At 45.2% G+C, this 72,089-nt stretch overlaps 1 protein-coding gene across 3 annotated transcripts; it reads right to left on the reverse strand.

Annotated features, from left to right (window-relative positions):
- Window positions 1-14,586: 14,586 nt before the first annotated feature.
- On the reverse strand, window positions 14,587-52,739 carry LOC122940068. 3 transcript variants are annotated; one of them, XM_044296405.1, is made up of 11 exons: window positions 52,586-52,739; window positions 34,598-34,697; window positions 34,202-34,260; window positions 26,780-26,847; window positions 26,613-26,688; window positions 23,376-23,473; window positions 22,165-22,276; window positions 20,534-20,661; window positions 16,124-16,265; window positions 15,586-15,739; window positions 14,587-15,511 (listed from the first exon to the last, which is right to left on the reverse strand). In XM_044296405.1, exons 3-11 carry the CDS (start codon window positions 34,230-34,232, stop codon window positions 14,719-14,721), a joined length of 1,602 nt encoding a protein of 533 aa, XP_044152340.1. In that variant the 5' UTR covers window positions 34,233-34,260; window positions 34,598-34,697; window positions 52,586-52,739; the 3' UTR covers window positions 14,587-14,718. The 3 variants fall into 3 exon arrangements, with proteins under 3 accessions (XP_044152340.1, XP_044152339.1, XP_044152341.1); XM_044296404.1 differs by having other exon boundaries at window positions 34,598-34,700; XM_044296406.1 differs by lacking the exons at window positions 26,613-26,688; window positions 26,780-26,847 and having other exon boundaries at window positions 14,588-15,511; window positions 34,598-34,700.
- Window positions 52,740-72,089: the final 19,350 nt, after the last annotated feature.

The following is a 72,089-nucleotide window of genomic DNA, read 5'->3' on the forward strand; positions in this document are numbered from 1 at the left end:
CTGCCAAAAAAAAAAAAAGGAGGGGAAAGGCGTCTGCCAGGACATAGGAGCTCCGCCCAACATCCATACCCACTTATCTCGTATGCCCTGACAAACCAGATTTCTCCATTCACATCCATCGATGTGGATGAATAAATCATTGCCGGGATTTTATTTTTTTTATATACAAAGTGTTTGCCAAAGCATAGGAACACCGCCTCCTCCTCAGCTCGTATGCCTTGGCAAACGTATCTTTTACTGCAGAGGAGAAATCTCGTCTTGCAGCACCGCATACACCGACTTGCGTGTAATCTGACAGCAGCGCAATGCTTCTGTCAGAATGCACATCAGTGCTGCAGCTAGTCGATCGGTTGGTCCACCTGGAAGGTAAAAAAAACAAAAAAAAAAAACAGGCCGCAACGCAATAATTTTATTAACTTTGGAACAGAACATTAACCTTTTTGCTTACTGGTGTTTTTTTTTTTACCTTTATAGAACAAACCTCTCCTTCCCCATGGGTCAATGTGCAAAGCGCAAATCACCCAAAGATGTGGCGAAGTGCGTTATGCACTTTGTCCCAGGTGAAACGAGACGTTTGCAGCAGCTGTGAGTGAATGGGCCCTAATAGCCCTGTGTGCCTGTCCTGGTGAGATGTGATCCCTATGCTAGGTGTACCTGTGTGTGGTACTTCCAGAAACACTCCCCTAAGCATAGGGCAGGGTGGTCAGGACAGTCAGGACAGAAATAGCGGGTGTCACACCTTATTCCACTCCTGCTACAGACACGACATCTTTTTCGGGGTGACGGTTGGGTTGAGGTACCGGCAACGACATTGGGGAAATGTCGCTCGTGTAGACGGCTAACTACACTGGTGGATGGGGCCATGGAACCTCCTGGGTACAGGAGGTTCTCGATGATCTCTTCCTGAAATTTGAGGAAGGATCCAGTTCTCCCAGCCTTACTGTACAGAACAAAACTATTATACAGAGCCAATTGAATCAAATATACAGACACCTTCTTATACCAGCGTCTGGTTCTGCGGGAAACTAAATACAGAGACATCTGGTCATTGAAGTCCACCCCTCCCATGTGAAGGTTATAGTCGTGGACTGAGAGGGGCTTTTCAATGACACGGGTTGCTCGCTCAATTTGTATTGTCGTGTCTGCGTAAATGGTGGAGAGCATGTATACGTCACGCTTGTCTCTCCATTTCACCGCGAGCAGTTCTTCGTTACACAATGCAGCCCTCTGCCCCCCTTGCAAGACGGGTGGTAACGAGCCGTTGGGGGAAGCCCGCGCGACTAGTTCACGCGGTGCCACAGGCGCCAATCTGTTCTAGAAACAAATGCCTAAAGCGGGCCACACTTGTGTAGAAATTGTCCACATAAAGATGGTACCCCTTGCCGAATAATGGTGACACCAAGTCCCAGACTGTCTTCCCACTGCTCCCCAGGTAGTCAGGGCAACCGACCGGCTCCAGGGTCTGATCTTTTCCCTCATAGACACGAAATTTGTGGGTATAGCCTGTGGCCCTTTCACAGAGCTTATACAATTTGACCCCATACCGGGGCGCGCTTGCTTGGGATGTATTGTTTGAAGCCAAGGCGCCCGGTAAAATGTATTAGGGACTCGTCTACGCAGATGTTTTGCTCTGGGGTATACAAATCTGCAAATTTCTGGTTGAAATGGTCTATGAGGGGCCGAATTTTGTGGAGTCGGTCAAAAGCTGGGTGGCCTCTGGGACGGGTGGTGCTATTGTCACTAAAGTGCAGGAAACGCAGGATGGCCTCAAAACTTGCCCTGGACATAGCAGCAGAGAACATGGGCATGTGATGAATTGGGTTCGTGGACCAATATGACCGCAATTCATGCTTTTTAGTTAGACCCATGTTGAGGAGAAGGCCCAGAAAAGTTTTAATTTTGGAAACTTGGACTGGTTTCCACCGGAAAGGCTGGGCATAAAAGCTTCCCGGGTTGGCGGTTATAAATTGTGTGGCATACCGATGTGTTTCGGCCACGACTAAGTCCAAGAGCTCCGCAGTCAAGAACAGCTCAAAAAATCCCAGGGCCGAACCAATCTGAGCTGTCTCAACCCGAACTCCAGACTGGGCGGTGAAAGGGGGAACTACAGGTGCGGCTGAAGTTGGGGACTGCCAATCAGGGTTTGCCAGCACCTCAGGGATTCTAGGGGGTCTACGGGCCCGTCTTTGCGGTGGCTGCGACGGGGTAACTACTGCTCGTGCCACCGTACCAGCTTCAACTGCCCTTCTGGTGCTCGCCACTTCACCATGTTCTACGGCAGTGCTGGTACTAGGTCCAGGGAGGGCTGCGCTGCTGGTGTATGCCTCACCACGTAATCCGACAGCGCCAGCCCCACTCTGCTGCCCTTGAAGCGGATCCTGCGCAACCTGTGGTCTAGCGACACGGGGCCGGGTACGCCTGGTGCTATCAGGGACCTCAGCCTCCTCGTCCGAACTTTGGGTCAGAGTGCCACTGCTTTCTACAGGTTCATTCCTCATCCGACTGGGTCAGAAGTCTGTAGGCCTCTTCAGAAGAATACCCCCTGTTTGACATTTGGGCAACTAAATTTAGGGGTATTCCCTGAGACTACCCAAGAAAAAAAGCAAGCCTGTCTTACAAATGGGAGGCTAGCGAAGTACTGGAGGCCGCTGCGGTTGATAAAAAATATCAAAACTGATTTTTTTATCACCGCAGCGCGTGTAAAGTAATTGTGCAGTGATAAAAAAAATATATATTTTTTGTCACTGTGGTGGGGCGGGCGTGGGTGAACGCACGTGTGGGCGACCGATCAGGCCTGATCGGGCAAACACTGTGTTTTGGGTGGAGGGCGAACTAAAGTGACACTAATACTATTATAGATCTGACTGTGATCAGTTTTGATCACTTCCAGATACTATAAAAGTACAAATGCTGATTAGCGATACGCTAATCAGCGAATAAGGGACTGCGGTGCGGTGGGCTGGGCGCTAACCGATCGCTAAACTACCTAACCAAGGGGCCTAAACTATCCTAAAACCTAACAGTCAATACCAGTGAAAAAAAGTGACAGTTTACACTGATCACTTTTTTCCTTTCACTAGTGATTGACAGGGGCGATCAAAGGGTTAATTGGGGTGCAGGGGGTGATCTGGGGCTAGTGTGTGGTGTTTGGTGTACTCACTGTGAAGCCTGCTCCTCTGCTGGATCCAACCGACGAAAAGGACCAGCAGAGGAGCAGGGAAGCCATATAACAGATCATATTTTAGAATATGATCTGCTATATGGCTTCCGATTGGATTTTTTAAAAATCATCAGCTTGCCAGCCGCGATCATTGGCTGGCAAGCTGATGACGCGACCCCCCTTGACGAAATGCCGGCCAGCTAAGCGCGTCTCGCGAGATGACGCGCCAATGCGTGATTATGCGCAGCGCTGCTGCCTCCGGACCGCGGATCTGCGTTAGGTGGTCCGGAGGCGGTTAAAGGGGTCCTCTCACTTCAGCAAATAGCATTTATCATGTAGAGAAAGTTAATACAAAGCACTTACTAATGTTATTATCCAAGTTGCCTCCTTCGCCAGCTGGATCCATTTTTCCATCACATTATACACTGATCGTTTCCATGGTTATGACCACCCTGCAATCCATCAGAAGTGGCCGCGCTTGCACAATATAGGAAAAAGCTCTGGGTTCTCTGGTGGTCAGGACCATGGGAGCACACGTAGGCCAGTGGTTTTTCCTATAGTGTGCAAGTACGACCACTGCCGCTGGATTGCAGGGAGGTCATAACCATGGAAACGATCAGTGTATAATGTGATGGAAAAATGAATCCAGCCAGCAAAGGAGGCAATATGAATAAAATACATTATTAAGTATAACTATCTCTACATGATAAATGCTGCTTGCTGAAGTGAGACAAAAGGCCGGCCACGTGCACACATTCTGGAATACAGTTTTTCTCATGCAGAAAAATCGCAGCATAGTACAGTCCCAGCAAATTATATGAGATTACACAAATCTTATGTACACTGAGGATTTTTTTCAGTGTAGATAATTAACCTGCCGTGTGGATTTCCAAACCAATCATGTCAATTATGTTTGCGGTTTTACCTGCAGATTTCACAGTTTTCCAATGAAGGACGATATCTGCGGCAAAGCCGCATCAAATACGGCAAATAATAATTGCAGATTTTGGTCAGCAGCAATCCAAGCGGAAATTCATGCAAATCTTATGTGCCATCACCTTTATCCTGTGCAGGCAGCCTAAGGGCGCCTTCACACGCAGCAGATTTTGATGCAGAAATTTCTGCTACTGAAAATAATTCCCATTTCTCTGAATGGGGCTTGCAGATATCCATGTGCTTGCTGCCAAAAACAACCCCATTCAAAAGAATGGAACGGATTTTCAGTGCCAGACATTTTCTGAAACTAAATCTGCAGCGTGTGAAGGCGCCCTATAACAGAGTAACCGCGCAGTACAGAATGCAGCTGAACAGGAAGATTTGGGTCAGGAGCCCGCCAGCCCTGCCTTGGACCACAGCTGAGGTGGCAGAATCAGGTTAAGTGCTCTGCGGTCTTCTCACTACAGGAGGATCCCCCCCTAAGCAGGAGAACCCCTTTAAGGGGAAGCAAGAAAAGGTCCAGAATTTAGACAGCGGTGATGTCCTGTACATATGGGCAGTGGGGGGATAGCTGTATATAGGGGGCAGCAGAGGTACCCCATATACAGGGGCACATATTCCAACACTACCCCCTGCTCTGTCCATAGATATCTTCTACATCTTCCATAACTGTGGAGCAGAGGCTGCTGCGATGTGTCGGCATATGGGCCGCCCCTTCCATTGCTGCTCCACTGTACAGAGGAAGAGACGTTACAGAGGAGGCTCCTGACACACTTACCGAGCCGTCACAGACCCGCCCCGGAAGTAATTCTCCCCTCCACAGTGACTTCCTCCCCTCGGGGGGGGGGGGGGGGGGACACGTGACTTCAAGGATACACTGAAGTAGAAGCGGGCCGCTGAGTGCTACTGCGCACGCGGTTTCCGGCAAGAAGCAGTCGGTAAAATAAGATGAGGTTGTAGAGTCCATGCTGGTTCGTAACTGCACCGTCTTTTTAGAATGTTGTCAGGCTTCTTGCTAGCCTTGGGCTAAAGGGGGTGGTGGAAGAATCCGATTCATCCAAGAGCCAGGGGTTGTACACCTTCAGGGGTCTTTCTGTCAGAACAACCCCCATAGCACCAGCCACCTACATAAGGAAGGCTACTTACCTGCTCTCACCACCAGGGTTCCAGCTAGGGTTGTCACCTTTCCCAACAAAAAAAAAAACATACCGGCCAAGTTCAGCCACAATAGAAGAGCTCATTAGTAACAGTCCATATAGGAAAATACCAGCAATTATTGCCAGTAGAAAAAAATTACCGGCAGGGACACACTACACATGTGATGCATGCACATGACCTCACGGTGTCTTGCGGTCCGCAATTTGCAGAAAGGAACAGGAATCCCATTATAGAAATGCCTATTCTTATCTGCAAAACACGGCGGCCAGGGAACGGAGGCAAAAAAACGCAGCTCTGGTGCGGACCAAAAAAACGGCCGTGTGCATGAGGTCCTTACACGGCACACCCTCCGCATACCCCACCCCCGACCTGTGCATAGAATATTACACAGCACCCTCGACCTGTGCATAGAATATTACACAGCACCCCCCGACCTCTGCATAGATTATTACACAGCACCCCTCCGACCTCTGCATAGAATATTACACAGCACCCTCGACCTCTGCATAGAATATTACACAGCACCCTCGACCTTTGCATAGAATATTACACAGCACCCTCGACCTGTGCATAGAATATTACACAGCACCCTCGACCTCTGCATAGACTATTACACAGCACCCCCCCGACCTCTGCATAGAATATTACACAGCACCCCTCCGACCTCTGCATAGAATACTACACAGCACCCTCCCGACCTCTGCATAGAATATTACACAGCACCCTCGACCTGTGCATAGAATATTACACAGCATCCCCCCCGACCTCTGCATAGAATATTACACAGCACCCTCGACCTCTGCATAGAATATTACACAGCACCCCCCCGACCTCTGCATAGATTATTACACAGCACCCCTCCGACCTCTGCATAGATTATTACACAGCACCCCTCCGACCTCTGCATAGAATATTACACAGCACCCTCGACCTCTGCATAGAATATTACACAGCACCCCCCCGACCTCTGCATAGATTATTACACAGCACCCCTCCGACCTCTGCATAGATTATTACACAGCACCCCTCCGACCTCTGCATAGAATATTACACAGCACCCTCGACCTCTGCATAGAATATTACACAGCACCCCCTCGACCTCTGCATAGATTATTACACAGCACCCCTCCGACCTCTGCATAGATTATTACACAGCACCCCTCCGACCTCTGCATAGAATATTACACAGCACCCCCCGACCTCTGCATAGAATATTACACAGCACCCTCGACCTCTGCATAGAATATTACACAGCACCCCCCGACCTCTGCATAGAATATTACACAGCACCCCTCCGACCTCTGCATAGATTATTACACAGCACCCCTCCGACCTCTGCATAGAATATTACACAGCACCCCCGACCTCTGCATAGATTATTACACAGCACCCCCCCGACCTCTGCATAGATTACTACACAGCACCCTCCCGACCTCTGCATAGAATATTACACAGCACCCTCGACCTCTGCATAGAATATTACACAGCACCCCCCCCGACCTCTGCATAGATTATTACACAGCACCCCCTCCGACCTCTGCATAGAATATTACACAGCACCCTCGACCTCTGCATAGAATATTACACAGCACCCCTCCGACCTCTGCATAGAATATTACACAGCACCCTCGACCTCTGCATAGAATATTACACAGCACCCCCCCGACCTCTGCATAGAATATTACACAGCACCCCCTCCGACCTCTGCATAGACTATTACACAGCACCCCCTCCGACCTCTGCATAGACTATTACACAGCACCCTCGAACTGTGCATAGATTATTACACAGCACCCCCCCCACCTCTGCATAGATTATTACACAGCACCCCTCCGACCTCTGCATAGACTATTACACAGCACCCCCCCCCACCTCTGCATAGATTATTACACAGCACCCCTCCGACCTCTGCATAGAATATTACACAGCACCCCCCGACCTCTGCATAGATTATTACACAGCACCCCAGACCTCTGCATAGAATATTACACAGCACCCCACCGACCTCTGCATAGAATATTACACAGCACCCCTCCGACCTCTGCATAGATTACACAGCACCCCTCCGACCTCTGCATAGAATATTACAATATTACACAGCACCCCCCCCCCCCCCGACCTCTGCATAGAATATTACACAGCACCCCCCCGACCTCTGCATAGAATATTACACAGCACCCCTCCGACCTCTGCATAGAATATTACACAGCACCCCTCCGACCTCTGCATAGACTATTACACAGCACCCTCGACCTGTGCATAGAATATTACACAGCACCCCTCCGACCTCTGCATAGATTATTACACAGCACCCCTCCGACCTCTGCATAGATTACACAGCACCCCCCAGACCTCTGCATAGAATATTACACAGCACCCCCCCCGACCTCTGCATAGAATATTACACAGCACCCCCGACCTCTGCATAGAATATTACACAGCACCCTCGACCTCTGCATAGAATATTACACAGCACCCCCCCGACCTTTGCATAGATTATTACACAGCACCCCCTCCGACCTCTGCATAGAATATTACACAGCACCCCCTCCGACCTCTGCATAGAATATTACACAGCACCCCTCCGACCTCTGCATAGACTATTACACAGCACCCCTCCGACCTCTGCATAGACTATTACACAGCACCCTCGACCTGTGCATAGAATATTACACAGCACCCCCCCCACCTCTGCATAGATTATTACACAGCACCCCCTCCGACCTCTGCATAGATTATTACACAGCACCCCTCCGACCTCTGCATAGACTATTACACAGCACCCTCGACCTGTGCATAGAATATTACACAGCACCCCCCCCACCTCTGCATAGATTATTACACAGCACCCCCTCCGACCTCTGCATAGATTATTACACAGCACCCCTCCGACCTCTGCATAGATTACACAGCACCCCCCCGACCTCTGCATAGAATATTACACAGCACCCCCCCGACCTCTGCATAGAATATTACACAGCACCCCCCCCCCCCGACCTCTGCATAGAATATTACACAGCACCCCCCCGACCTCTGCATAGAATATTACACAGCACCCCCGACCTCTGCATAGAATATTACACAGCACCCCTCCGACCTCTGCATAGACTATTACACAGCACCCCTCCGACCTCTGCATAGACTATTACACAGCACCCCTCCGACCTCTGCATAGAATATTACACAGCACCCCTCCGACCTCTGCATAGATTACACAGCACCCCCCCCGACCTCTGCATCGACTATTACACAGCACCCCTCCGACCTCTGCATAGATTACACAGCACCCCCCCGACCTCTGCATAGAATATTACACAGCACCCCTCCGACCTCTGCATAGACTATTACACAGCACCCCTCCGACCTCTGCATAGACTATTACACAGCACCCCTCCGACCTCTGCATAGAATATTACACAGCACCCTCCCGACCTCTGCATAGAATATTACACAGCACCCCTCCGACCTCTGCATAGAATATTACACAGCACCCCCCCGACCTCTGCATAGAATATTACACAGCACCCCCTCCGACCTCTGCATAGAATATTACACAGCACCCCCTCCGACCTCTGCATAGAATATTACACAGCACCCCCCCCCCCGACCTCTGCATAGAATATTACACAGCACCCCCCCCCCCCCGACCTCTGCATAGAATATTACACAGCACCCCCCCGACCTCTGCATATAATATTACACAGCACCCCCGACCTCTGCATAGAATATTACACAGCACCCTCGACCTCTGCATAGAATATTACACAGCACCCCCCCGACCTTTGCATAGAATATTACACAGCACCCCTCCGACCTCTGCATAGATTACACAGCACCCCTCCGACCTCTGCATAGACTATTACACAGCACCCCTCCGACCTCTGCATAGACTATTACACAGCACCCCCCCCCACCTCTGCATAGATTATTACACAGCACCCCCTCCGACCTCTGCATAGATTATTACACAGCACCCCCCCCACCTCTGCATAGATTATTACACAGCACCCCCTCCGACCTCTGCATAGATTATTACACAGCACCCCCCCGACCTCTGCATAGAATATTACACAGCACCCCCCGACCTCTGCATAGATTATTACACAGCACCCCAGACCTCTGCATAGAATATTACACAGCACCCCTCCGACCTCTGCATAGATTACACAGCACCCCCCCGACCTCTGCATAGAATATTACACAGCACCCCCCGACCTCTGCATAGAATATTACACAGCACCCCCCCAACCTCTGCATATATTACACAGCACCCCCCTGACCTCTGCATAGATTACACAGCACCCCCCCCCCCGCATAGAATATTACACAACCCCCCCTGCATAGAATATTACACAGCACCCCCCTGACCTCTGCATAGATTACACAGCACCCCCCCCCCCCCCCCCCGCATAGAATATTACACAACCCCCCCTGCATAGAATATTACACAGCACCCCCCTGACCTCTGCATAGATTACACAGCACCCCCCCCGCATAGAATATTACACAACCCCCCCTGCATAGAATATTACACAGCACCCCCCTGACCTCTGCATAGATTACACAGCACCCCCCCCCCCCCCCCCACATAGAATATTACACACCCCCTGCATAGAATTCTCAGTTCCCCTCGGCAGGCCCACACATGCACCTTTCCTGCTCTGACACACACACTCTATCCTCTCCTACTGACACGACTGAGCAGCCATCCTTGACAGACCTTTCTGCACTGCAAACAGCCCATCAGTGCTGCGTGCCAGCTTCCAATCCACCTGACCTAGGAATGTCGCATATTCACAGAAGGTCCCTTCCATGCAGATGAGGTGAGTTGCACCCCCCCCTCCCCCCCTTCCCTCCCTACTGAGCGCTCCACAATGGTAACAGTCCATGTGGGAAAATACCAGCAATTATTATTGGCGGTAGAAAAAAAAATAATACTGGCACCAGCAGGGGCACTAAATTACCGGCTGGGTGGCAACCCTAGTTCCAGCTCCTCTAGTCTTCCTGTATTAACATTTGGTTTTATGCAGATCACGCCAGGACCAAGAGCCCTACAAGCCTAACTCAGCAAATGGAAGGGACCATGTTGTGCCTTCTACACTGAGCCTGAAGCCTGTGGGGCTCACCCCCAGTGTACTTGCTGGTGTGACACCCTTGGAATCCTAATTAATTCATTTCAACACTACGTTCACTAAAACCCAAGGGCAGAGGTGTGTATGATCTCCTTTTCCAGGCCCCTACTTACACTGTATGGACAAACAAAATCGGGACACAGCTTTTATCATAGAATGCAAATGTTTCATTCGGTTCCATGGCCACAGGAGTAGAAAATCCAGCCCCTAGCCATGTAGTCTGTCTTAACAAACATCTGTGAAAGAAAAGGTCATGCTAAAGAGGTCAGTGAAGTCCACCGTGGTACCATAATAGAATACACTGAGCAAAAACTATTTCCTTTTTAAAACATAATGTTTAATTATTATTAAAATCCCACTTAAATTGCATTAATACAACAACAAAAATAGATAATTTTGCCTAGGATTAGTGCAATCAAATCAAGTTGTAGATACATCACCACCATGTGGTTAACTCACGGTATTGTTGACCAAGGGCAAATATTTACATCAACAGGAGTACAAATCCCCAAATATACGATGGTTTCTCCTTGATGATCAATGGATACAGAATGAGCAGTAACCTTTGTTGCTCCTGAAGAGTCTTGATTGTATTTCAGGGAGACAGGACCAATTTAACAGTTTTTATTCAAACTTTGTGCAAGTCCGCTTATAGGCAGTGTAGGAAACTATCCCTTCCGGCTATGCTTGCCTACAAGCGGAGTGATCGCTCCGAAAGGGGCAGCCCCACTTCTCGGTGGCTGTTCCCTATTGTAATATTCCTACCTGCCAAATTCAAAAATAGTGGAGGCTGCCAGGTGTTCATGATCCCACAGCTTGGTACAACAAAAAGTTAAGTGTCCAGGTAAGAGGCTTGAGAATGATGGTGGTAATCCTAGGCAAAAATTAAAAAACTTTTCAACCCAACGCGTTTCCCCTTTGGGATGAAGAGGTTCATCAGGGGACCATATTCGTAATGCTCGGTGACACTGGAAAAGATGATCCTGCCATTAGATGAGTGGCTTGCAGCGCCACTGAGCATTACGAATATGGTCCCCTGATGAACCTCTCTATTTCAAAGGGGAAACGCGTCAGGTTGAAAAGCTTTTAAATTTTTGCCTAGGATTACCACCATAATTCTCAAGCCTCTTACCTGGACACATAACTTTTTGTTGTACTAAGCTGTGGGATCATCAACACCTGGCAGCCTCCACTATTTGGGAATTTGGCAGGTAGGGATATTACAATAGGGAACAGCCACCAAGAAGTGGGGCCGCCCCTTTCGGAGCGATCACTCTGCTTGTAGGCAGGGCAAGCCTTTCGCCAAAATTATCTATTTTTGTTGTTGTATTAATGCAATTTAAGTGGAATTTTAATAATAATTAAAAGTTATGTTTTAAAGGGGAAATATTTTTTGCTCAGTGAGATAGCTCCTTGATAAACCCCTACAGGTAGCCTTTATTGTGTCAGTGATTTACTGTAATAGAATACCATCACTGCAACAAGGCAGTACATGAATGTTTTTCCCCTTCCTAGATATTTTATCAACTGTGAGAGGTATTATTGGAAAGTGGAAGCGTTTAGGAACCACTGCAACTCAGCCACAAAGTTACAGGGCAGGGTCATCAAGTGCTGAGGCGCATAGTGCATAAACGTTACCAATGCTCTGCCGACTAAATAAGTGCAAACCTCCTCCGACATTAACATCAGCACAAAAACTGCATTGCAGTTTCATGACATGGGTTTCCATGGCCGAACCGCAGCATGCAAGCCTAACATCACCAAGCCTAATGCTTCAGATGGAGTGGTGTAAAGCATGGGGGTCACTGGACTCTGGAAACGCGTTCTGTGGAGTGATAAGTAACACTTTTCTATCTGGCAGTCTGATTAACAAGGCTAGGTTTGGTGAAGGCCTATGTTCTTTAATTCCATTAAAGGGAAATCTTAATTCTTCAGTTTAATGTCATAAGACATTATGGACAACTGTGTATGCCTCCATCTTTGTGGGAACAGTTTTCTGTTCCAGCATGACTGTGCCCCAGTGAACAAAGCAAGGTCCATAAAGACATGGTTGGGGGGAGTTTAGCGTGCAAGAGCTTAAAGGAAACCCGTCATCAACTTTATGCTGCCCATACTAATGGCAGCATAAAGTAGAGACAGGCGAGTTGATTTCCGCGGTCATTTAAAAGTAAGTGTTTGCCGAGAACCAACATCACAATCACTGCAGACTGGGGTTGGAAAAGAGTCCCGGCCACCCGAGAAGAGTCATGGTTATTCATGAATTCCTGCTCTCCTGCCCACCTGCTGATGACTGACAGTCTTCTACCTAGTTTTCTCCCTTTCTCTCTAGGAGAGAACTGCCAATCATCAGCAGATGGGCGAGGAGAGCAGGAGATTATGTATAACCAGGACTCCTCTCAGGTAGATTTGACTCTTTTCACGCCTGGGCTGCCATGATTATGATGCTGGTCCTCAGCAACCACTGACTTTTAGCTCATGTGTGACACACCGCTGAAATCAGCATTTCTGTCACTATTTTACGTTGCCCTCAGTGAGGTCAGCATAAAGTTGATGACGGGTTCCCTTTAACTGGCCCACACAGAGCCCTGACCTCAACCCCACTAAACACCTTTAGGATAAACTAGAATGGAGATTGCAAACCAGGCCCTCTTATCCAATATCAGTATTTGAACTCATAAATTCCCTTCTGGATGAATAGGCAACAGACACCCTCCAGAATCTTGCAGAAAGCCTTCCCAGAGGAGTGGAAGCTGTTTTGGCTGCAAGGACATATTAATATCTATTGATTTAGAATGGGATGCCATAGAAGCTCCTATAGGTGCCCCATCCTTGTGTCTGTGTCAGGGATGTCAAACTCGTGGCCCTCCAGCTGTTGCAAAACTACAACTCCCATCATACCTGGACATTCTACAGCTATCAGTGTATGCTGGGAGTTGTAGTTTTAACAGCTGGAGGGCCATGAGCTTGACATCCATGGTCTATTTAGTTAGTGAGTTTGTGTGTATAAAAATACTGTTAAAATTGATAATTTCATAAATATTTTACCATAAGTGCACCTTGGTAAGTATTAATTTATTACATTTATTTCACTTTATCCTTTTGCAGGTCAAGAAGTGCTTTTTGTAAAATAAGGGCTCTTTCTCACAAGCGATTGCGTTTTTGTCTGACCAGCACATACACAGACCGATATATAGGCATTTTTAGAAATGACAATTGCCTGATTGTCAGCAGAGATGAGGACTGCATTTACATGCAGCAATTACCTCCAATCCATGGCTGCTTGTCCCGATAGAAAATCAATGGGGGAGATTTATCAAACTGGTGTAAAGGAAAACTGGTTTAGTTGCCCATAGCAACCAGATCCCAGCTTTTGTTTTCCAGAAGAGCCTTGAAAAATGAAAGGTGGAATCTAATTGGTTGCTATGGGAAACTAAACCAGTTTTCCTTTACACCAGTTTTAATAAATTTCTCCCCTTTACAGAAGTCAATCTTCTGTCCAGAAACAATGATTTTTGGTGCTAGTAGTACTGCATTTACCTGATAAGCATTTCGTCATTAATTTGGTGATCATCTGCACCTTTAGACCCCTTGCAGACGAGCATGTGTCACCCTGCAATTCCGCAGCGCAGCTCCCGGACGGAACGCTCAGCACTGCCGGGGTCACACAGCATTATATTGATTTATGATGCTATGTAACCCTTATAGGTCTGGAATGTATTAGATCACACTGACATAATGCTGTCAGTGCTATCCAATACATTCCAGAACTGTAAGGGTTACATAGCACTATAAATCATCATAATGCTATGGGACCCAGCAGGGCGGGAAGTTCAGGCCGGGAGCCGCGCTGCAGACTCGCAGGGTGACACACGCTCGTCTGCTTACACAGGCCAATTATTGGGTACAAACACTTATCCCTGATAATTGGCCTGATTGTCAGCCTGTGTAAAAGGACCTTTAGCCATAGTATAGTAACAAAATGGCACCTGTAATATGCTTACGTGGAAATAGCTTAGCAATTATATGCGCAATTTTTGCATTATTATGCAAATTGGTTTTTTTTTTTATGCTCAGACATTAACATAAATGCTACCAAATAGCAAAAATGCTAAATACGACCTAACCCCCCTCCCCCATTATTTTGAAGATCAAGGGGAAAAAAATAATAATAATTTATTCCAGTTCCCACCCCCCCCTCCCCTTAAATAGCCAACAAACCCTCCCTCCCAATAAATCTATGAAAATTATGTACAGTACAAAAAGAGTAACTATTTACAACATTAGAATCCACCTCCAACAAGACCTAAAACTAAAATAAAAAAAATTAAAAAATTAAAATTCAAAATTGGTATAATGGGGTGGGGAAAAGTCTGTGGAGGTAGAAGAGGCAGCAGGCTGTTGCTGGTTTTGGTTGGTCCCACTGTTGCTATAGGGAGCGGGTGGATAAGGATAAAAAGAATTATAAAACTGGGAACCAGTAGTGGGCGGGGAAGAGGCAGAAAAGTTAACAGGGTCTGTCTGTGTAGAGGTGGACATGACTCTGGGCCTGGGGAGGGAAACAGGAGGTTGTTGTCTCAATCCAGTTGCCCACCGGAGGGTCTGGATGAGATCCCCAAGGTCCGGCAGGGGGTTGGCGGAGCCAAAGACTGCTGCCGCAGCGTGTACAAATGACATGAAATTATCTTGGATATGAGTTGGCATTTGGCGGCAGAGAGATGCCAATCCATATCCGAAGAAGTCGAATCGGTCATCGCCATCTACTCTCCGGATAAGGGACATGACTTCACTCTCCACTTCTAACTGTCTCTCCATTGTTCGGAGGCTCCTCCGACTCCGGCCTCGGCTGAAAGATGTGCGGCTAGATGGGGAAGGCCGCGTGATGCGGGTGGCTGCTGGTGCAGCAACAGATTTGGATACTGTAGCAGCTGTTGGTGCAGATGTGGCTGCTACATCTGGCGATGGTGGAGTGGCCACCCACGAATGTACAGACAGGTCTTCTTGTATCACCTCCACTTTGTGGGTTGGCTCAGTTGAAGTGGAAGAAGCCGGCTCCCTCTGCTGGTACTCATCGTGTTCAGTAGGGGACTCAGCTGGGCTCTCAGTCTCCTGACAGTTGCCTTGGTGTCTGTTGAAAAATAATCATCTGAGTACACAGTATACCAAGCTGTGAAGATAAAAACCTATGCATTCAATACTTACGTCCGGGATCCCCTGCTGGGCAAGATAAACAGCAGTTCCTCGTAGTGAGGCATTTTCTTGCGCTTGGAGGGAGAGGACCCATTTTTTTCTGCATTCTTCACCTCTTTCAGGAGGCGGTCCCGCACACTCTTCCATCTCTTCCGTGCGTATTCCTCTAGAATGAAAACTATAATCTCAAAAACGTTTTATTTTTTTTATTTTATTTAGTTTGGCAGTTTGTCACAGTGAGGTTCAGTTGCTGGTACTAGAGGAACAACAACTATTCCATGCAAACACAGACCCTAAACAGTATAGGCCTGTGTATACATGGGACACAATTGACTGCTCTTCTCAGCTGTGCAAAACAGCAATGTTCTTTGAACCTCACGGTCCTGCCATGCTGCTCTGATTCCTGTAGGTGGAAATGCAATAGAACTGAACTCCTATATTTGCTATTTTCTCTGTATCATGGAAAAGCATGTTTTGTTTTATTTGTTTTAAAAAACTTTAATAAAAAGAATTTGACAAGAAAACATGTTTTGGACCCCATAACACTCACCCATAACCCCCTGCTGGTCTTGTGTGTACTCGCTCCAGTCCGGGTACAATGCCTCACATATTTCCAACCAGGCCCTGTCACGCCGGTTCCGGTCACTATACCCGGATGCGCTTTTGTCCCAAAGCTCGGGACGGTCATGCACCTGTGTAAAAAAAATAAAAATTATCTTTTTTTATAAAATGTATTTTTTGTCACACATTTTGCCAAAACATCAACCTACAAACCTGTCAACATTTAAGTAGCACCCTAGGGTACAGCTCCCCATTTTGGTACAAATTTGAGAACCCCACTAATTTGCAGTGTGCTGCCTAAGCCTGTCCTACCAATATAGGAAAACTAGATTTTTGTACTTACCGTAAAATCTGTTTCTCTTCTGTTCATTGGGGGACACAGTCTTGATCTTGGGTATAGCTATTGCGAGGAGGCGACACTAAGCAAAAAAAATAATAAAATGTTACCTCCTCATCTCAGCTATATCCCTCCTGCAGACACTGAGCTAATCAGTTTGTAAAAAAGCAGTAGGTGCAGCCAGGAGAAGCCAACAGCCAATAATAAAAAAGGAAGAACACCAGAGATGGGTCATCCTGAAGAACCAGAAGGACCCATCTAGGAGAACCAGTAATGTACAAGCAGGGTGGGAGCTGTGTCCCCCAATGAACAGAAGAGAAACAGATTTTACGGTAAGTACAAAAATCTAGTTTTCTCATCTGTATCATTGGGGGACACAGTCTTGACCTTGGGACGTTCCAGAGCAGTCCCCGGGGTGGGTCATAAACGAAGAAGCCATCCTGCCAACCCGAGGACCGCTTTCTGCAAAACTCTTAGCCCCAGTGGAGTGTCAGAAGATGCAACGGTGTGCACTCTGTAAAACTTTGAAAAGTGTGCCCAGACGACCAGGCAGCCTCCCTGCACCCCTGAAGGGCCAAAGCCCCAGGATGTACTGCTCAACCATTGCCTGACCAAAATGAGCAGTAACACGGAAGGGTGGAGCCCATCCACTGATGCGGTACACTTCTATAATAGCCAACAAATCCATCGGGAAATGGAAACCTTGGACACAGTCAGCCCTAGACACAGTCCCTCTGGAATAGAAAATCCGTCTGTCGGAAAGAGGACGTCTGAAATAGATCGATGCAGATCAAAACCAAATGCTCGCTGATGATAAAGGGCGACCGACAGGCAAGACCCGCTAGATCCGACACCCTACGGATGGCAACTTTTTGCCCTGCGAAAGAGGAGAAGTAGAAAAGGCTGATGCCGTTCAGAAGGGAACCAGCATCTAGGGGTGACAAAAGGACAGTACGACCGCTCTACCCGGGGAGGGGAGCCATGCAAACAATACACATATGCAAACTGAATAAGTGCATACCCAAAACCACACGGAGGCAATGCTGATGCTGTCACCGCAGTAGAAGGTAGAGGCAATGCACTACCTGTAAAGGCTCAAAGCCCGTACCCTAGAAATCGGCAGGTTTTACCATGCACCAAAAGCCGAACTAATACCCACGAGAAGTGAGCAAACCCACCAGCTGAAACCTCTCATGGTATGGGCAGATCACAGCACTATAGAGAATAAGAGTACCTGTCAGCCAGCGCAGGAATACCATACATATAAGGCCTGGAGAATCTAACACACCTGGTGATGGCAGAAGCCACCATGAGCACAGAGCCACCTATGATAAGGAAACGTACGCACAATCACAGCTACAACTACCCAGAAGGTTCCACCCCTAGAAGGGGGACGATGAACAGATCAACAGAAATACTCCCCCTGGAGTCCCACAGTAGGGGCACGGAACAAGAGTAGCCATAAAATCGATGGCCAGCGCAAAGCTGCCTCATAGGCCATAGCCCAACTATGGTTTCCTGAACCAGAGGAAAGGCTCCCCCTGAGAATGAGGCCAAACAGCAGTAAACACCCAGAATATGGTGCTAGTGCCATCCTCCACTTGAGGAGCAAGGAAACTGACAAGCAGTGCATCTGTTCCACCTACTGAGAGAGAATGGATGTTGATCGTGTTGAGTCTGTCAGCTACCTTCCCACCTAAGAAAGACGGAAAATGCTATAGAGCATCACTCCACTGACTGAAGAGGGAAACCCGACACAATGTATCGGGTCCACGGGTAGTGTAAGCCCTACTGGTTGTGCAACTACTCCACCAAAAGAAGGCGGGTAATGCTACTGGATCTACAGTATGCAATTGTGGTGCCACTAATCCACCTATAGAAGGGGAAAAACCGAAAGGACAGATGACCACCAGTATTAGTGCAATTACTCCGCCTGCGGAGGGGGTAATGCAACAGGACGTATGGTATCTAACAGAAGTGCCGTTACCCGCCCAAAGAAGGAGGGTAATGCAATAGCCTGTATAGGAACCAGTGGTAGAGCAACTACTCTATACAAAGAGGGTAACACCACAAAATGTACAGTATACGGAGTAAGTGTAAATACTCCTATTACAGAAGGAGAGGAATGCTAGCAGAAGCATAGGATACAGTGATAGTGCAACTACTCCGCCATGGAAGTAGGGTAGTGCTACAGGACTTCTGGTATCCCATGGTGTAAATAGTCAGCCTATGGAAGTAGAACAATGCTACCTGATGTACAGGAGCCCACGGAAGGTGCCTAAGAAATATGCAAACACTCTGTCCTTTAAAAAAGGAGGGTAATGCTACCGGCTTACAGTGTCCAGAGTTAGTGGCACTAACTGTACGGTACCCCATGGAAGTGCTATTACCCTGGAATTATTATGGAAGAAGGGTAATGGTACAGACTATACAGTACCCAATGGAAGTGCAAGTACTGCGCCTAAGAAGGAAGTGTAACGCTACCGACTGTACGCCTATGAAAGGAGTGTAATGCAACAGGCAGTACAGCATCTAATGTAAGTGCAATTACTCCACCTATGGAAGGAGAGTGATGCTATAAGCTGCACGGTATCCACTGCAAAAGCAATTACTCCGCCTTATGGAAGGAGGTAATGCTACAGGCATAGAGTGTAAGAGTGATTACTCCGCCTCTGGAAGGAGGTAATACTAATGGCAGTACAGCACCCAGTGTAAGTGCAATTACTCCACCTATGGAAGGAGAGTAACGCTATAATCTGCCCAGTATCCAGAGCAAGTGCAATTACTCTGCCTATGGAAAACGGTAATGCTACAGGCAGTACAGCATCCAGTGTAAGTGCAGTTACTCTGCCTTTTATGGAAGGAGGGTAATGCTACAGGCTGCACAGTATTCATTGTAAGTGCAATTACACAGCTTATGGAAGGAGGTAATGCTACAGGCAGTACAGCATCCAATGTAAGTGCAATTACTCCACCTATGGAAGGAGGGTGATGCTATAAAGTGCACGGTATCCAGTGCAAAAGCAATTACTCCGCCTTATGGCAGGAGGTAATAGTAAAGGCAGTACAGCATCGAGTGTAAGTGCAATTACTCCGCCTCTGGAAGGAGAGTAATGCTATAAGCTGCCCAGTATCCAGTGCAAGTGCAATTACTCCGCCTATGGAAGAAGGTAATGCTACAGGCAGTACAGCATCCAGTGTAAGTTCAGTTACTCCGCCTTTTATGGAAGAAGGGTAATGCTACAGAATGTACAGTATCCACTAGAACAACCTAAGAACACACTGAGCCATTAGAGAAAGTCTGGGAATAAGCAGAAGTCTCCCCCCCCCCCCCTTCCCCCGGGGAAGGGACACCTGCCGAAACTGAGGCCTCGGGTGGAGGTAAGTAGGCCTCCATGGGGGATATTCACATGAAAAAACCTGAGGAGGGGGAGGGAGGAGGAATGGGGGCTTGGGGACTGAGAGAATACTCACCTATCTAAAGTCTTCTGCCCCCCTAGCTCCAGCCGGGTCACCAGCTTCGGTGTGTTACCCCTTGGTAGGGGTAGCTACACCGGTAACAGATGGGACTTTGGCAAAGACAGGACCTGGTGACCCGAAAGCTGGTGGGAGACAGAGGTTTTTACAGGAACCTCTGGTCCTCCTTGCCTTCTGGAGACCCTTCTCCTGGGTGGGAATGCAGGCAGCTTGGAGACTGCCCTCAGGCCAGCTAAAGGAAAGAAAAAGAGAAAAATGTTAAAGAAAGAAAAGAAAAAAATTCAGCAAAGCAGGAAGTCTGCCTCTTATGGACACTAAGCTAAAAACTGTTTAGCTCAGTGTCTGCAGGAGGGATATAGCTGAGGAGAAGCTAACACTTTTTTTGCTTAGTGTCGCCTCCTGGTGGCAATAGCTATACCCAAGGTCAAGACTGTGTCCCCCAATGATACGGATGAGAAATGTATGCATCTAGCAGAGCATTTTTTTATTTTTTTTTTTCCAACATGTGTATTCACTTTGATTAGGTGGAGATAACATCTTCCTGCCAGTAGTAAAAAAAATTCCTAAACTTTCTATGACACATACCAAAGAGATCAGGGTGCCGACATCCATGTCCATCCTTCGGTAAGGCCTCCTGGTTGCCATGCTGCTGCCTCTCTCCTTCCCATGCTGCAGTGACCTCAAACGTCTGCTGGAGAAGAAGCTTCCACCCCCTTTTGGGGTGTGTTAAATTTATTATATTTGACATGCACTTTGCAAATTTTATGTTTCTGCATGCAAAGTCCAAAAATCCACACTAAGGCCTCATTCACACATACGTGGAATTTCACGGACCACGGTCCGTGAAAACCCGTCCTCCTGCTGAGTGCATGAGCACACGGCGTCATTGGTTGTTATGACACTGTGCGCTTTATGCCGCCGCCACTGTACAGTAATACACTCGTATAGATCCATGTATGTGTGAATGAGGCCTAAAAAGCAATCCAGCATATTTGATGCAAATTTTCCACCTCTCATAAAGACCGAAAACGCACCAAAATCTGCATCAGAAAGAAATTGTTGTGTAGATATACCCTTAGGCTCCAGGGAATGTTTGGTTGATTGCTTGTCTGGTGCAGATCTCTGCTGATAGATCTCTAAGGGACCAGCGAGTATATACTGGACATCCCGACACTGTTGTGACCCCAGTGCCATTTGGTGTGGCTCTGGCATACCTGGGACCATTTAACTGTGTATCAATGTAAGATGTACGGCACTCAAATGTTGTGGCAGTGCTCAGTAATTTTTTTGGGGAAGTATCCAGTAAAAGGTAATATCTTAAATGGTGGTGGTTCTGTGAATCCTGCCTGCAGAGTAAAAACCTGTTGTTTCACCGTCTCCATGTGGGCCCATCATGCCTAGCATACCTGATGATATGTATACCTTATACAGAGTATTAAAGAAAATCAATCAGCTGTAACATTCAAATGGGATGGAGTAAAGATCTCAGAGACTTGGAAAGGAGACAAACTGTAATGGCTATACGACTGGGTCTATGCAGTGGCAGGTTTTGTGGGGTGTTGTCAGCCTGAAATGGCTAGTACCTACCAAAAGTGGTCCAAGGACGGACAACCAATGAACCACAGACAAAGTCATGGGCAACCAAGGCTCACTTCTGCACATGGGGAGTAAAGCCACAGAACAGCTACTGTTACAATTTTTTTTAAAGGTGAGTGCTATGACGGAAAACAATTGCTTTTACAGTCAGTTGCATGTCCATCATGGACCTGGAGGCATTACGGGAGGAAGGCAAACTGGCCGAGGCAATGTGATGTTCTGTAGAATGTTCTGCTGGGAAATATAGATGGTTACCTAAATGTTGTTTTCAAACCAAGTACACCCCTCCATAACATACTGCAAAAATGACTCTCCATGTTCCCCAGCTCTCAGTGCTACTGAGAATCTGTGGAATGTACCTGTACTAGAAAAACAAGTAGGTCCCACTTCACAACTGGGCTGAAAGGATCTGCTACTAACACCTAATGCCAGATACAACAGGACATCTTCCGAGGTCTTGTTGAGTCCACGTCCTGATAGCTCGCCGCAGATTGTAATGCTATGGCTGATCAATATACTGTATATACTTTATATCATTATGCAGTTCTTTAATATGATATGCGAGTATTACATAGAGTTTCTATCTAAGAAAACACTCAATTCACATGCTCATTACCCACCTTTGACAATATCTACAGGAATGTCTTCCTCGTGACACTGTTGATCACCACTCACATATAGCTCTTCTTCTTCTGATTTAACTTCCAGTTTAACACGAGTAAGATCTTCACCCTGATTTAACATATGTATATTTTACAAGACAGTTTGAGAAATTAAACAGATTATTTATATAGAACAAGGACAACCCATAAGGTTATTCAAATCAAGGAAGTAGCAGGTGTTGCTACAATATGCAGATGATAACATTTTCAAGCACCTAGCTCCAATCTGTGGCATGTGGGAGGGACATAAAAGCCAGATTAAAAGCAAAATGTTTCTTAGTCATGTGAAACCTCAAAAATTGGATCAAGTCATGTGGGATGATTGTGTGATGCGTCCTGTTCGTTGACATGCTAGTCATCGCCACTTGAAACCAGAATGACAGCAAAAGGTGCACAGAGGCAGACCTCTGCAAGGATGGATCATTTGATTAGGAGAATGGCACATAGTGATCCATTCTGTACTGGAGGTGAAACTGGAAGTCACATCACAAGCAAACCGGGTCTACAGAAACCATGAGAATGTGTTTACACAGAGCAAGGCTAGAAACCAGACGTCCAGCTACAGGTGAACTATTGACCTTACTTCACCACTCAAAAAAAAAAGTAAAAACTATCATGGGGCACAGCAAGATGGCAAAGAAAATTGGAATGGAGGTCTATCCTCTTCAGCAGTAAATCCTGCCTTTGTCTAAGATGCACTGATAGCTGGATATCGGTCTGGAGACTATGTGGGCAACACCATGAAGAGGCCTTCACATGGTAATGTCACACCAGTCCTACTCACAGGATTATGAAGTGTGGGGTGGCATAATGGATGATAGTGTACCTGACATGAAGACTAGAGAGGTTAGGCTAACAGCTCAGCGTTACATTGATCTGGTTGTAGAACCAGTCTCACAGGAGCCGTTTTTCAACAGGACAACATCAGGCTGCATGTTGCTCATGCTACTGTGAGCAGTCTGTGTGGCTTAAAAGTGCTAACATGAACTTCTCTCCCATCCAGCACATCTGGGACATAATTGAGGATTTCCATAATTCCATGACTTTTCCTACTTGGTGTTGCTATTTCAATGTTAAGAGGTGTGTGTGTGTATTTTTTTTTCCAAGACCACACCTATGACTAAATGTCCAAAAAGGTCTACTCAACCTTAGGCCTCAGAGACATTTACCTGATGATCCCATTGGACATTATAATTTTCCTCCGAACAATCCTGGGAATACAGGGGACTGGGACATGTCTCTGTTGGACTTCCCTTACTGGATCCATCTGTAGGAAACACACACAGTGACTGAAGTGATAATCAGACCAGACAATGAGTGTTATCTAGATGACCCTATAACTACTCTCCATTAACCCCTTCCCGTATATGGGTATAACTGTACATTCAGATTGCATGCAGCTTTGTGCAATCTGTCTTACAATTATGTCCCATCTTAAAATTTTCACCATGTCATCAGTGGTGACTGTGAGGAGATCACAACTGTCCGACTGTTGCTGGGCCTATCAAACTGGCGCAAAAGCAAATCACATCGGTCCCATGCCAGCGATTGCTGTGATGGCCAGTCAGCAACAGACTAGCCGATCACAGCGTTGAACACTGGATTTGGAGGTATTCCCCAAATAAGAGGGCCCGGTATGGTAATAAACTCTAAACTCTGTGAGAGTGCCACCGGGCATACCTACCATTTCCAAATATATGAGGGGAAAAGACACCAAAACTGAACACGAAGACACCCTCATTCCTAGGCGTTAGTAGGAAGATTGTTTCGGATGTTATACATCTTCTATTGGGCAAAGAGTATCATTTATACACAACTTCTTAAGGGTCCATTCACGCGTCCGCAAAATGAGTCTGAACGGGTGTGGACCTATTCATTTTCAATGTGGCCGCAAAAAATGTGCTGTCCGCATCTGCACTTCCGTTCCGTGGCCCTGCAAAAAAATAGAACATGTCCTATTCTTGTCCGCAGACACGGACAAGAAAAGGCATTTCCATTATAGTGCCAGCCATGTGCGGTCCGCAAAATGCGGAACGCACATGGCAGGTTTCCATGTTTTGCGGATCTGCAATTTGCGGACCGCAAAACACTTGCGGACGTGTGACTAGACCCTTATAGTGTCCCTTTGCTTAAAGTCCTTTCGTCTAAAGCCACAGTAGCCTGTGGCACGATTTGTAATAATCAGAGGGGCCTCCCCACAATTCTGCAGGGACAAACAAACAATCAGAGTGGGAAAGAGCAAGGCCATCTGCAGCAAACTTTGCTGCTCGTGCGATATATAAGGATAAGAAGCGTCCTAATCTTGACCACAATCTTGACCACAGGTCCACCACTAAAGGCACCAAACCTGTATGCATATAGGAATATAACAAATTCTTGGGTGGAGTGGACCTTTCAGATCAGGTCATCAAACAATACAGTGCAAGGCACAAAATTATGGTATAAGAAGCTGGCTGTTCATCTGACCCAAATTGCCTTGTACTGTACAGATATGTTAGCAGTAGCAATACTTTCCTGCAATTTCAGAAATAGATAAAAACCCTGAAAAGGATGGGGAGAGCAATACATCTGCATCTGGCAGTAATCTCAGCAGGATAATTCCTGGTCAGCATTTCCACACAGAAATCCCTACAACTAGCCAAACAAAAAAATACCTATGTGAAATATGACACCTGGCCTGCGCATTAAAGACTGTTTTTTGCCTTCAAATGTTTTTTTTTTTTTTGCTAAGGCTTTTGATAAATATTGGCCCAAAAAAAAAAAAAAGGTTTATTTTATATTTTATAGAATTGTGGGTAGGTTGATAGTAGGACCTAGCATTCCCCCTCCTCCCAGTGCAGGATTTCCAGGTTTCCTTCAGTCACCTCACTATAAATTCTCACTATACCTCTAGATGCATATCATAAGGGGTATGACTTCACAAACTAAAAGCTCTCCAGCTGTTGCAAAACTACAACTCCCAGCATGCCCAGACTGCCTACAGCTATCCGCCTAAAGCAGGGCATGGTGGGAATTGTAGTTTTACAACAGCTGGAGCCGCTGGTTGGCCATCTCTGCTCTAGAGGAATTCTTTGAGGGTGCAGTTTTCAAAATGGAGTCACTGCCTGGGGATTTTTTTATTTATTTCATCTCATATTGTCTGCAATTGTAATCCAGTGATGTGTAAATGACCAAATTAGGGCTCAAATGTGCACGATGCAGAAACTGGGCACAACATATTGGGTAATTAAATAGCATATCTGTGGAAAAACTGCAATATTCATTTTTCAGCATTAGCTGCACATTAATTTCTGGAACACACCTGTGAGGTCAAAACGATCACTACACCCCTAGATAAATTCCTTGAGGGGGTGTATTTTCAAAATGGAGTCACTTCTTGGGGGGCTCTTTTTTGATTTCACCTCAGAGACTCTGCAATTGTCAGCCAGTGCTGTGTAAATGACAAAATTAGGTTTCAAATTTGCATGGTGTTCTTTCACACCTGAGCTTTGACATAGTTCCAGGCAACAGATTAGGGCCACATGTAGGGGGTTTCTAAACTCAGGAAAGACAGCATAATAATTACATTGCTGACTTTTCACAGTGGCACAAACTGGGCACAACATATCGGGTACTGAAATGGCATAGCTATGGAAAAAGTGCAATATTAATTTTCTACTATCAGCTGCACATTAATTTCTGGAACACACCTGTGGGGTCAAAATAATCACTACACCTCTAGATAAATTCCTTGAGAGATGTAGTTTTCAGAATGGGGTCACTTTTTGGGGGTTACCACTACTGGTACCTCAGGGTGTTTGTGACATGGTGTCCCAAAAGCAAAATCGGCAGTTCAAAAGCCTAATAGCTCTCCTTCCCTTTGGAGCCCTATGGTGTGCCTATACAGCAATTTATGACCACATATGGGGTATTGCCATAGTCAGGAGAAAATGTGTAACAAACTGTGGTATGCATTTTGTTCTGTTACCCCTGGAAAAACTGTATTTTTTTTATTTTCATGGCCCAGTGTTTGGTTTTGGATATTTTCTTGAAAAATTTTAAACATTTCTTCTAAAATTCTAAGCCTTTTTAATGTCCTAAAAAAATAAAATGACATTTACAACATGATGGTAGACATATGGTAAATGCTTATTAATAACTATTTTGTAAAGTATCTCTGCCTTAAAAGCAGAGAAAGTCAAACTTAGAAGATTATTAACCTTTCTAAATGTAGGATTTACCACTAACATAAAGTATGATGCATCACAAAAAAAAACTACAGATTTGCTTGGATAATTGAAAGCATTCCAAAGTTATGACCACATAAAAGTAAGATATCACATTTGAAAAAATGTGACTTCAGTATTTGGTCCAGACTGGCTTCTGCTGGAAGGGGTTAAAACTAATAAAAACTTCCCCCTACTTACACCGCTGATCGACCCTCATATATGTCCCCTCTTCTTCATCTATGATTTCAACTTTAATATCAAGCAGGCCTTCACTCTAAACATAAGGGAAAATAGATAATTACTTTGGTATCATAGTTTGTTGACAATCATAAAATCAGATGTTTTGAGATTTCAGCTCCATCTACCTGAGGATGCTGAGGAACATTGCAGTTTTCCTCTGGACAGCCTTGCGAAAATGTTTTACTAGACCCATCTGTAGGAAACAAATACACAGTGAACGAATAGGATGGATACATGTGATCAGTGTTCCCAATAAGCTTCCCTGCTAAGGGAAAATACTACTACCTGCCTCTGCCAGGTGGGAGCCCTACCCTAAGGGCTCATCCACACAAACCTAGTTTTGGTCAGCATCCTATCAGCATTTTTGGATACGGACCCATTCACCTGCAATGGGCTGTCCACATCTGTATGTCCGTTCCGTGGCCCTGCAAAAATAAATAAATAGAACATGGCCTATTCTTGTCCGTTTTACGGACAAGGATTGGACAGTTCTATAAAAGGCAGAACATTCCTTTCTGCAAAATGAAGAACAGATATGGCCAGTATCCGTGTTTTGCAGATCCGCAATTTGCAGACTGCAAAAAAAGGCAACGGTCGTGTGCATGAGCCCTTACTCTGCACCTTCAGAGCTTCTGAAAATAAACTATAGGTGGTATAATGGTGGAAGACGGGGGCAGGCCATATCAGCTTTCTGCTTGCTTTGCATCAGATGCAATAAAATTCTTCCTCCTCATTAGGCCTAGGATTTTTATAAAGGGAAGGGACAAATGTAATTTAAGAGGAAGTTGGAATCAGATCTTGTAAGAACTCATTCCAGCTAAAATGCTTACACAGACAAGACCCCTTACTAATGTCCAATTCCCAAATACAGCATAAACTCTAAACCTAATCCTTAAAAGGGAACCTATCATCAACTTTATGCAGCCCATACTAACGGCAGAATAAAGTAGAGACAGGTGAGTTGATTTCAGCGGTCTGTCATTTATAAAAGTTAAAAATAAGTGGTTGTCGAGAACCAACATCACAATCATTGCAGACACAATCATTGGAAAAGAGTCACGGCCCCCTGAGAAGAGTCCTGGTTATTCATGTTCTCCTGCCCACCTGCTGATGACTGACAGTCTAATACCTAGTTTTCTCCCTTTCTGTCTAGGAGAGAACTGCCAGTCATCAGCAGATGGACGAGGAGAGCAGGAGATTATGAATAACCATGACTCTTCTCAGGTAGATGTGACTCTTTTCCAGGCCTGGGCTGCAATGATTATGATGCCGGTTCTCAGCAACCACTTACTTTTAGCTCATGAGTGACACACCGCTGAAATCAGCATTTCTGTCACTAATCTATGCTGCCCTCAGTGAGGTCAGCATAAAGTTGATGACGGGTTCCCGTTAATGGCCTACCCATAAAACTAATCCTTAGGCACCAAAAGGTGTGTCCTCATACACATGTTTTGGTGGAACTAACTGAGGATAAATTTTTGAGAGAAGTAAATCTGTTCCATCCAAGCTCATACAACTGCTCCGGGATCAGTGGAAGGCTATACAGCAGTAGTAATCCAGTCACAGGCTGTCATCCTGCTCAAAGCAGTTTCTTCTGCCACCACCTGCCCATAAAGATTCATTTTATGTGGCTCCCTGTTTCTCCCCAACTGTTAATGCTGGCCTTAACCCCTTCAGGACGACCTTTCATGGGTCCAAAGAATATGAACTAAGTAGCAGGCTACATAGAGCGGCGCCCAGGGATCTACGTGTACTTACTATTATTCCTGGGCGCCGCGCCGTTCGCCCTCTGTGGCCCCCGGTAATTTCTCAGCATTCGGTCCAAGTAGGAGGAGACGCCAGTGTCTCTCCTTCTCCCTGGCAGCAGCGCTGTCCAATCGCAGCTCAGAGCCAGGGAGGTTTTCTTTAGACGACCCATAAAAGGTCCTCTTTAAGGACCAGGCCATTTTTTACAAATCCTGATATGTGTAACTTTATGTGGTGATAACTTTAAAAAAGCTTTTACTTATCCAAGCCATTCTGAGATTGTTTGTTTTGTCGTCACATATTGTACTACCAAATTTACCAAACATTTGGAAAAATTAGCACTTTTCAAAATTTCAATTACTACTACTTTACATTTCCCATATATGTCTACTTCATGTTTGGATAATTTTGTAAATTACATTTTCTTTTTTTTGGGACGTTAGAATGCTTAGAAATTTTGAAGCAAATCTTGAAATTTCCAAAACCCAATTTTTAAGGACCAGTTCAGGTCTGAAGTCACTTTGTGGGGCTTACGTAATAGAAACTACCCATCAATGGCCCCATTTTAGAAACTACGCCCCTCAATGTATTCAAAACTGATTTTACAAACTTTGTTAACCCTTTAGGTTAACAAGAATTATAGGAAAATGTAGATGAAATTTCAGAATTTCACTTTTTTGCCAGATTTTCCATCTTAATCCATTTTTTCCAGTAACAAAGCAAGGGTTAACAACAAAACTCAATATTTATGGACCTGATTCTGTAGTTTACAGAAACACCCCATATGTGGTTGTAAACTACTGTACGGGCACACGGCAGGGCACAGAAGGAAAGGAATGCCATATTGTTTTTGGAAGGCAGATTTCACTGGGATAATTTTAAGTTACCATGTCACATTTGAAGACCGCCTGAAGAACCCCTAGAGTAGAACCTCCCCCAAAAATGACCCAATTTTAGAAGCTACGAGATAAGGTGGCAGTTTTGTTGGTACTATTTTAGGGTATAAATGATTTTTGGTTGCTCTATATTACACTTTTTGTGAGGCAAGGTTTTGGCACAGTTTTTATTTTTTGTTATTTGCAATGTTCATCTGACAGGTTAGATCATGTGGTATTTTTGTAGAGCAGGTTGTTACGTACGCGACAATACCAAATATTGTTTGTTTCAGTTTTACATAAGGCATTTTTGAAAATAAATAATTGTCTCCATATTCTGAAAGCCATAGGTTTTTTATTTTTTGGGTGACTGTCTTATGCAGGGGCTCATTTTTTTCCGTTATGAGATGATGGTGTGATTGGTACTATTTTAGAGTGCATATGACGTTTTGATCGCTTGGTATTACACTTTTTGTGATGTAAGGTGATAAAAAATGGCTTTTATGACGCTTTTTATTTTTATTTACTTTGTTCACCTGAGGGGTTAGGTCATGTGATATTTTTATACAACAGGTCTCTGGGAGCCATAATTTTTTATTTTTTTTGGGCAACTGTCTTAGGTAGGGGCTCATTTTTTGCGGGATGAGGTGACTGTTAGTAGGGATGAGCGAATAGACTTCGGATGAAACATCCAAAGTCAATTCGCATAATACATCGTTTAAATACTTTACAGAGCGAGCGCTCCATACAATATAAGGCCTCATGCACATGACAGTGTTTTTTCACTGTCAGTGATTTGGCTTCAGTGGTCCGTGTCCGATTTTGCTTCAGTTGTGTTTCCTTGTGTCTTCCTTTTTTGTTTGTCTGACAGGGGGAAAAAAAGAAAGGTTAATGAAAAGTGTAATTTTATTGCACCAAGGTCTTGTAGAAAAAAAACAAAAAACGGACACGGACGACATACCAGTTGTGCATCCGTTTTTTTTGACGGACCCATTGACTTGAATGGGCCCGTCCTCCGTTTTCAACTGACAAGAATAGGACAGGTTATATTTTTTTTGACGGACTGGAATCACGGATGCAGAGAAAAAACGGAGGACTATCATTTTTTTTTCACAGCTCCATAGAAATGAATGGGACCTCCGCTAAACTGTGAAAAATGACGGATAGGACGCGGATGCACACAACGGTCGTGTGCATGAGGCCTTAGAATGTATTGGCTCCACTTGGAACCGAACCAGATTTCGGGAAATGTTTTTTTACAGTACAAATTGATTTATGAAGTTATGCGAGCCGATACATTCTAATACTGTACGGAGCTCCGTACAGTATTCAAAAGTAGTATTATATGCAAATCGACTTTGCTCATCCCTAACGGTTAGATTGGCACTATTTTCCGTTTCAGGGATCTCACAAACGGTTCAAAACGGATCAGTTCAGCCCCAATGCATTCTGAATGAATAAGGATTCGTTCAGAATGCATCAGTTTGGATCCGTTCCGCCTCCATTCCGCTCTGGATGCGGACACCAAAATGCTGCTTGCAGCGTTTTGTTGTCCGCCTGGCGATGCGGAGCCAAATGGATCCGTCCTGACTTACAATGTAAGTCAATGGGAGCGGATCCGTTTTCATTGACACAATATGGTGCAATTGAAAACGGATCCGTCCCCCATTGACTTTCAATGTAAGTCAGGATGGATCTGTTTTGACTTTGTTCTTCAAAATGCAAACGGATCCGTTCTGAACGGATACAATCGTTTGCAGTATAGGTGCGGATCCGTCTGGTATCTGCACAGATGGATCCGCACCTATAATGCAAACGATTGTATCCGTTCAGAACTGCAGGTCTGAAAGTAGCCTTAGTGATGTAAGGTGACAACATTTTTTTTTTTAGCACAGTTTTTTTTTTTTTTTTTTTTACGGTGTTCATCTGATGTGATATTTTTATAGAGCCAGTCGATATGGACGCAGCGATACCTAATATGTCTACTTTTCTTTTTTAGCCTATTTTTTTATTTTATTATTTTTTACTTTATTTTGGGAAAAGGACGCTTTTCTTTTTTTTACTTGAAACTTTTCATGATTTATTTTATTTTTTTAACTTTATTTTTTTTCCCACTCTGGGACATCAACTTTTGGGGGTCTGATACCCTTTACAATGCATTACAATATTTCTGTATTGTTATGCATTGGCTGTAAGTGTATTACAGCTTCCTGCCTGTGAGATCAAGGGGGCCACCCGGCAGGTAGTGTGAAGGTTAATGCGCCGGCGCATACAGCAGGGGTCCAGCTATCAGTGACTGCCGGACCTCTGCTGCTGATCGAGCGGGCGCCGCTCCTGCACACACCCGATCAGCCCGCCGTACATGTACTGCGCTGGTCCTTAAGTCATGTCCACCATCTCCGCACATGTACAACGTGGGTCCTTAAGGGGTTAAAGGGCCACTAAATCCAGAATCCAAACAAAGAAAAAAAGAACACCTAATAAAGAGTCAACATAATCTCTTTGTGTGTCTGTTATTTGCTCGTTTTCAATTGGAGACAAAGAAAATAATACAGAAAAGCAGTGCATTGTTCTCTTAGGCTGCAGACATGTCTTCTCGCTCTCTTCCCTGATGCTAGTGCACGTGATCCAGGAAGTTTAGGAGGCGAGGGCTGGGTTTAGTCTGAATAATTTTTGTCTACTTAGTGTGTGTGGCCATTTTGTTGTAAGGAATCTTCTAGTTACTAATAGTATAAAATAAATGTGGTAACAGCGCAGGCCATAGTACCAATATGACTGGCTGTAGAACATACAGCCGAATAGCTAATCTGCCTAGTAATGCAATAGTTGTTCATATTTGTCTTTCAGCAGCTTTAGAAAGATGGATAGAAAGAGGAGGTATCCAATGGCCTTGCCACTTTCTTGAAATTGATGCGTGACGATGGAGGGGCCAGCAGCCCTGACAGGGTTGGCGTAGATATCTGGAAGTATAGACTTCCAGATGTATCACCTAATTTATGATGAGGTATCATCATAAATCAGGCCCAGCAAACAGCAGCATGCCCGGTTATCATAGACCAGCGTTACCCAGCATTTCCAGACTGCTGAATTACACATTTGACTAGTTATATAGTAATAAATCCCTTCATATATTTAGATCAACTTCCCTTTCAGAGTCTGGGAATAGCTGGGTGACAAAACAGTACAGCTGCATTGGTGACAACAGATTATTAGAGAGCGCCAATTTTAGCGTAGGACCCACTCATAGAGGCAACCTTGGCGTGGTGAGTGGGCTTATGCCTTATGATCAAAATGTACACTAATGCCTCATTTAGCATGTAGCATAGGAGGCGGTACACATGCGCTATTTAGTGCTGTTTTCTGCAAAAGTAGCAGGGATTAGATCTAAGCATAGCAGCTGGATGTGCGATTCATGTCTTTTTTTTTTTTATATATATATATATGCACAGAGATTCTGTCCCTGGATGAGCACACCTTCCATTCAGCCAGGTGGTTTTAATTAGCAAGGTATTTTGCATGAGGGTTAAATGAACCTATGATGCTCTCAGTTGGAGTTCCTGAGAGCTTCTGGTAAGGTCAGCTTTGACAACTGTTCACATGGTGCGGTACTGCACGGGGGCCACTGTGCTGTTTTTCTGGCGGGTTGGTGGGGCCCAGTGCTAGGTAAGGGATAGTCAGGCAGCAGGGGTGCTGTTTGACTGCTGGGTCCTGTCGGATTGGCGCCACAACGTTGATGGTAGCCGTGCAGCGCTGCGCCAATTTTAGCGTAGGACCTACTCAGAGGCAACCTTGTCGTGGTGAGTGGGCTTATACCTTTTGATCAAAATGTACACTAATGCCTCATTTAGCATAGGAGGTGGTACACATGCGCTATTTAGTGCTGTTTTCTAAAAAAGTTGCAGGGATTAGATCTAAGCATATCAGCTTCTTTTCTTTTTTATATATGACAACAGATCATGTTGTCCTGGTACCATATGATAGATACACACAGCATATCAGGGCGGCATTGTGTGTATTTCATATAACCAATATGCCCTTATTATCACCCCACAGAGTCCTTTACCCAGTTTTCCCAGACTGCAGAATGCCAGATCAGCCTGTTTATAAATTGGTAAATTCCCAGTATTGTAGAATACCCAACTGGATTTGCTAGCTAGTAACCTGAAAAAGTAAGAATCCCAGAAACATCCTCCATGCTGTAGCATAGCTAGACAGATTTATTATTCAGGGTCCCAGGAATGCTGGGTAACAAACAGATGATAATGCCTGCAAAGCACCGAGGAATAAAAAAAAAATAAAAAAATGTATACAGATCTGTAGTAGGGACTGCTAAATACTAAGTCTACTTGAATAAACCACTCTCCTTACTCCCAAACAGTGCCATAGCTAAGCAGATTTGCCTTTAAGGTTCCTGTGAAAACTGGGTTATCACCATGTGGAACTGTAATAGAGAATGCAGAATACTAAATCTACCAAGAAAAATCCCTCTCTTCACTCCTAAATAGTGCCATAGCTAGTCAGATTTGCCTTTCAGGACCCCCGTGAAAGATGATTTACTTGCACAATGTAAGGGCAACATTATCTAGACAGTGTATACAGACCCACAAAACCTGTAATCCAGCTTTCCCATACTGATGGATGTCTTATTTTATGCAAATCAGCCTCTAGGAGCAATGGGGGTATTGCGTCTACTCCTATAGGCTCTGTTCTCCCTCATCATACTGATTGACAGGGCCAGCCAGAAAATGTTCTAACTGGAGCACAAAGGGCCGGACTTAGCCCTCAGAGCACCAGTTTGCTACCACCCTTTAACTTCAGTCCCTCCCCCATCCCCTGGATTCACAAAGCTAGACATCTCGCCTAGCCCTGTTGCGCCTGCTGCTCTCCAAGACCTGTCATCTTAGAAGAGTAAAAGTCTCCTCTTACCTGGTGATGCAACCGGCTGGTGGTTATCCATCTTGATGGATACGTAGATTCTTCTGTCCCTTTAAATACACACACACAGTGATTATTCAGAGCCAGTGGGGCAGATTTATCAATACTATCCTAAATTCAGTGTAGTCCAGACGCCATTCATGAATCTGGTGTATTTTACAACTAAAACTTAGCCACGCTCAATTTATTCTAGACACCTTTCAACACTGCCTTGTGAGGCATAAGAAATAAAAAAATTAATAAAAAATTAATAAATTTGGAGCACTGCACATATACAATTTTTTCTTTTTGCGCAATTTCAGCCACAATTTTGGCACATTTTGATTATTCTACTCCCCAATGTCCCTAAATATTACTATATATAGTATAATATCCCAGCAGGCTCACCTCTACAGTCAGCAGCTCAGTGATCTTGTTGGCAAGTTTTAGGCTTTAACGAGTGAGGTGGAGGCTTCCATGATAGAGGTCTGCATAGATGTCCACACAACTGCTGGAAGACAAATTTGTAAGGTGTCTTTCACTACTGTGCATGATAAAAAAAATTTTTTTTATAATAAATATATATATATATATATATATATATATATATATATACACACACACACACACACACACACACACACACACACACACACACACTTTCACAGAATCCCATAAAGGGATTTTCCGAGATTTTTTAACTGATTAACTATCCTCTGGATAGGTCTGATCGGTGAGGGTCCAACACGATCAGCTTCATGTACACCTGGGTGTAGGCCCCCACCGATCGGATACAGATGACCTATCCAGAGGATAGGTCATCAGTTAAAAAAAATCTTTATTTTCCATGAGGTTTGCCGATGCAGTTTCATATTTGGTGGACATACCCAACAGCAAAAAGGCTCCGGGTCAAGAAGAAACATAGATTTATAAAGGCGAGATTCCAAATTTATTGGTACCCAAGGCGGTTAGGCAAAATGACACCCCTTCCGAATATACACTACACTACATAATACTTTTCACGTAGCATGGTTTAGGGGCTGGTATTGGTGCTCTTGTCTACAGTACAGTGTTTTTGTAAGGCTACTTTCACACCTGCGTTCGATCGGATCCACTCATATTAATGCAGACGGTGGCTCCGTTCAGAACGGATCCGTCTGCATTAGAACTTAGAAAAATTTTCTAAGTCTGAAAGTAGCCTGAGCGGATCCGTTCCGACTTTACATTGAAAGTCAATGGGGGACGGATCCGCTTGAAGATTGAGCCATATGGTGTCATCTTCAAGCGGATCCGTCCCTATTGACTTACATTTTAAGTCGGAACGGATCCGCTCGCCTCCGCACGGCCAGGCGGACACCCGAACGCTGCTTGCAGCGTTCAGGTGTCCGCTCACTGAGCGGAGCGGAGGCTGAGCGCTGGCAGGCAGATGCATTCTCAGTGGATTTATTTTATCTAAATAAGTACTGTATTTAACTGCTTGTAAGACTACCTTTTAACACATGAAAATCTTCTCAAAAGTCAGGGGTCGTCTTATACGCCGGTATACGGCGTGCTGAAACTTACTTCCTAGCCGGACTGGAGGCTTGCTGAGCCACCGTACGCTGCATCCTGGCCAGACGCTCCTGAAGCAGCCCCCTCTCCCTGCTCTCAGTGGATTTCTCATGCCGGCAGGATCAAATTGCGTCCTACCGCTCAGATTGTCTTGGAGACAGGGAGGGCTGGGCAGGCAGGTAGAGCTGACCCACCCAATCCAAGCAGGCTTTGTATGCAGTGTGCACAGAAAATATCGGTACATCACTTGCCGTGATTGGCTGGTTGTTGTATACCAAACAGCTCCCCCTTGACGGCCAGGGACCGATCAGCAGTGGTCCCGGCCCCAGATCACCGCCACACATCCTGTTGTCCCAGCGAGCGCATGCGTGCACACATCTCCTCCTCTTCTGGCATCCGGCTGTAGCTGCAATGAGAGGATCGGAGATGAGAAATAGCTTTCTGTACATAATTCATTGTGATTGGACCGTTCCTGACTGTGGACCAATCATTATGAGTTACGTACAGAACGCTATCTCTCACCTTTGATCCTCTCATTTCAGTCAAAAAAGTGATCGGAGGCAGAGGAAAGTTAGACCTTGTGAAAAAAAAAAAAACACCACACACACCAAAAGTGCCCCTCATTTGTCCCCTGTGACCCTTATCACCCCTCATTTGTCCACTGTGCCCTTCATCACCCCTCATTAGTCCACTGTGACCCTCATATGTCCCCTGTACCTGTGTGCTGTCTGCCAATAGTGACAGTACATCAGCACCCCAGTCCCTGTCATCCATACTGTCAGTAACCTGTTTTTGGCAAATCATTAGGGTTAGTTAGGGAGTTATTAGGGTTAGAGCTCTTGTTTTAGGGTAAGTTAGACGTTTATTTAAAAAAATATTAGGGACGTCCGTACTTGTCCCCGATTATAAATACCAATATAGCCACCTTTCTTTGCAAGGACACTCAAAAGCCTGCCATCCATGGATTCTGTCAGTGTTTTGATCTGTTCACCATCAACATTGCTTGCAGCAGCAACCACAGCCTCCCAGACACTGTTCAGAGAGGTGTACTGTTTTCCCTCCTTGTAAATCTCACATTTGATGATGGATCACAGGTTCTCAATGGGGTTCAGATCAGGTGAACAAGGAGGCCATGTCATTAGATTTTCTTCTTTTATACCCTTTCTTGCCAGCCACGCTGTGGAGTACTTGGACGCGTGTGATGGAGCATTGTCCTGCATGAAAATCATGTTTTTCTTGAAGGATGCAGACTTCTTCCTGTACCACTGCTTGAAGAAGGTGTCTTCCAGAAACTGGCAGTAGGACTGGGAGTTGAGCTTGACTCCATCCTCAACCCGAAAAGGCCCCACAAGCTCATCTTTGATGATACCAGCCCAAACCAGTACTCCACCTCCACCTTGCTGGCGTCTGAGTCGGACTGGAGCTCTCTGCCCTTTACCAATCCAGCCACGGGCCCATCCATCTGGCCCATCAAGACTCACTTTCATTTCATCAGTCCATAAAACCTTAGAAAAATCAGTCTTGAGATATTTCTTGGCCCAGTCTTGACGTTTCAGCTTGTGTGTCTTGTTCAGTGGTGGTCGTCTTTCAGCCTTTCTTACCTTGGCCATGTCTCTGAGTATTGCACACCTTGTGCTTTTGGGCACTCCAGTGATGTTGCAGCTCTGAAATATGGCTAAACTGGTGGCAAGTGGCATCTTGGCAGCTGCACGCTTGACTTTTCTCAGTTCATGGGCAGTTATTTTGCACCTTGGTTTTTCCACACGCTTCTTGCGACCCTGTTGACTATTTTGAATGAAACGCTTGATTGTTCGATGATCACGCTTCAGAAGCTTTGCAATTTTAAGAGTGCTGCATCCCTCTGCAAGATATCTCACTATTTTTGACTTTTCTGAGCCTGTCAAGTCCTTCTTTTGACCCATTTTGCCAAAGGAAAGGAAGTTGCCTAATAATTATGCACACCTGATATAGGGTGTTGATGTCATTAGACCACACCCCTTCTCATTACAGAGATGCACATCGCCTAATATGCTTAATTGGTAGTAGGCTTTCGAGCCTATACAGCTTGGAGTAAGACAACATGCATAAAGAGGATGATGTGGTCAAAATACTCATTTGCCTAATAATTCTGCACCCCCCGTATATATATATATATATATATATATATATATATATATATATATGTATGTACACACACACATTTTACAAAATGTCTCAACATGTGTACAGCGCCGAGGAGGCTTATGCCATACTAGCCTCAGAGTCTGACGCTGACAGTGGAGAAGAAGAATCTTTTCTTGTGTATAGCTCTTCTTCTGATTCATCAGTTGACGAACCCTCTCACAGACGCAGTAGAGTTAGCAGCGCATCAGCTTCTACAAATGACCCCAGCTGGACTTCTGCTACTAACTTTGTACCTCAGTTGCCGGACTTTACGGCCACTACAGGCATTCATGTGAACACTGCAGGGTTCACGGAAGCTGATTATTTCCACCTTTTTTTTTTCTGATGAATTGATAGACATGATGGTGGAGCAAACAAATCTTTATGCCAATCAATTTTTAGCCGTCCACCCCAACTCATACTATGCAAGACCCCTTCAGTGGACTCCCAGGACCCCTTTGGAGATTAAAATTTTTTGGGGTCTAATACTTAATATGGGGATAATTTAAAAACCATCACTACAGTCATATTGGAGTAATGACCTTTTACATCACACTCCAATATACCTCACCATTATGTCCAGGACCCGATTCGAATGTCTCCTGAAATTTCTACATTATAACAACAATGCAGATTGTCCACCCCCTAATGATCCTAGAGACGATCGTTTATACAAAATTCGGCCCATTATTGATTATTCCCTTGTGCACTTCAAGGGCAGACTGCATTTTCGCCAATACCTGCCCAACAAACGGGCCAGATATGTCATCGAACTCTACAAACTATGTGAAAGCCAGAGTGGCTATACACATAAATGTAGAGTTCACGAGGGAAAAAGATTCAAAAATTGAACCCCCAGAGTGCCCCCCTCTCCTTGGAATAGCAGGAAAAATATTATGGGACTTGATTCACCCCCTGCTAGGTCAAGGGTACAACTTGTACCTTGACAACTTCTACACAAGTGTCCCACTACTGAAATGCCTGTTTTCCAGAGACACTGTTGCATGCGGAACTATCAGACGAAACCAAAATCATCTGCCTAAAAATTGTATAGACCAAAGGATAAGAGTGAGGGAAAGCAGGGCAGTTTGCAATGATAACATGATGCTTGTTAAGTACAAAGACAAGCGTGACGTCTTTGTACTTACTACCATACATGCTGACAGATCCACCCCTGTTCCAGTTCGTGGATCCACAGAATCAGTCCCCAAACCTGTGTGCATCCAGGACTATAATAAGTTTATGGGAGGGGTGGATCTGTCAGACCAGGTACTGCAACCATACACTGCCCTCCGCAAAACCTGGGCATTGCACCTGACTCAAATTGCCCACTATAATGCTTTTGTAATATACAGAAGTGCAGGAAACAGAGGAAAATTCCTGCACTTTCAAGAAAAAGTAATAAATAACTTTTTATTTGGGGAACAGGAAGGGGAAGGGAGCAGGGCCACAGGAAGTGAGAGCAGAATAATACGAGGACAGCATTTCCCTGGGGTAGTTCCCCCCACAGAGACACGGAGAAGGCCACATAAAAGGTGTCGGGTATGCTCCAGAAATGGAATCAGGAAAGACACAACTCATCATTGTGAGACGTGCCCCTCAAAGCCAGGTCTTTGCATCTACCACACCTCTGTTGACTTTTAACTAAACCCCCTTTGATCATTTTATAAAACACCCCCTTGAAACTGTATGCTGGTAAAAATTCTAATTTCCCGTTTCTCCACATTTCAATTGGCATTCTAATAAAACCCATAACAAAGCTAAAAATTCTCATTACACCCCTAGATGAATACCTTGACGGGTGTTGTTTTACAAAAGGGGGCTAGAACTTTGTATGTTCTGGTAGCTCAGTGCCTCTGCAATGTGATGACATATAATATACAACATATTTCTTTGATATCATTTGAGACACTTGTTTCTTTTAGCTGCTATACAGGGAGTGCAGAATTATTAGGCAAATGAGTATTTTGACCACATCATCCTCTTTATGCATGTTGTCTTACTCCAAGCTGTATAGGCTCGAAAGCCTACTACCAATTAAGCATATTAGGTGATGTGCATCTCTGTAATGAGAAGGGGTGTGGTCTAATGACATCAACACCCTATATCAGGTGTGCATAATTATTAGGCAATTCCTTTCCTTTGGCAAAATGGGTCAAAAGAAGGACTTGACAGGCTCAAAAAAGTCAAAAATAGTGAGATATCTTGCAGAGGGATGCAGCACTCTTAAAATTGCAAAGCGTCTGAAGCGTGATCATCGAACAATCAAGCGTTTCATTCAAAATAGTCAACAGGGTCGCAAGAAGCGTGTGGAAAAACCAAGGTGCAAAATAACTGCCCATGAACTGAGAAAAGTCAAGCGTGCAGCTGCCAAGATGCCACTTGCCACCAGTTTGGCCATATTTCAGAGCTGCAACATCACTGGAGTGCCCAAAAGCACAAGGTGTGCAATACTCAGAGACATGGCCATGGTAAGAAAGGCTGAAAGACGACCACCACTGAACAAGACACACAAGCTGAAACGTCAAGACTGGGCCAAGAAATATCTCAAGACTGATTTTTCTAAGGTTTTATGGACTGATGAAATGAAAGTGAGTCTTGATGGGCCAGATGGATGGGCCCGTGGCTGGATTGGTAAAGGGCAGAGAGCTCCAGTCCGACTCAGACGCCAGCAAGGTGGAGGTGGAGTACTGGTTTGGGCTGGTATCATCAAAGATGAGCTTGTGGGGCCTTTTCGGGTTGAGGATGGAGTCAAGCTCAACTCCCAGTCCTACTGCCAGTTTCTGGAAGACACCTTCTTCAAGCAGTGGTACAGGAAGAAGTCTGCATCCTTCAAGAAAAACATGATTTTCATGCAGGACAATGCTCCATCACACGCGTCCAAGTACTCCATAGCGTGGCTGGCAAGAAAGGGTATAAAAGAAGAAAATCTAATGACATGGCCTCCTTGTTCACCTGATCTGAACCCCATTGAGAACCTGTGGTCCATCATCAAATGTGAGATTTACAAGGAGGGAAAACAGTACACCTCTCTGAACAGTGTCTGGGAGGCTGTGGTTGCTGCTGCACGCAATGTTGATGGTGAACAAATCAAAACACTGACAGAATCCATGGATGGCAGGCTTTTGAGTGTCCTTGAAAAGAAAGGTGGATATATTGGTCACTGATTTGTTTTTGTTTTGTTTTTGAATGTCAGAAATGTATATTTGTGAATGTTGAGATGTTATATTGGTTTCACTGGTAAAAATAAATAATTGAAATGGGTATATATTTGTTTTTTGTTAAGTTGCCTAATAATTATGCACAGTAATAGTCACCTGCACACACAGATATCCCCCTAAAATAGCTAAAACTAAAAACAAACTAAAAACTACTTCCAAAAATATTCAGCTTTGATATTAATGAGTTTTTTGGGTTCATTGAGAACATGGTTGTTGTTCAATAATAAAATTAATCCTCAAAAATACAACTTGCCTAATAATTCTGCACTCCCTGTATTTGGCGACTATGTCCTACCATATAAAGCATATATATATATATATATATATATATATAATTTGTAGGATACCGAATACATCAGGTGTTGCTTATCAGTACACTGTACCCATACAGCAGTTTACGGCCACATATGAAGTGTTGCCATATTCAGGAGAGAATGGGTGACAAATTGTGGGTGTAATTTACTCTGTTACCCCTTGTGAATAATGTGGGCCATTTTCTTGTAAAAAATAAAAAAATTTATTTTCACAGCCAAATATTTCTAAATTCTATTAATCGCTTGTTGGGTCAAAGTGCTCGCTACATGCCTTGAAAAATTCCTTGGGGGTGTAGTTTCTAAAATGGGGTCACTTCTTGTGGTTTTCCACTGTGGAGGTACCTCAGTATCTTCAAATGTGACATGGCACCTGAAAATTATTTCAGTGAAATCTGCCCTTCAAAAGCCATATAGCGGTCCTTTCCTTCTGCGCCCTGCCGTGTTACCATACAGCAGTTTACGGCCACATATTGTTACTGGAAAAAATGGACTTAAATGGAAAATCTTATGTAGAGAAAAATTATGTAGAGAAAGTTAAAACAAGGTTTTCCACGTTACTGTTCATTTTATAGTTATGACCACCCTGTAATCTAGCAGAGGTGGTCGTGCTTGCACACTATAGAAAAAAGAGGCCTGTGCTTTTTTTCCTATATTATGCAAGCACAACCACTGCTGGATTAAGGCTACTTTCACATTAGCGTACGGGGCTCCGCTTGCGAGTTCCATTTGAAGGCTCTCACAAGCGGCCCCGATCCGTCCAGCCCTAACGCATTCTGACTGGATGCGGATCCGCTCAGAATGCCTCAGTCTGGCACAGTCTGTCCTCCGCTCCGCTCAGGAGGCGGACACCCGAACGCTGCTTGCGGAGGCAAACGGATCCGTCCAGATTTACAATAGAAGTCAATGAGGGGGGATCCGTTCGAAGGTGACACAATATGGTGCATTTTTCAAACGGATCCGTCCCCCATTGACTTTCAATGTAAAGTCTGGACGGATCCGTCTGAATACAAATTGTACTTAGACTTTTTTTAGTAAAATATAATGCAGACGGTTCCGTCTGAACGGATACCATCGTTTGCATTATAGGAGCGGATCCGTCTGAACAAATACCAGACGGATCCGCTCCGAACGCAAGTGTGAAAGTAGCCTTACACGGTGGTCGTAACCATGGGAACAGGCAACATATAATGTGATGGAAACATGAATCTAGCTAGTAAAGGAATCAATATAGATATACATTAGTAAGTCCCTTGTATTAACTTTCTGTAAGTATGTAATTTCCTGAAGTGAGACAACCCCTTCAACTGTCAATATCTCATTATGTATCAGCAAGTGTATTGAATACATTTGTCCTGAAACACTGTACCCAAACTGCTGCAACAATTTCTTCAATCCATGACATTCATAACTTGAATGTTTGTCGGTCAATTCTGTAATACGCGTAAAAAAAAAAAAAGGGGGGGGGGGGGGTTATCCCATCTGGTTATGGTATAGCCAAAGGATATCTCAAATGTCTGATAAAGGCGAGTCCCAGAGGTGGTATATGCACCTATGCCATCTCAAGAGCAAGGACCTGTAGTGCAGAGCCAGGAATGCAGCAGACGCCGCACCTGCTTACTCGACTATTTTCGATAGTCATAGAGCAATGAATGGATAGAGCATCCACCCAGTTCCCCAAGGTGCTGAACAGGGACCCGTTCTTGTGAAAGGAGCGGCTCCCAGATATGGGACCCGCACATATCAGATATTTATGGAATATCCTGTGCATATACAATTATGTCCAGATGGGACCCTGTTATATGATAAAATTCTGGCTGTTGGTGGGGGGGGGGGAGAGATCACAGCATACGCTTTCATACTGCACATAGAAAAGATATGTTTTCACATGTAAAAATAAAAATGCCACCGAATTTGCAGTCTGAGGATCCATTGTCATTCAATAGTGCTAATTCTTAGTTTTTCTGTGCGGAATGTGCTTGAAATAAGTAACATGCTATTTATTTCTGCAGCAACGGAAAAAATCTGCACAGAGATTTTCCATGACACGCCGAAACCCAACACGTCTGAACCTCTGCTGAGCAGCATTGGAAAGGAAAACTTCCCTTAGGCCTCAAACAGGCCTCAAACAGACGGCTGTATCTAATTTTCAGTTCACGAAAAATGGATAGCTTGTGTGCATTTTATTTCTCACTCCCATTAACAGAAAGGGCTATTCTCATAGACAGATATGGACAGGGACATATCCATATGGCCCCACAGATATGAATTGGTCAATGTCACAGAAAAAACAGATAGTAGAATGAAGAAAAATAATTGTTGTGTGCATGGGCCCTAAAGTGTGCCCCGATTCATATGGTTGCAGGCTATGAACATCCATGATGACCTGAGAATCCCTCAAATCTCCTTTTATCCCATATCCACAAGGGCCCCCACCGATCACAAGAATGAGATGCTGGAGTCCCCAGAATGAATGGGGCGGAGGCCACAAAAAGAAGAGTAAAATACTCCTCTTAGGCCTCTTTCAGATAGGATTTGGGCCGGATAAGATGCGGGTGCGTCGCAGGAAAATGCTTGATTTTAATGCCGATTTTTCTCACGCGCGTGGAAAACGCATGTTTGGTACCCAAACCCGAACTTCTTCACAGAAGTTCAGGTTTGGGTTAGGTGTTGTGTCGATTTCATTATTTTTCCCTTATAACATGGTTATAAGGGAAAATAATAGCATTCTTAACACAGAATGCATAGTACAATAGGGCTAGAGGGGTTAAAAAAAGAAAAGAAAAAAAAATGTAACTCCCCTAATCCACTTGTTTGCACAGCCCGGCTTCTCTTCTCTTATTCTTTGAGGAAAAGGACCTGTGGTGACGTCACTGGGCTCATCAGATGGTCGGTCACATGATCCATTACCATGGTGATGGACCATGTGATGAACGCAGTGACATCACCACAGGTCCTTTTCCTCCTGGACAGCAAAGAAGAAGAAAGAAGACAATCCGGGCTGCACGAACAAGTGGATGAGGTGAGTTAAATTATTATTATATTTTTTAACCCCTCCAGCGCTATTTTACTAAGCATTCTGTATTAAGAATGCTACTATTTTCCCTTATAACCATGCTATAAAAGGAAAATAATAATGATCGGGTCCCCATCTCGATCATCTCCTAGCAACTATGCGTGAAAATCACACCGCATCCGCACTTGCTTGCGATTTTCACGCAGCGCCATTCACTTCTATGGGGCCTGCGTTGCGTGAAAAAAGCACAAAATAGAGCATGCTGCAATTTTCACGCAACGCACAAGTGATGCATAAAAATCCCTGCTCATGTGCACAGCCCCATAGAAATTAATAGGTCCGGATTCAGTGCGGGTGCAATGCGTTCACCCCACGCATTGCACCTGCGCGGAAATCTCGCCCGTGTGAAAGAGGCCTTAGGGTACTTTCACACTAGCGTTAAAGTTTTCCGGTATTGAGTTCTGTCCTAGGGGCTCAATACCGGGAAAAAACTGATCAGTTTTGTCTCAATGCATCAGGATGTCTTCAGCTCAGTCACTTTTACAGTATTTGGACGGAGAAAATACCGCAGCATGCTGCGGTATTTTCTCCAGCCAAAATTCCTGAACACTTGCCTGAATGCCGGATCCGGCATTCATTTCCATTGAAATGTATTAATGCCGGATCCGGTATCAAGTGTTCCGGTAAAACGGATCCGGTTTCCAGATGTGCCGCAGACCTTTAAAAATATGAAAAATATTAAATACTGGATCCTGATCAGTCTGCAAATGACATGCGTTTGCATAGTTTTCCTGATCAGGCAGGCAGTTCAACTGAACTGCCTGCCGGAATCAAACGATACAAGTGTGAAAGTACCCTTAGCATTTTTGAGGAGGATATGCAGCCATGGAAGAGTAGAAAATAAGACATTGGGTGGCGTTTTTTTTGGGGACATAACTTTTTCTGTCGAGCAGTTCCACCATTGTTTTTTTTTTTTTTACTTTAAATTTACAACGTTCATTGTGCGGCATAAATAAAGTCAGTACAATTACAGTGATAACAAAATATGTATAGTTTTGTATGTTTTTAACTACTTTTGCACAAGAGAAGGTTGTTTCGTTATGTCGCGGCATTCCAAGAGTCAGAACTCATTCATTTTTTGCGCTGTTGTAGCCGTATGAGGGCTTGTTTTTTTGCGGATGAGACGTAGTTTTTATTGGTACCAATTTTTGAGGTACATGAGTCTTATTTATTTATTACTTTTTAGGGCAGGGGTAAAAGGGAATAAAACATTTCCGGATTTTTTGCATTGTTCATCGGGCAGTTTAAATAACACGTTATCTTTAATATACCAGTTGCGGCAAGCACGGCATGATCTATATGTGTGTTTTTTTACCACTTTTACAAAATAAAATAAATTTTTAAGGAAAAGAAATGTTTTTTTTAGAAAGTTTATTAACCTTTATTATTTTTATATTTATTCTCACTTAGGAGCAATGCATTTGTAATGCATTGGTATGCATTATAGCCAGAGTAAGGCCTCATGCACACGACCGTTGTGTGCATCCGTGGCCGTTGTGCCGTCTTCCGTTTTTTTTCACGGACCCATTGACTTTCAATGGGTCCGTGGAAAAATCGGAAAATGCACCGTTTGGCAGCCGCATCCGTGATCCGTGTTTCCTGGCCGTGAAAAAAATAGGACCCGTCCTATTTTTTTCACGGCCAACGGTTCACGGACCCATTCAAGTCAATGGGTCCGTGAAAAATCACGGATGCACACAAGATTGTCATCCGTGTCTGTGATCCGTGTCCGTTTTTTCCTATCATTTCAATGGCAAACTTGACTTAGATTTTTTTTTTCATTTTTCATGTCCGTGGATCCTCCAAAAAACAAGGAAGACCCACGGACGAAAAAACGGTCACGGATCACGGACCTACGGACCCCGTTTTTGCGGACCTTAAAAAAAACGGTCGTGTGCATGAGGCCTAATAGACATACATTCATGTTAGGCACCCAGCTGCCATGGCCGATGGTTGCAGAGGAAGCACTGTCCCTCTAACTGCCTAGATGCCACAGTCGCTATTAACCAAGGCATCTAGGGCAGGCATGCTCAACCTGCAGTCCTCCAGCTGTTGCAAAACTACAACTTCCAGCATTCTAGGACAGCCTACAGCTATCAACCTACAGCAGGGCATTGTGGGAGTTGTAGTTTTACAACAGCTGGAGGGCCACAGGTTGAGCATCCCTGATCTAGGGAGTTAAGCATTAACCATTCAGTGCCGGGCTACTGCTGTAATCTGGCTGCAGCAGCGCAGCCTGTTCAGTTCCTCAACCATTAATTCTGGTGCTGGCACCAGGAAATGAACAGACCGCACATGCTGGTCTCATACAGCTCTTCAGACCAAAGAAAGTCTCCTGCGAAGAGATACATACGCATGAGACTTTTCTAACTCCAGCACCTGATTCTTGTCATCTGTAGGTCGGACCTGCACTGAGCAGATAGTTAGCAGGTTAGCAGACCACGGAATGCACCTGGAAGGCAGAAAAACACAGGCCAAGTGCTTTTTGGAGCACTATGTCACTCAAGCTTTTGCTACAATGCTGTAAGTTTGGGTCAATTAAACCATGTAAGGGTACGGCTACATGGCAAAATTGGCTGCACAACAGCTGCCGCGGCCAGGTTTGCCGAGTAGAGGGGATCCCATAGAAATGAATAGGATTGCTACGCTCATCGCAAGAAATCCAACACTTATGGGGAGTGTACGCCTTTTGATAATTGTGATGAAAAAGCATTCACATATAATTTCCGCTATCTGGAGTAAATTATAATAAATGTGCCTGCCTGATCTGGCGCAAATGCCAGCTGTCCGCATCCGTTGCACCGTTCCGTGATCCCGCAAAAAAAAAAAGATAGCATGTCCTATTCTTGTCCGTTTGGCGGACAAGAATAAGCATGTCTACAATGGGCCGCCCGTTCCGTAAATTGCGGAAGGCACACGGGCGGCTTCCGTTTTTTTGCGAACCGCAAAAAAACAGCACGGTCGTGTGCATGTAGCCTAATACAGCACAAGCAAAGCGAATAAGATTTGACAATTCTCATGTACACTGCTTCTTAGGTGCGGAAATTGACCTGTTTTGAGGATGTTAACACATTTTCTAGATTCGTTTTCTCCATAGACTTCAATGCCGTTAACATAAACAGAAAATCTGCACATAAGGCCTCATGCACACGGCTGTTGTTTGGGTCTCCGCATCGGCAGCTCGGATGTGGACCCATTCACTTTACACACAAGTGGCTTCTGTTTTTTTGCAGATCCGCGGTTTGCGGACCGCAAAAAATGGCACGGTCGTGTGCATGTAGCCTTAAACACACCAAAACCGCGCTATATGGTGTGGATTTATGTGCATATTTCTGCATGTTAATCTGCACCATGTGCAGGCACCTCAAGACTGGGTTCATACGTGATTCATTACCTGCAGATTTGCCATTGCCGATTTTCATGCAGCAAATCCGCAGCGTTCTCATCCAAATGCAGCTTAAAAATAATGGAGCAGAAATGCTGCGGTATTGCCATTTCAATGCAAGGAATGAAAAGGCTTCTAATCTGCAGCTTTTCTGCAGTAAAATCCGCAGCGTGCACAAGCACCCTTTAATGCGTTTTTTTCTGCTGCAGATTAGAAGCAGAAATGCTGCAGAAAATCCACATCTAATCAGTCATGTGGGAACCCAGCCTTAGGGTTCATGCTCACGAACGTAATGGCTCTGTGCTGTGGATCGCAAATAGCAGTCCAGAATGCACGGGCACTAGCCGAGTGCACCCTGTGCTGTAGATGCGGGCCCACTGACTCAACTGGGTCTGCGATCTGCAAGATACGGAAAAAGATAGGACATATCTATTGCGGTGCGGAGGCATGGACCCTAAAGCCCACAGAAGCTTCCGATCTGTGCCTCCGCTCTGCAATACATCGGACATGTCCTATCTTTAGCTGTATCTTGCAGATCACGGACCATTTGAAGTCAATGGGTCATCTGCGGCAGAGAGTGCACACGACCAGTGCCCATATATTGCGGACCCATTTGGCTCCGCAATATGGGCACAGAGCCCTTGCGTTCGTGGGCATGAGCCCTTATAGGGTGTATGTACACATGCCTGATTCATGGCAAATTTTGTCCAGATTGCAAGTACACAAAAACCACAAAAAAAAAAAACAACACGCATACATCCACACAATTCATTGCGGTTTTAATAACGTTTTTATTATGGATTTTCATGTGCTGTTTTTCTGTTCATGTTAGGATAAATGCACACGTTCAGGATTTATGTGCGGACAATCCACACTGAAATCCACAGGTGTTTGCAGTGAAATCCGTGCGGTCAATCTGCATCAATTGGTGTGGATTTGCATGTGGATTTGGTGGGGATTTCACTTTCCCCATTGAAGTGAATGGAGAATATCTGGTTTAGGAAAAAAAATAAAAATTGACATGCTGTGGATTTTAAAATCCGCACAGAAAAAAATTCTCATAGAATACAATGTACATGACCTACAGTGCAGATTTTCCGCACGCAATCCTGGTCGTGTGCATTTACCCTTAAAAGGATTCTGTCTGCTAGTTTTAGCCTATATAGCTGTTTACATGCGCTGCTAGCTCGCCACTAGCACGTCCGCAATATACATTTTCCATAGCTGTGAGTGGTTTTATTGAAGAGGTTGTCCGTGCTTTTTAATATCAGATAGGCGTGGGTCCGACACAGGGCACCCCTGTCGATCAGCTGTTTGAGGAGACAGCATGCAGTGCACACGTGCCATCTCCCTGATCGGCACTGCGCGCTGTCTCCACAGCTGATCCGTGGGGGCGCTGGGTGTCTGACCTACGCCTATCTGATATTAATGACTTAGGCTAGGTCTACACAACGACATTTGTCGCGCGACAGATAGGGCACAACTACACTGCAACATTTGTAGCGCAACACTTTGTTGCACCAATGTCGCGCGACAATTTTTATAATGGCAGTCTATGGTGTAGCGTTGCAACATACTGCGACAGTCGCAAAAAAATCCATCTCAAATGGATTTCTGCGACTGTTGCGTCGCAGTCGCAGCATGTTGCAATGCGACACCATAGACTGCCATTCTAAAAATTGTCGTGCGACAAATGTCGTCGTGTAGACGTAGCCTTATCCTGAGGATAAGTCATCAATATTAAAGCCTTGATCACCCCTTCACTAAAAAAAAATATTTTTTACATACAGTACAGATCAAAAGTTTGGACACACCTTCTCATTCCAAGAGTTTTCTTTATTTTCATGACTATGAAAATTGTAGATTCACACTACAGGCATCAAAACTATGAATTAACACATGTGGAATTATATACATAACAAAAAAGTGTGAAACAACTGAAAATATGTCATATTCTAGGTTCTTCAAAGTAGCCACCTTTTGCTTTGATTACTGCTTTGCACACTCTTGGCATTCTCTTGATGAGCTTCAAAAGGTAGTCACCTAAATGGTTTTCACTTCACAGGTGTGCCCTGTCAGGTTTAATAAGTGGAATTTCTTGCCTTATAAATGGGGTTGGGACCATCAGTTGCGTTGTGGAGCAGTCAGGTGGATACACAGCCGATAGTCCTACTGAATAGACTGTTAGAATTTGTATTATGGCAAGAAAAAAGCAGCCAAGTAAAGAAAAACGAGTGGCCATCATTACTTTAAGAAATGAAGGTCAGTCAGTCTGAAAAATTGGGAAAACTTTAAAAGTGTCCCCCCAAGTGCAGTCACAAAAACCATCAAGTGCTACAAAGAAACTGGCTCACATGCGGACCGCCCCAAGAAAGGAAGACCAAGAGTCACCTCTGCTGCGGAGGATAAGTTCATCCGAGTCACCAGCCTCAGAAATCGCAGGTTAACAGCAGCTCAGATTAAAGACCAGGTCAATGCCACACAGAGTTCTAGCAGCAGACACATGTCTAGAACAACTGTTAAGAGGAGACTGTGTGAATCAGGCCTTCATGGTAGAATATCTGCTAGGAAACCACTGCTAAGGACAGGCAACAAGTAGAAGAGACTTGTTTGGGCTAAAAAACACAAGGAATGGACATTAGACCAGAGGAAATCTGTGCTTTGGTCTGATGAGTTCAAATTTGAGATCTTTGGTTCCAACCACCGTGTCTTTGTGCGACGCAGAAAAGGTGAACGGATGGACTCTACATGCCTGGTTCCCACCGTGAAGCATGGAGGAGGAGGTGTGATGGTGTGGGGGTGCTTTGCTGGTGACACTGTTGGGGATTTATTCAAAATTGAAGGCATACTGAACCAGCATGGCTACCACAGCATCTTGCAGCGGCATGCTATTCCATCCGGTTTGCGTTTAGTTGGACCATCATTTATTTTTCAACAGGACAATGACCCCAAACACACCTCCAGGCTGTGTAAGGGCTATTTGACCATGAAGGAGAGTGATGGGGTGCTGGGCCAGATGACCTGGCCTCCACAGTCACCGGACCTGAACCCAATCGAGATGGTTTGGGGTGAGCTGCACCGCAGAGTGAAGGCAAAAGGGCCAACAAGTGCTAAGCATCTCTGGGAACTCCTTCAAGACTGTTGGAAGACCATTTCAGGTGACTACCTCTTGAAGCTCATCAAGAGAATGCCAAGAGTGTGCAAAGCAGTAATCAAAGCAAAAGGTGGCTACTTTGAAGAACCTAGAATATGACAGATTTTCAGTTGTTTCACACTTTTTTGTTATGTATATAATTCCACATGTGTTAATTCATAGTTTTGATGCCTTCAGTGTGAATCTACAATTTTCATAGTCATGAAAATAAAGAAAACTCTTTGAATGAGAAGGTGTGTCCAAACTTTTGGTCTGTATTGTATGCAAATAAGACTAGAAAGGAGGCCAAGGGGCTGTTACCAACTTTTCAGGAGCCCAGCCACGCCCACTGTGAAGGTGCCCAGCACCGCCTGCATCCTCCGAATCTCCTCCTTCGCTCTCTTCATGACACACAGTTGAAGCGCCGTAATCTCGTGCATGCACGAGTATACCACATGTCAGTGCAGGCATGGTGTTCCTTCCCTGTGCTGGCAACGAACTATGCATGCGCTAGCTGTCATGCGCGAGATCACGGCGATTCAACTGTGACGTCAGGGGAGAAAGGAGATTTGGTGGATGAGGGGAGGTGCAGGGCTCCTGAAACGTTGGTAACAGCACCTTGGGCTTCTTTCTAGCCTTATGTTACTGAATAAAAGCTATGGAAAATGTATATTGTGGACGTGCAATAGCGATCTAGCAGCACTTACAAGGCTCTATAGACTAAAACCAGCTGACAGAATCCCTTTAACAACTACACTGAAGTCGACGGGAAAACCACTCTACAGAAGGTGTAGAACTGCACAAACACCTGACATGCTGCGGATTTTTAAGATCTACACTACAGGTCAATTTCCGCACCTAAGAAATAAAGCAAAGTGTACATGAGATTTGTCAAATCTCATTTACTTTGCTGGTACTGTACTACGTTGCCATTTTTCCGCATAAAATCCGTGCAGAAAACCCGCCATAATCCGCGTTGTGTGCAGGCAGTTTGTTCAGCCGGATGATGGCAGTGAGGCCTGTGTAGGACACAGACGTGTGACAATGATAGGACATGCTGTGATGGTGGTGTGAACAACGCCGCGCTCTTCTATGGGTCTGTGTGCAATCCGTTATTGTTAGAGCTTATACACAGGATTATTACCATTTACTGTACGGCCTTGTTCTCACATGACAGAACTGCTGCGGATTACCCCTGGAGCTTATAAAGAGAATGAAAGATCACAATCCTCACCTCCGCTGGCACTTCGTGGATTTCTTGCCTGGTCCCAAACTAATCTCCCTATGAGCGCCCTCCAGCACTAGGCAGCATCGCGCGGTTTGGTGCAGATCTGACTCTGCAGAAATTTCTGCTGCCAATCCGCCCCGTGTGGACATACCCCAACTGAGCCAGTGTCCTCCTCTACCACTGACTGGCAGTGCCTCCCCTCCTAATCCTGCATATGACCTAATCCTGGGGCTGCTGGTCCTAGGAAGAGAAAAGCATCCAATATACACACACTGTGCACACCCTGCCTTATATCACACCGGTACCTGGAGAGGTGCCCAGCACTTACCTCCCAGTCACAGGACTGCCGGCCTGGAGGCTGTGGGGGTGGCAGCAGGACCACACACTGCACAGACCTGTCTACGGCTGCTGCACTAATCCCCCCACAACACCAGCAACTAAACATCACCCACAGCAGCCGCACTACTTCATGGTCACTAATCCTGGGGACTACAGGACCTGTGCTGATGACGTCAGCATCACGTGATCAGTCACTGGAGGGGCGGAGCTCAGCTGAGAGAAGCTGCTGTGTGGAGAAGGATGGAGTCAGTTATCTCTTCTGTGAGGAAACCTGGACATACTGGGGGTTGTAGTGCTCTCCTTTTATAACCCTCCTGCCTGTACTAACAACATGAACATGCTGAGACCTGTAGTGCTTGCCTGTAATATCCCCTGACATCCCTTAATAGCTGCATGGACGTGCGGGGACCTGTAGTAGTCGTATGTAGTACAGGCTTGTAATATCCTCTGACATCCCATAATAGCAGCCTGAACATGCTGGGACCTGTAGTCCTTCCCTGTAATATCCCCTGACATCCCATAATAGCAGCATGCACATGCTGGGACCTGTAGTCCTTCTATGTAATATCCTCTGACATCCCATAATAGCAGCCTGCACATGCTGGGGCTTGTAGTGGTGGTATGTAGTGCAGGCTTGTACTATCCTCTCACATCCCATAATAGCAGCCTGCACATGCTGGGACCTGTAGTTGTGGTATGTAGTGCAGGCTTGTACTATCCTCTGACATCCCATAATAGCAGCCTGCACATGCTGGGACCTGTAGTTGTGGTATGTAGTGCAGGCTTGTACTATCCTCTCACATCCCATAATAGCAGCCTGCACATGCTGGGGCTTGTAGTGGTGGTATGTAGTGCAGGCTTGTACTATCCTCTGACATCCCATAATAGCAGCCTGCACATGCTGGGACCTGTAGTCCTTCCCTGTAATATCTCCTGACATCCCTTAATAGCAGCCTGCACATGCTGGGACCTGTAGTTGTGGTATGTAGTACAGGCTTATAATATCCTCTGACAGCCCATAATAGCAGCCTGCACATGCTGGGACCTGTAGTCCTCCTGTATATATCCCATCACCCTAACCCCCCCCCCCCCCCCCCCCCAGTAATCCTTGTATCCATTGATAGACTCCCCTGCGAGGCGGTAGTATATACAGTGACCACAGTCTGAGCAGTGATAATTAAAGGGGTCAATATCAGATCGGCGGGGGTCGGCTGTATGAAGAGGCTGCAGTTTGGAGGAATCCTGAGAGTTGATGGGGGATATATTTGTGAGGTGCTCTGAATATATAATATGTCCAGGGATTGGATGGTTGTGGAGGGAGTCACCACTCATTAGGCCTCATGCACATGACATTGAATAATGGCCATGTGACAACCGTCACACGGCCATTTTTAGCACCAATGAAAGTCTATGGGGCTATTCACATGGCCGTTATTTTAACAGCCAGTGAATAGCGTCCATCCAAAAATAGGACATGTCCTATTTTTGGCCATTTTCACGGTCAGATGGACCCATTGAAATCAATGGGATCGTTTTTAACGGTCTATTTACAGGAGTGCACCTGTCTAACGGCCGTTAAAAACGGGTACACTTTACCCAGGAGGGGTTAAAAAAAAATAAAAAACTTAGGAACACTTGCTCGTGGTTCGGCAGTCTCTTTATTGAGCAGGACCTGCGATATACATGGTGACGTAATCACGTGGGAGTGCGCAGTGACATCATTGCGCATTTTCGGCAGGTCCCATTCAGTGAAGAGAGGAGAAGAGCAAAAACAAAGCTGTGGTGGGGCATTATGGGCAGGGCTGTGGAGTCGGAGGCAATTTTGGGTACCTGGAGTCAGCGATCGCAGAAAACCGCAGGTCAATTCAGATCTGCGGTTTTCTGCATTTCCGGGTTATTCGGGTCTCTGAAGACCCGGTAACCCGGAACAGGATGGTGATGGTGGTGTGATTTTACCCCACCAATCACCATCCTGCGATCCTGAGAGGTGATGGTGACATCACCTCTCAGGATCACCTCTGATTGGTTGGTGGGCGGGACGGCGGCAGATTCAAAAGTTGCAAGCGCTCCTCTCCTCCTCCTTTTGTGTTCCGGAGCCGGAGGAGAGAGGAGCTGCCTGCACGTCGTCAGTCTGTGCCAGCATCACCCCATCTGTGCCCCCCAGGACCCGATCTGTGCCCCAGCACCCCCCATCTATACAGCAGGTACATAGGGAAAGTTTAGGTTAGGCAGGGAAAATAAAGGGAAAGTTAGCTGTGTGACCCTAGACCCCCCCCCCAGGGGTGCTGCCGCTTGCCCCCCCCCAACTTTTTTGGGGTGCAGGATTTATTTTTAAATTTTTTTCTTAGCCCCCACATAAGATAATCGGATAAAATTAAAAAAATGACTCTTAGACTCTTTTTTGTGACTGTGTCCGGCACTCTTAGCGTCCAGCCACTGTTAGCGAATCGCACACCCCACCGCTGATCAACTTCGGACGGTTGATCAGCGGTTTCGAATATTTTTTTTCACATTTTTTGCCCTTTTTTTTTTTCTGTTAGTTTTAGGGTGAGTTCGCGAACACCCGTGCCCCCACACACGCACACCAAATAAAGATTTCCACACACGCACATACACACGCAGACACACACTCCCCTATGGCCCGCCGGACGTTCTCGGCCGAGCAGGCATACACCCAGCTTGCCTCCGACTCAGAGTCCCAGTGAGGACGAGCATGACCCCACTTTCCTGTTGTCATCCGCGTCCTCTTCATCATCTAGCGATGATGATGAGCAGCCAGGCGGAGCAAGGGGACCGCCATGTTAGGGACCCTGTGGCCCAGCCTAGTACGAGCAGCTCTGGGGCTCGTACTAGTTTTCCGACCCACCAGTTAAATCCACCGGAGCACCCTGCCGGTGAACTAGTCTGGTGTAGCCCAGAGCGATACGAGCCCGTGATTCCTGATTTTGTAGGCCAATCAGGAATCCAGATTTCCACAGTGAGCTACACTGAATATGACTTTATTTTGTCATTTTTTTCAGTGACCCACTGGTAAATCTGATGGTGGAGCAGACGAACCTGTACGCTCAACAGTTCGTTGCTCAACACCCGGGCTCCTTTTGCCCAGGCCCGGTGGCTGGACGCCGGTCAGTGCAGCCGAAATGAGGACATTTTGGGGCCTCGTGCTGCATATGGGCCTGGTCAAGAAACCCAGTGTGTACTGGAGTGAGGACATCCTATACCAGACCCCACTTTACAGTACGGCCATGACACGCTCCCGGTTTGAGGCCATCCGGAAATGTCTGCATTATTCAGATAATGCAGCATGTCCCCCCGAGGTGATCCTGCCCATGACCGTCTGTATAAGATACGGCCGGTCATCGATCACTTTGGGGCCAAATTCATGGAGGCCTATGTACCTGGAAGGGAGGTCGCGGTTGATGAGTCTCTCATTGCGTTCAAGGGGAGACTCATTTTCCGCCAGTATGTGCCCTCTAAGCGGGCGAGGTATGGCGTGAAGCTTCCCAAAATTTGTGAGAGTACCTCAGGGTACACTTACAAATTTCGTGTATACGAGGGGCGAGATTCCCGGATTCAACCCCCAGAATGTCCCCCCACTCTGGGTGTTACCGGGAAACTTGTGTGGGACCTTATGTACCCACTGCTAGATAAGGGTTACCACCTTTACGTGGATAACTTTTATACTAGTATCACCTTGTTCCAGTCCCTTGCCGCCAGATCCACGTCCGCTTGTGGGACCGTGTGGAAAAATCAAAGCGGCCTCCCTGCCCTCCCCCTCCAGGTACCTATCCCCAGGGGTGAGACCCGTGCCCTTACCACTGGAAACCTGTTGCTGGTCAGGTATAAGGACAAGAGGGATGTCCTTATGCTGTCCACAATTCGTGGTAACGGCATCGCCCCTGTCCCTGTGCGAGGTACCGCGGCAACGGTACTCAAGCCCGATTGTATCGTCGACTACAATCGGTATATGGGAGGAGTTGATCTCTCTGATCAAGTCCTCAAGCCATATAATGCCATGCGCAAAACCCAGGCATGGTACAAAAAAGTTGCGGTCTACTTGGTACAGGTTGCCATGTACAACTCTTTTGTGCTGTCCCGGAGCGCTGGCAACACAGGGACATTCCTTCAGTTCTATGAGGCAGTCCTCAAGGCACTAATCTTTTCGAACCCGGAAAGAGCAGGCCGGAGTACCTCGGGAACTGTAGGCGCCCGGATCGTCCCTGGCCAACACTTTCCAGGTGTGGTCCCCCATACTGGAAGAAAGGGACGAACCCAAAAAAGGTGCTTCACTGGAGGGGGATGCGGAAGGACACCACTACTCAATGTGACACGTGCCCCGATCATCCGGGCCTCTGCATTATTGGTTGCTTCAGGGAGTACCACACTTCTATGGAGTACTAAATTTATATCCCAATTTAGCACTGACATCGGATAAAAAAACTGGTTCTCAGACTTGACACCCAAAAAAACTAAAATAATTTATTAAAAGTATACAAATTAGGTATCTCAGCGTCGGTAATAAAAATACCCCATGACCTAACCCCCGAGATTAACACGGTCCCCAAAAAAAAAAAAGTGCAAAAAAGATTTATTTTTTTGTCACCTTACATAATAAAAAGTTTAATAGCAAGCGATCAAAAAGTCATATAGCCCCCAAAATAGTGCCAATAAAACTGTCTTCTCATCCCGCAAAAAATGAGCCCCCACATAAGATAATCGGATAAAATAAAAAAATGACTCTTAGACTTTAGAGATACAAAAAAAAAATAGTTTTGTATCAAAAAGGATAATATAGTCTAAAACCTAAATAATTGTAAAAAAATTAGACTTATTAGGTATCACCGCGTCCGTAAGAATCTCCTCTATAAAAATACCCCATGACCCAACCCCCCAGATTAACACGGTCAAAAAAAAAGTGCAAAAAAAGTTTTTTTTTGTCACCTTACATAACAAAAAGTTTAATAGCAAACGATCAAAAAGTCATATACCCCCCCAAAATAGTGCCAATAACACCGTCCGCTCGTCCCACAAAAAATGAGCCCCCACATCAGATAATCGGATAAAAAAAAAATGACACTTAGACTTTAGAGATACAAAAAAAAAATTGGATCGAAAAGGATAATATAGTCTAAAACCTAAATAATTAGATATCGCCGCGTACGTAAGAATCTCCTCTATAAAGATATCCCATGACCTAACCCCCCAGATTAACACGGTAAAAAAAAAAAAAACGCTATTTTTGGCACTTTTCCATTTCAATCTGTTTTTTCCGGTAACAAAACAAGGGTTAACAACCAAAACAAAAGTTAATATTTATTACCCCGATACTGCAGTTTACAGAGATGCCACATTTGTGGTCGTAAACTGCTGTATCAGTAAAAGGGAGGCCTGCAAAAGGAAAGGACCGACATGGTTTCTGGAAGGCCAATTTTGATGGCCTTTTTTATAGACACCATGTCCCTTTTGAAGCCCCCCTGATGCCCCCTAGAGTAAAAACTCCCTAAAAGTGACCCCATCTAAGAAACTACACCCCTCAAGGTATTCAAAACTGATTATACAAACTTTATTTACCCTTTAGGTGTTCCTCAACAGCTGATGGCAAATGGAGATGAAATTTCAGAATTTTAATTTTTGGTAACCTTGCCTCACAAAAATTTCATATAGAGCAACCAAAAATTATATGTACCCTAAAAATAGTCCCCAAAAAAATGCCACCTTATACCGTAGTTTCCAAAATGGGGTCACTTTTAGGGAGTTTCTACTCCAGGGGTGCATCAGGGAGGTTGAAACAGGACACAGTATAAATAAACCGGTCCATAAAAATCAGCCCTCCAAAACCATATGGCGCACCTTTCACTCTACGCCCCGCTGTGTGGCCGTACAGTAGTTTACGGCCACATATGGGGTGTTTCTGTAAACGGCAGAGTCAGGGCAATAAAGATACAGTCTTGTTTGGCTGGTAACCCTTGCTTTGTTAGTGGAAAAAATGGGTTAAAATGTAAAATTTGGCAAAAAAAAATATCTAAAATTTCATCCCCATTTGCCAATAACTCTTGTGCAACACCTAACGGGTTAACGAAGTTTGTAAAACCAGTTTTGAATACCTTGAGGGGTGTAGTTTATAGAATGGGGTAATTTTTGGGTGGTTTCTATTATGTAAGCCTCGCTAAGTGAGTTCAAACCTGTAGTGGTCCCTAAAAATTGGGTTTTTTAAAATTTCTGAAAAATTTTAAGATTTGCTTCTAAACTTCCAAGCCTTGTAACATCCCCAAAAAATAAAATATAATTCCCAAAATGATTCAAACATGAAGTAGACATATGGGGAATGTAAAGTGATCACAATTTTTGGGGGTATTACTATGTATTACAGAAGTAGAGAAACTGAAACTTTGAAATTTGCTAATTTTTCAAAATTTTTGGTAAATTCAGTATTTTTTTATGCAAAAAATTAACTTTTTGGACCCAATTTTAGGAGTATCATGAAGTACAATATGTGATGAAAAAACAATCTCAGAACGGCCTGGGTAAGTCAAAGCGTTTTAAAGTTATCAGCACTTAAAGTTACACTGGTCAGATTTGCAAAAAATGGCCTGGTCCTTAAGGTGAAATAAGGCTGTGTCCCTAAGGGGTTAAATGTCCCAATTCACAAAAAGTTATAATTAAAGGGAATCTGTCACCTGCTTTTAGCATTTTAAGCTGTCACCATCGCCATGTTCACTAAAGTACCTTATTTCCTGCAGTCTTCTTCTTACTTTATTTCGTTTTGTCGTTTTGATAAAAAAAAGCGCTTTTTCTGATATGCTTATGAAGCTCCAAGGTGCCTAGAGGGGTGTTTTTTTTCCTCTCTGGAGCCCAGTGACGCCCCCCTGCAGTGCCCAGCCCGCCTTAATTTGAAGCCCAAGAATGCCTCCTGATCCTGAAATAACCTCCCACAGCCCCAGTAAACTGTTTCGCCCCCTCGCCACGCCATCTTCTACCTTCAAGAAATACCCTGTTCTTCTTCCTGTCGACCACCAGAAATCTTGCGCAGGCGCAGTACCGCCTGCAGCCTGAGCCTGTACGATCATTAAGCTCCTGAGGCAACAGCGCTCAGATTACGTCACTGGTCTCGGCGCATGCCCAGTGAGACTTTTGAGGCTGTTGCCCTCAGGAGCTTGATGATCGCGAAGGAAGTACTGCGCCTGCGCAAGATTTCTGGCGTCCGGGTTCCACTGCAGGAAATAAGGTACTTTATTGAACATGGCAATGTTGAAAGCTTAAAATGCTAAAAGCAGGTGACAGATTCCCTTTAATTACTTCTCTATTGTAAGAATAAAGGCCAATGCATGCAGTGCATCACGCTACCGCAAAACGAACACGTTAAGTGACCGTGAAGAAGCATGCTTTTCATATGCTTCACTATATGGCACGCAACGCACAGTTAAGGAGCAGCAATACTTATACTTTCCATTGTGTTGTCTTCCGCTTTTACAGGGAACGCAACGTCCATGGTTAACCTAGCCTCTCATTGATAACTGATTAAGTAAATATGTTTTTTGCAGGACTAGACACTTGTATAACTGAAGGGAATGGGTAGTCAATAGTTCAAGAGCTAAGGCCTCATGCACACGACCGTTGTGTGCATCCGCGTCCGTTCTGTCATTTTTCACAGTTTAGCTAAGGTCCCATTCATTTCTATGGAGCTGTGAAAAAAAAAACTGATAGTCCTCCGTTTTTTTTCCGCGTCTGTGATCAGTGATTCCAGTCCATCAAAAAAATATAACCTGTCCTATTATTGTCAGTGGAAAACGGAGGACGGACCCATTCAAGTCAATGGGTCTGTCAAAAAAAAAACGGATGCACAACTGGTATGTCATCCGTGTCCGTTTTTTTCTACAAGACCTTGGTGCAATAAAATTACACTTTTCATTAACCTTCCTTTTTTCCCCCCTGTCAGACAAAATAAAAAAAAGCAAGACACAAGGAAACACAACTGAAGCAAAATCGGACACAGACCACTAAAGCCAAATCACTGACAGTGAAAAAACACTGTCGTGTGCATGAGTCCCTAAGGCTATAAAAATTTGTAAACTCAGATTGTTAGCTTAAACTTTAAACATTACTATGGGATTCTACTAGGGAAATCATGTTTTAAAATAAATGCCCCTTCCTGGATCCTCCCACTGCCCCTTCTTCAGCAGAAGATCAGCACACAAAGGAGAAGGCAACAGCTTCTGCCCAACTACCTCTCTGTGCTATAAGAGCTCAGAAGAACTTGGTGGAACAGCTGTATGTTGTCTTTCCTTCAAGGAATTTATAAGATACATTTGCATATTAAATACAGAGGAGTCAGAAGTACCAAAAACTGAGGAGTCGGAGCATTTATCTACCGACTCCACAGCCCTGATTATGGGGGCATTATTTAAACCATGGGGGAACCTGTCACCGGGATTTGGGGTATAAAGCTGAGGACATGGGTTGCTAGATGGCCGCTAGCACATCCGCAATACCCAGTCCCCATAGCTCTGTGTGCTTTTATTGTGAAAAAAAAAACGATTTGATACATATGGAAATTAACCTGAGATGAGTCAGAGCTTGAAAATAGGACTCTTCTCTGGTCACACAAGTAAGATATGACTCTTATGTTAATTTGCATAAAAGGCGGGAAGTACAAAAATGCATAATACTTATTGAATTTGTCTGCAAATCAAATTAAAAGTGTAATTTATATGTTTAGGGTAACGCCATGAACATTTAGAAAGGCTCAGTGAGGGTAGCATAGTAGAGGTGACAGGTTCCCTTTAAGATGGGGCATTATTAAAGCTTGGGACATTAAAAAAATAATTTATTTTGGTAAAAAAAAAATTTTTTTTTAGCTGAGGGCCTACATGGGGGTATTATTAACCCCTTCACATCCGGGCCATTTCCCCCTTCCTGACAGAGCCATTTTTTGCAGATCTGACCAGTGTCACTTTATGTAGTAATAACTTTAAAACGCTTTTACTTATCCAGCCCATTCTGAGATTGTTTTCTTGTCACATATTATACTTCAAGACAGTGGTAAAATAGAGTAAAAAAAATGTCATTTTTAATTATAAAAAAATACCAAAATTTACCATAAATTTTGAAAAATTAGCAAATTTCCAAATTTCAATTTCTCTATTTTTATAATAGTAATACCTCCAAAAATAGTTATTACTTTACATTCCTCATATGTCTACTTCATGTTTGGATCATTTTGTGAATGTAATTTTATATGTTGGGGATGTTACAAGGCTTAGAAGCAAATCTTGAAATTTTTCAGAAAATTTCCAAAACCTACTTTTTAAAGGACCAGTTCAGGTCTGAAGTCTTATATAATAGAAACCACCCAAAAATGACTATTTTAGAAACTGCACCCCTCAAGGTATTCAAAACTCATTTTTCAAATCGGGAAAAGAACACCATATGGTTTCTGGAATATCCCATATGATGCCCCTCCGATGCACCCCTAGAGTAGAAACGTCAAAAAAGTTACCCATTTTAGAAAATACATCCCTAAAGGTATTCAAAACTGATTTTTCAAACTTTGGTAACTGTTGAGGGAAGTGTTGGATTTAAATATATATGTATATATGCCCTTAAATATCCAGGTGGTAGGTGTATACATAGAGATGCATGTATGCCCCCTTGTCAGCATACATCTCTATGTATATAATTGTAACAGATCTCCTGGCACCCCGACCGGGTACCTCCGTCGATAAATGCTCCTAGCGCTTCCCGAGGACTCCAAGCACTCCACTTGACACCGTAAGCGCTGCAGACCCCACGAACCGCCGAAGCTTGGTTGAGGTCTCACTGTCTCCTACCCACCCTGGACCTACGACAAGGCTCCACGCTCCAGTGGGTGAACCTCTCCTAAATCCAGAGAGCAGGAACAGCTCTTACAAGAGCTAGTAGTTATAGCCAGGGGAGTATAGCAAATCTTCAGCGTATAGCAATCCCCCAGTGTCGATCAGTTACCCAAACACCAGCCTCAACATGATGAAGGGTAAAAACAGGAAGTCTTTATTGAACACACAAGCATTGACTTATATACACATGACATACTGAGGACATGACATAGCAGCCAATCCTGTACAGTTTAAACACAAAACTAACCCTATTTAACAAATACAATGGCATTGTCTGTGACGCAATTAACAAACACACTGGCACTGTCTGTGACGCAATTAACAAACACACTGGCATTGTCTTTGACGCAATCAACAAAATACAATTACCAACATAATGGGCTAACTTAATCACTCACAGACAGAAACCACACATTTTTCCCAACACACAGAAAACACCTGAAAACCCCACATATCCCCATAATGTATACATCCATGGATAGCTCTGATCTGGGTGAACAACATATCCAGATCCAAGCAGGGGTTCCCGAATTCCATGGAAGTCACATTTGGCCGGCCGCAAGCATGGCTTTCCTGCCCAAAACAGTTCCACAGATTTAAGCTGGTCTGTCTTCTCCTTCAAAGTTAGTATGGGCCATAATCCTGAGGCAAGAGGCTGGTAGCCAGGCTTCTCCACCACCCAGTGGCGAGGTTGGTTTCGTCACAACCACACCCCCTCTATCCTCTCCCTCACCCTTTTCTTTCTTTATTTTTTTGCTCGCCTTCACTTTCTTTTATCCTACAGTGAACAGACTGGAGGAAGCTCCTTCTCCACTGAACATATCCAGGTGCGCAGCCAATACCTACACACAATGGTCAGGTGTGTCACATTGAACGTTAAGGGTGTGGGCTCCAATACCAAGAGACGCTTGGTGCTTCGGGAACTCCGCAATCTGAGGGCGGATGTGGCCTTCCTCCAGGAGACCCACTTCAACCAGACGGGATCTTTTGCTAAACACCACATGTCTACAAACCACTATCGGCCTCCTGTCCTATTTCAATAACCTCCTCCCACACAGACTCATCAGGCCACTATGTCATTTTAGAAGGATCTTATCAGGGCCGCCCTATCATACTTTGTACTGTGTACGCCCCTAACACCTCCCAACTCCAGTTTGTGCGTCGGGTCCTCAGTAAACTTCAGGGACTATCACTGGCCGGGTGGATTTTGGGCAGGGATTTTAATATGCTTTTTCCAAAACCGCAGACCGGCAATCCCTCCTCTCCACCTTTGGCCCAAGTAGAACATTTACCTTCTACTCCCCCCCTCACAAACTGCACACCCGGATAGACTATTTTTTTGGCAACGCTCTGACCCTCAAGATGATGAGCAATGTCTCCATCGGGCCTATCTCCTGGTCAGATCACGCCCCCGGTCACCCTCATCCTCTCTTTCCAACTTAAGCCAAACACACCTGTCATTGGTGCCTAAACGATTCCCTATTGAAAATTGCCAGTCGCCCAAGAGGACATTGCAGGGTACATCCGCACGTTCTTTGGAGAAAATGTTGGTTCGGTTTCATCCCAAGCTACGCTCTGGGAGGTCCACAAGGCCGTAGTCAAGGGCCAATATATTGCATTAGCCTCACGACTTAAAAAGAACAGAACGCTTCGAGTCTGGGAACTCACAGCAAAAATTGAGTCTCTACAGTCCCGACTGAACCTTAGACAAAGCCTCTCCCTTCTCCGTGACCTTGTGGAGGCCCGAGCAAAATTAAAGGATATTGCAATGCACAATGTGGAGCGTATGCTGCTCTACTCAAAGCAGAAATTCTATGAGAAAGGTAATAAAGCACACACTATACTAGCCTGTCAACTACGAGACACAGCCGCCAAGCGTACCCCACAAGCAGTGAAAGACACTACTGGCTTCCCCAATATCATCCTGACATAATTGCTCAATGTTTTCGCGACTATTATTCAAAGCTTTATAACCTCACTGACAAACGTACGCATACTCCCCCAACACTTCGTATTAAAAATTATCTAACCTCTTGTAAACTACCTAAGCTTACCCCTGAGGCGGTCGCCTCCCTGAACACCCCCATATCGACCGAAGAAATTGGGCATGTGATCAAAGCCCTCTAAACAGGCAAATCCCCAGGACCTCATGGGTTCACAGACCTATATTACAAAACGCTTCAATCAGAACTTTCCCGCCATCTCCTGGCCTTGTTCAACTCTTTCCTGCAAGAGTCTCCAATCCCGCCATCCATGCTGACATCTCATATTGTGGTCATCCCCAAGACGGGTAAAGATCCTCAGGACTGCGTTAATTATAGACCGATAGCCCTTTTCAATGCAGACCTTAAGATCTTTTTTTTTTTTTTTTTATAGTTTTTTCAGTTTGCCGCAAACCATACTCAATAGTAACTGTAGTACAATCAATTATGATTAATTTTGTACATGTTCAGAGAATATTGACATGTTAACAATCATTAGTCAATAGATGTACAATATCAATATTTTGCACTATAAATCTTTCCCCCCACCCATCCCCCAAATTATGCTATCCAATCGACACGAACATAAATAGTTAAAACTTCGACACAGCCTCAGTCTATCTGAAGTTTATCTAGTGTTCCTGCTACCTTCCTTTTCAGATACCATTCCGAATGTATGAAAGGCTTCACCTTCTCCAACTCTGCTCCCGAATAGACTGCCTTAATAAAGTTTTCCCATCTGGCAAAAAAGGTGGAAATCTGTCTTCCTTTAGTTTGTTCTGCCTCGACTCTCTCCATATCAAAACTTTTTTTTAGGTGCTTGAACACCTCTGACATTGATGGGAGTCATGGCTGAAGCCATTCCTTAAAGAGACACAGCTTAGATGCTAGTAACGTTATATGGACCACCGAAGCGAAATAAGTCCCTTTCATGGGAGCATCGAATAGGATAAGATCAGGTGATAATGGTATGTTCACCTTCAGGTGATTCTTAATTTGGGTTTTAATTTCCTTCCAAAATTTTAGTGTCTCTGGGCAGGACCATATTCCGTGTAGCATGTCTGACCCTGTTAAATGGCATTTCGGACATCCCCTAATTCTTGATTGGTCGGTATTACAACTCGAGAATTGAAAACCATATATACGGTAGCTTTATGGATCATGCGAAAATGCGTTTCTCTCCATACTTCATTTCAGACTACCTTTCGTATTTTGTCCCATCCTTGTGGGATAATTTGTTCGACTGTAATGTGGGGAAAGTCCTGCTAGTGGCGAAAGAGGTTTTCCGAAACTTTTTTCAGTTTGAATTCCCTGAGTCCCTGGTAAATCTCTGATCCGGTTAGTCTCAGCTCACCCCTGCCTATCAGCTGATTTAGTTTGTTAGAGGATAAACTCTCCCGTATGTCGTATGCCCTACCCTTAAGAAAACCAGTGATTTGAAGGAGTAGGTGTTGTGTGTAACTTAAGCCATATTTTGCCTTGATTTTGAGGTATGAGTAGAGTCGTCGTTCCTGTGAGTTCCACATATCTCTCACCATTCTCACCCAATTTTCCCGCCAATGCACAAAGAATTGTGACTCCAAACCTGCCAGAAATTCTGGGTGACCCCATATATTCATGTGATTTGATAATCTAAAAGGTTGTTGGCATATTTTGCATATTTCTTTCCATGTGGCAAGTGTATCTTTTACTAATAAACTGTTTCTCACACATATAGGTATCGCTGCCAGTTTTGTATGCAGCAGTGCCCCTAATGACCATGGGGGAACCAAGTGAGATTCTAGTGTGATATTTGAGTAAAAGCCGGAACTAAAGATTACCCGCCCCTAGTCTAGGACCGCTAGTACTTTACAAATATTTGTAACAGCAGCTCTTCCTTGAATGAACCCTACCTGCACTGGCGAGTTCAATTTTGGTAGAATGCTTGCTAGTCTATCGGCCAGGATCTTTGAGACAATTTTAAGATCTATGTTAATTAGAGATATTGGGCGATATGAGGATGCCGAGGTGGGATCTTTGTTTGGTTTTGGTAGCACTTTAATGTATGCCGTGTTGGGTTGTTGTGGTATACCCTGACCCTGCAAGTAGCCATTGTAAATTTGGGAAAGTGTTGGGGCTATATCTTTTGATAATGTTTTGAAGAATTCTCCTGTGAACCCATCCGGGACAGGCGCTTTTCCCAAAAGCATATATTTGATGAAACTAGCTACTTCATCTGGTGTGATTGACGCATTTAACTGTTCCCTGTCCGACCTCAAGATCTTAACTTGTATCCTGGCCGCCCGCTTGTACGTATGGCTCCCCAGCCTGGTTCATAAGGACCAAGTGGGGTTCATTCCCTATCGTCAATGTGGAGATAACACTCGCTGGGTTGTTAATTTGATTGCCGTAGCAATGCGCACCTTGACCCCAAGGGTTATCTTGAGCCTTGATGCAAAAAAAGGCCTTCGTTCAGCTAGATTGGTCTTTTTTGTTTGAAACCCTCCAAACTTTCGGTATCATGGGAGCCTTTCCTACACGCTATTCTCAACCTTTTTTCTGCTCCAACGGCGCTAGTTAAATTACCCCTCAGCTCCTCTACCCCTTTCGATGTCTCCAACGGCACTCGTCAGGGCTGCCCGCCCTCACCCCTTATTTTTGGTCTATGCATCGAACCCCTCACGGCTCACATCCGATTGAATCCCGACATCCAGGGACTTAAATTACTTTGAGACCCTCCCAGTCCGAGTTTCCCTGTCAGAATTACGTTCTCTTCAACAGGAGATCTTTAACTTTATATGGCAAAGTAAACGCCACCGCATCCCCCGCAAGGTCATGCTCACAGCCACCGACAGAGGTGGCCTGTCAGTCCTTAATATTACCCATTACTATTTGGCTTCCCATCTACGTGTGGTCCCTTTCTGGGCATCCCAACAGGCTTACACCAAATGGGTGGAGATTGAAAAACTCTGGATTGCCCCGGCTCATCCGAATACCCCGTCACCCCTTACACTACCCTTTTGGGGCCTATGGCCTTTACTAAACACATATGGGACACCTGCCATAAACGATTTGCTTTAGCTTTCCAGCATTCTTCCATGACCTTTTTTTTTTTTTTAACCCAGCAATTCCCTCTAGTCTGAGTGCTCCTATGGTCCATGTCTGGTCATCGTTGGGTCTCTTCCACCTAGCAGACATTGTCGACACTAGCAATCTTATGCTGAAATCATTTGCACAACTCCAAGACCAATCAAACTTACCGACGACAGAGATTTCACCATCTCCAGATCCGTCACTTTGTGAGCTCCACGTTTGGGTCGCTTAAGGTGTCACTTCCCACTCCATTTGAACGTCTGTATAAACGAGGCACGGGAACGAGAGGCCTGACCTCTCTCATTTATCGCATTTTGGCCGTATCCACAGAGGGAGAGACCCTGCATCATGCATACATGGATAAATGGGCTACTGCCCTTGGATCACCTCTTTCTCGTGGAGCCCGGCAGATCATATGGAACAGAGCGGCTCAATCATTTATCTGCACCACGTATAAGGAGACGCAGTATAAGCTGCAAATGCACTGGTACCATACCCCTGCACTCCATAAACCCCACTGTTCCATCGGTCTGCTGGCGATGCCTGAATGATGTGGGCTTCTAATACCATGTGTTCTGGACGTGCCCCGGCATCACTCCATTTTGGGTGGAAGTGAGCGAAGTGGCTTGCTCCCGCTTTAGTATTCAAATATCCCTAGACCCAAAGGTGTACTTACTCAACCTCCCACCCCCAAGGCTGGACAAACATTCCTCCAGACTGTTCCTCTCGCTATGCACTGCTGCCAAAAGCAGCCAAATCTTGGAAACAAACTTCCTCCCCCACTAAGACCATGCTTCTAGCCAGGGTCCGGGCGTTTCAGTCCATGGATGGCCTAACTGTATCCGATAACAACATGGTTGAAAAATTCCAAAAGATCTGGTGCCTGGGATACATACTTGGCATACCCCTAAAGCCTCCCTCCCCCTCTCACACAACCACTTCTTCCCTTTGTGTCCTCTCAGATGTCTAGAACTTTGTTATAAGGCTACTGTGATATAGCTTGGAGTTCAACATTTTACCGGTGAATTTATGTTGATCTACATAATGTTTATGTACAAAACGTATTGTACAAATTTCAGGTTCTCCTTTTTTCCTTTCTATATCATTGAAAATCGGCACGTCTAGTGCTAATAAAAATCTACAGTAAAAAAAAAAAGTTATGGGTCAGAACATGGTGATGTAAATCATTTTTTTTTTTTTTCTTAAAGTCTAAATTTATTTTTACACTGTGGAGGGCACGGGTCAGTTTTGCCACAAACAGAAGGCAGTGGGAACAAAACCCATAAAATGGTGGATGAATTGAATTTTTGTTCAATTCCACCCCATTTGGAATTTTCCCCCGCTTCCCACTACATTGTATGCCATATTAAATAGTGGCATTAGAAAGTAACACTTGTCCCGCAAAAAATAAGCCCTCATACAGCTATGTGAACAAAAAAATGAAAGTTATGGCTCAAGGAAGGTAGGGAAGAAAAATGAAAACGCAAAAACAAAAAATCCTCCGGTATTCTTACGGTTAAAGGATATGTACACCTTTTTACTCATTTTGGCTTAAAATCATTTTTTCAATTTTTTTCATCTAATAACCCTTATCTCTAAATTACAAAAAAAAAAGGCAGTAGGCAACCACATCGGCCCCCATCTATGGCCAGTAGAAATGGTGGGCTAATCTGGCCCTGGTCTTAGCGACTCCTAGGTGTCCAGCCATCGGAATCTCATGCTCAACACGCAACAACTCCGTCCTGAACTCATAGGCTACCACTAGCTGTCGGTCTCTAGGCCATGCCTCTGGCGAGCCCTGCTAGACCGTGGCCCGGTACAGCCATCCTTGGTCCTAGACCATCCGCTCGAGGTCTGAGGGGGGCTGTGCCACTTGCTCCTTGAGAGCGGTCAGGCTGGCGTCAGCGACCAATGCTGCCTGAAACTTCTGAGTGGACATGGGCAGAATAGACAGGACGGCCACGTCGCCAGTCAGATCCCCGGGACCTGTCTCCTGGCCTCCATCTGACTTGGCAGCCACTTGGGGAAAGCCATCAGACCCATGAGGGGCCCCAGCACTCCCACTGCACATGAGAGCAGCTATGACCGCTGGTAGTGCCTGCTTCCCCTTTGCTTCCGACCAAGTCACCGGTCCAGACGGACTAACCTGGCCCTCGGACATGCCGGTTTGGGAGGAATCCTTGCACTGAGGCTTTACCTGGGAGCCCTACTTCTCCTTGGACAGCCCTGACCTCATTTGCATCCTCCCCCCCCCCCCCCCGCAGCTGTCTGCCCCCTGCTTGTCCCCTCAGTAGCCACAACTGAGGACAAACAGGTTACAGCATGCTTGCTGGCCATACCCTGGGGCCTCAGCACAGCTGGCATGAATGACCCCCTCCCCCTTGAGGGAAGAGGCACACATTACATGCCCCACCCCCACCAACAGGCATGTTATGAACAATAATAGTATCAAGAGGGTGGACATGACATCACATTCTGGGGGATTAGACCTCAGGGTGTCAGCGGCCACGTACTTGGACACAAGTCGCCCCAGGTCCGTCCCAAGCAAAACACTGGCAGAGATATTTGAGGATACCCCCCACCTCCCTTACTCTTCAACCGGTGCCCCAGTCCAAATAAACCTTGGCGACGGGCAGCACCAGATCTACTCCTCCAATCCCGGAGACAGTAAGGGATATCCCGGGCAATAAATCATGGGGTGCCACCAGTTCAGGCAATACCAGTGTCATCTCAGCGCCGGTGTCTCTAAGTCTCATGGCCATGGCCTGGCCCACGGTGACCGATTGAAAATTGTCAAGGAACCACCCCCACAGTGGATGGTTTCCAGGTCAATGACTAGGACGAGTCCCTCAGGCGCTAGGGACACATGGCCTTGAAGTGTCCTGGCTGCTTACACAGGTGGCAAAGTTTGGGTTCCTCCCCTGATGTGGAAAGTGTGCCAATGGCCTGTGCCCACTAGGGCCTAGGGGCAAGTGCAGTGTGCGTCTTACCCCCTTCTCCAGCTGACAGGTTTCCAAGCCTCTGAAGTCCTGTTGGTGCATTCATCGGCCAGCGCTGCTGTTGCTGAGGCCCCCTTTGGCTTCCGGTCGCGGAGGTCCTCCAGGCAATTCGACAAGAACTGCTCTGTGGCGATGAGCTCCTTCAGCTCCTGGACAGTGGTGAGCTACAATCCTGTGGTCCATTGGTTGACCGCTCTCAGCAAGGCCTGCATGTGATCGGACCAGCTCTGGGTAGAACCTCTCTGCAAACTACGGAGTTTTTTCCAGTATGTCTCAGAGGTTAGGTTGTAATGCCTGACTAGAGCCTGCTTGATGTCTTCATAGCTCAGGAAGGTCTCGCTGGGCAGGTACCCGAATATTTCAAGGGCTTTTTCCCTGAGACGTGGCGTGAGGAATCTGACCCACTGGCCCTCGGCAGCTGGTACCGATGGCAGGCTGTCTCAAAGGCCAAGAAAGTGTCCAAGTTCCCATCTTTGTCCAGCAGGGGGAAGTCCTCCACCTGCAGTTTTGGAATCCGGATCTCTGGAGACTCACATCGGGCTGAAGAGGGATGCTAGTGTTGGAGCACTCGCAGCTGATGCTTGCGTTGTTCTGCAGCTGCCATGAGGATCTCGTAGGAATCCTGGTCTCCGGCCTGGAGACGGTCTAGGGCATCCTGTAGGAGAGCAGCCGAGCCTGCCTGGGGGGATGGTCAGGTGGAGTGAGGCCCACCGCGACTGGCTCCTTGGGGAGCTTTGGCTATGCTCCCCCTCGCCTTGAATTAAGTCGCCTTCCACCTCCTTATCTGGACTGCGTCCTCCCCACCACCATTCATAGCATCGGCCATGTCCTTAGCTTTGCTCCTTGTGATACTGGCCGTCATTTCAACTGATAATCACTGACACAGACTGCAACCTGATGCACAAACACCTTATTGTATTTGCACTCAGACTGTCTAGTGTTGAGCTGATCTTAAGACTCTAGCGGCAAAAGCTACTCCTGGTAGTTTTTAGTGTCTGGGAGTATGGATCTCACACTCACTAGATCTTGATACCACTTTGCTTTCACCAATATGTGAGGGATACCACCCCTTGACATCAACTACGTCGAGCTCACGAGATGCGGTATGGTCACTGGTTACCAAGACGTGACGTTATGCACTCCCGGAGGAGCATGTAAGGTTAGCTTGGTACAGTTTACACAGACACCTCCTGTCTATGCGAGCACAGAGAGGCAACAAGCTGAAAGAGCCTTTTCACTGCAACAAGCTGAGAGAGCCTTTTCACTGCCACAGTGCTTTCTCAGCCTGGGTATACTGCCACCAGCTTCTGGTTTGATATAAGCCTGGTCCGCTAATGTGATTATATAGGGGTGAGAAACCAACTCGCGGTAGCTTATAACTAAGCCGAAACACGGACGTGGGGATCCGTGATCGAGATACAAGACAGCACAAGATTAAATTACATATTTAATCGGCTTAAGGGCACACTAGATAACACACTATACAGAAAGATTATTTACAGTGGTCTGAGATTACGAATACAGGTAGTATGGTAAAAACAGGATTACACAGAGTACAAGTCAGTTAC

The sequence above is a fragment of the Bufo gargarizans genome, chromosome 6 (assembly GCF_014858855.1).
Source record: "Bufo gargarizans isolate SCDJY-AF-19 chromosome 6, ASM1485885v1, whole genome shotgun sequence".
In the NCBI taxonomy this organism is placed as follows: domain Eukaryota; kingdom Metazoa; phylum Chordata; class Amphibia; order Anura; family Bufonidae; genus Bufo; species Bufo gargarizans.

Coding starts and splice junctions, on each gene's coding strand:
- LOC122940068 (XM_044296405.1), bottom strand. CDS start 34,232: ATGGATAACCACCAGCCGGTTGCATCACCAG. Junction 26,689..26,779: donor ATGTTCCTCAGCATCCTCAG/GTAGATGGAGCT, acceptor CCTTATGTTTAG/AGTGAAGGCCTGCTTGATAT. Junction 15,740..16,123: donor AGACCAGCAGGGGGTTATGG/GTGAGTGTTATG, acceptor TTTTCATTCTAG/AGGAATACGCACGGAAGAGA.